The sequence below is a fragment of the Lissotriton vulgaris genome, chromosome 5 (genome assembly GCF_964263255.1).
Source record: "Lissotriton vulgaris chromosome 5, aLisVul1.2, whole genome shotgun sequence".
Lineage (NCBI taxonomy): Eukaryota > Metazoa > Chordata > Amphibia > Caudata > Salamandridae > Lissotriton > Lissotriton vulgaris.
Genome location: NC_141693.1, coordinates 1,739,357,326 through 1,739,429,414, shown reverse-complemented (window position 1 = coordinate 1,739,429,414; position 72,089 = coordinate 1,739,357,326).

Below are 72,089 nucleotides of genomic sequence, written 5' to 3'. Positions count from 1 at the left end.
ACAAATGAACCACAAAAGAAACTTATATCTGAACTGTACTATTGAATTTATTGTATTTGCATTAAGGGGGGAAGATGTGTTACAATCTGTTATGTTTATTTTATCCTCTTCATCGCATTGTACTGATATTAGTTCTCTCTTGGTATGTTCCATTCCCCCCCTTACCTACATTCCGGTTGGTACCTTCCTGAGACTCTGAAGGCTAGCTTAGAATGTTCATGTGAGGGACCTGTACTGCTGGAGAGAGGAGCGGTTGAGAATAAAGGCTGTTCCACCTTCTCTACATGTTTCAGTCTTTCATCTTTTGAAGACATTATAACATTCTCCTTCAAGACTTACAAATTGGTCTGCAAGCTTTTGTGTTCCCAAAGAAGTCGTCCTCTTGTTTTATAAACATGCACTTCTCGATGTTCAAGGTGATGACTCTACTCTCTAGAACACTCAACCCTCTATCCAGCAATGCACTATGTTCCTTAATATCCGCAACATACACAAAGATTCATCTTGGAAGGCTTGCACCCAACCCATCCCCTTTAAAACAATCACCATAAGTTTTTGAAAGACGCTAGCAATCAAGGCCAGCCCAAAGGGTAGTCTTTAATATTTATATACCTCGTATTGGGTGACAAATGTAGTAAGATCATAAGACTATGAAAAAACTACATAATGATAGGTCGATTTGAGGTCTGTAATAGAAAAGTATCAGGCGCCATCCACCACTAGCATTCATGAATCTTGGGTAAAGGGTGCTCATCAAAAATATTTTTGTTTAGTGAGCAAATCAGCACACAAAGTTATCTAATCAGACATTTTAAGTACAATGACTTAAGAAGAAACCCATTCTGATAAGTCAGTCAGTTCAATACAGTCCTCCTCACAAAGATCCTCAAAATGATTTTTAAGTTTATTCCCGACACTCAAAGGCACGCGGTGCACCTTATTAACCGCAGGTACAGCATCCTTCTACAGTTTAGTTTTGTTTTCAAAATCTTTCACAAATCAACTTCAATGTATGAACACTGTTACGTGGTTCTTAGTAATATGCTTTATATCAATCTCTACTTCAGACAATGCTGACAAAAGAGTAGTAAGTTCAGAGGTTATATTTTCAACTTACGTTATAGAACAATAGGTACCCGGATTCAATACAACCCCTAACCTATCTGGATCTTTCCAACCCACAATGTCTCTCTCTTTTCAGCCACATAAATATGTGAAAATAAAGTACACCATGAAGTTTATGATGTATTTAGAGTTACATAGCATTGAGATATTGAATTCCCCCAAAGCCTTACGGTTTCTTTCATTTACCGTCTGTTGGAATTAGGTAGCCTGGCCTAGGGCAAGACTAGCATATCAGAGGCACAGTGTAAAGGTTGCAGACCACCCAAAAGTAATTCCACGCAATAGCACTCAAAAAGAAAAACACTACACCAAAAATGTGTGAAAATACGTGCTGCTTTATAAAAATAATATTCTCTTTGTCCTCAAAATATATATATATATATAACTTAGAACATTGCAGGTCACTTTTGTATCAGCACTTATATCACTTAAACTGCTAAGCAATTAATCAATTAACTTGTCAGTACTCTTACACTTTTTACCCTAGGATTCACAGTTCATTACTTTATAATCACTCAGGTGAAATATTAATCTGCTAGAACCTTGGGAGAGAAAACTACCACTCAATTTAAGTACATGCAGATTTCATGGAATTAATAGGGTACTTTTCAGCAGTGTTAACTGTCATAAAAATTCCACATCAGTAGTATTCTCTCATTACATCCAGATAACATATAAACAGTAGCTCCACTTTCAGGGATATTTACTTATTTTACTTGTTATCAATAACAGTACAGTTAATAAATTCACCACATTGGCCAGATCTGGTTTCCTTATGCTATTCCCCAACCTGTGTTTAGCAGGGATTGACTGACCAGTATCTAATTCTCTCCTTTGTAGGCACTAGCGCCACTTCCCCTGCTTTTCCACTCCTTACTTGTTTCCACACTGTTGGTCAGTTCTTTCCTGGGTCCGGAGCAGAGGGAATAGCGACAGGAAAAGGGGGCTCGAGGAGCCGAGGCTGAAGAGGCTCCCACGCCTCAGTAGACACCTCGGGGCTTCCCCCAGCTCAGGAGGACTCCTTGCTGTTGCCCTCGCGCAAAGGAAGAACCACAAGGGCAGACACCACGAGGCCCCAGACTCCTACCGGGCCTCGAATCTTTCCCTCCCTGCCTGGGCCAGCTTCTCCGTGTGGCGCTCAGGCAGGAGGAACTAGCAGATCACACCACAACTCGCAGAAGTCGCCGGCGCCTTCCCTCAGGGCAGGGCGGCAAGAACACTGGTACGGGCAGCTCCACCTCACGAAGCCTGGGGCTCTATCGAGCATGCGCGGGAAGCGAGTGTCTCACGGACAGAGACCGCGCTACCGCTCTTCTCCTCAGCTCCAGCCGGCGCCGCCTCCCAGAAACCGGCGATCTCACAGGGCATGCGCAAGGGAGCAGAGTCTCCAGCCCAGCGATCGCGCACTTGTGACAGCGCCTCCCCTCGCTCTCCTCACACTGGGGCCAGGGAAATTACTACAAGTCGGCTCCGGCGTCCAGCGTCAGCCTCACTATTTCTCCATCAAGTTCTAGCGACCCAGGCAATGATCCGGCGCCACTTCACCAGCGTTGGCCTGGGGGTCACCTCGCTCAGCCTCACCCTACTTCTTCCCCTTCAAGGGAGGGCTCCTCCTCGCAGCAAGTCTCTGCCTCAGCCAGTAAGTGAAGTACTTAGAAGGAGGGGGGGGGGTCAAGGCTCTGCCAGCGAGGAAAGTCACTGCAGCCTGCGGCAGAATACAATTGGCCACTGCTACTGGGGGGAGGGGGGGTCACAGGATCTACCCCTACCTTTACTAACCACTGCTCACGAAGAGCCTCTCTCTGCTGGGCAGAGGACTGTGCACCGCAGCACTACAGTCTCCTTCTCCTAAAGGCTTCCCCTGTATAATTTCAAACAAGGGGCAAGCTAGGCGCCCAGGGTCTCCAGTAACTTCCCACAGCGGGGCCAAGACAAGTAACTAAAAGGGGAGTAGTGGGTTGGACCAAATAGGCAGCTTCCGAGTCCAGGAGGTCAACCCTAAGTCTAACCTGTTCCCACCCTTAGCTACCAGCTGACTTCCACAGGTAGACAAAATGGCTGCCCCGCATTCCGCCTTATATAGGCTGCCCTTCAGTGGTCCAGAAAGTTCTGTTTGTGACAGTTGGGGCAGTTGGTGGCCACCATTTTAGGTGGTGCCAACTTTCCTGTCAGAACAGGCCTCTGGGCCTGAGGTAAAAGATTATGAGGGGGAGAAAGAACACCTATCCCCCTGGCCAACACCTACAAAAAGTCAGTAGACACAAAAATTAATAAGGGTATGAGGGGCAAAAAGGGGACAAAATAAATAATAGTTAGGAGGGACTTCGCCAAAAAGCCAAACAGGTCTAACACGGTCAAAACCCCTTTATCCATGTATCTGCAAAAGACACATCTAACAATATTGTGATAGGGGAACTTCTCACTCTGGACACATGATGTATAATTTTGTTTTTGGATCATGCACTTTGGGTATTAGAGTTGGTTGCATGAACTATACATGCCTAGGGACCTCAATCTTTTCTGCACACAGATGCTAAACAATTAATGAGATAGTATACTGAATACGTTTATCATTTTGCTTCATAGAAGGAACCAAATATTCAGTTTTATTATTTACAGGCATCAAGACATTTAACCTTGTGGCTTTTCCTAATGAAGGCATCCACTGTGCCGAAACGCCCTCAGATTCCATTTGGTCTCGAGCCACGTTTTAGACCATTGTTGTCTTGCCCTAGAGGTTATTATGTTTTCAGTGTTGGATTATCAATCATTCTAGTGCTGAATCTACCAACATGAATTTGGATGAAACACATTTTTGAAACAGTTAGATCAGCAATTGTGGAAATCATCATTTGAATCTATTATAAATTTTTTCACAATCATTAATTGGAATGTATACCAAGTATGAAAGTGAATGAGTGAGTGTACACACGTTTGAAGCTAGCATGGGAATTGATTCAACTATTTATCATGTAAATTGATATAAAGAATAAGGCTTTTGTAGTGTTTTTAAGACAATAAAATATTTTTTGTATATTTGTATATCTTGCTTCCTTCAATGTATTCATTATCATATGCTGTGACAATTGTTTGAGTTGCCTTAGGACTTCACATTTGCTTTATTATCCCTGCTTTAAGGAACTCGCAGCCTATAGGAGAGGGCCCATGTCTTCTTTACGTTTAAAGAAGAACCTTCTACCTGATTGGATGTTCAAAGCCAAGCATCAGGGAAACAGTGGATGTGTTCTTTATAGACCATGCCCCAAAGTTGCGGGCCACATATCGCTCAATGTAATATCTCGCGAGATCTCGCATATCATGGCAACCAACAAAACAAAAGGAGAAAAACACAATGTTATTCTCAAATGCATATCCCAATCCCCCAGAACATACGGTAATCCCACAAGATCATCACAAATGTAATAAGTCCGAAGAGGACCAAAAACGTAGCTGTTGGCAAAAATAAACAGGGTGACATGAATTGCAAGGTAATGAGAGTGGAGGGAAAGCACCTAGGGGGTCATACCATTTGTTACAGGAAGGGTTAGATCACCACTACACAGAGACACAGGCAGACAGTGCATGAAGCACAAGTTGTGACAGTATCCTCCAAAGGCTGACTAACGGGACGTGGCTTAGTTGGATTACAAGCATGGATAAGATGCAAGCGGGCAGAGTGCACATGATTGGAGGGTTCCCAAGAGCGCTCTTCGAGGGGGATAACCTTTCCAATCCACCAGTTAAAAAATGTGCCCTAAAAAACAACAAAAAGGCCTCACCTCAATGACACTTACTCCTAACAGGTATGACAATCCAAGGGTTTTTTCACTTTCACAATTTCCTCGAGTGTAATAACTTACACTACTTGGATTTGTCACAATGTGTCTATCTCTACTCTTATAAAAACCATTGTCCAGGCTAAACTCCACCCTCCACCCGAAAAAATGTGAGAGGGAGGAGAGAGAGTACCTCACAGTAGCGACACCAAAGGGATTACTGGCTGGTACTCGCCAGTTTACCCGCTTATCATCATCGGCCACTCTCTCTCTTTTTTTTTTTTTTTTAAAGACCTTTATTTATCATTAATAAACAGTACACAGCTTCTGGCCTACAACCTCTGGGGCCGGCCGCCATCTTATTTCTCGTACGTAGTATGTTCTTGAGTACATAGCCCATTAGCCGCCAACCCGGAGGTGCGGCGGCATTTCACATTTATGTGTGTAGTTAGCTCACGATTAAAGTACGGGTTCATGTAGGTCTCATTTTATATTTTGTAACAATGAACAATATAAACATAAAGTTACCACATTCGGTCATCATTTCTACAAGAACGAGTACTTCACCCCTAATCTGGTTTGATCGCCTAGCGTCCGTTTTGTGTAGGTGGCTCAAAGACCACTTAACTTGCTGTCACTGTTCACCGCCATGGTGGGGTGATTTCGTACGATGATCAATTGCTACAGTACCTACTGTCTTGCGCACCGTGGGAACTTTGAGATATGAAGCGTGTATTGGGTAAATCCTCCTATGTGGCTTCTCCTGTGTGGACAACGTGAGTGTGACCGGGGAGTGATCTGATATGCCCCTTGGATGTATATCAACAGTGTCTACGTGCTGTACCCCATCTCCCAAAGCTAAAAAGTAGTCGATCCGTGATAGACTATTATGGACTGTGGAGTGGTAAGTGTACTGTCTCGCAGCAGGGTGTGCATAGCGCCATATATCTATTAGTCCCATTGCGGTCAAAAATCTCTGAATACGTGAGGTGCCCCCCGTTTGAGGCACTGCCGGGAACCTATCCACTAGGGAATCTACTGCTGCATTGAAGTCCCCTCCAATTAATATGTCCCCCTCGGGTAAGTCTAGCAGGAATTCTCCCAGCGCTGGTAACGTGTCCGAGTTAAGTGCTGGGGGGACATATACGGAACCACGTTCAGTAGCCTCCCCTCCCACTGTCCCACCCCTGTGTGTCTGTCTTGGTGCTCAATGTAATGAATTGCGCTGACTTCTTCACTAGTATGCCCGTGCCCCTAGAACCCGTGGTAAACTCTGAATGTACCACCATCTTATAGCCTCTCCTATCAAGAGCTTTAGTTGCCCCCCCCCCCAGTTAGGTGCGTTTCTTGGAGGAGTACCAAAGCCGGTCCCTGCCTTCTCACTGCATTCACCACCAATCCCCTCTTTATCTTATCTCCCAGCCCTCTCACATTCCATGACATGAGTCGGAGAGGTACCACTTGTGATCTTCGTAGCCCCTCCTCAGGTGCCTGTCTTTGAACGTCTTGCATTTTTTATCCTACACTTCTGACAATGCAAATCGGATCTCATTCCCGGGGTGTACCCGTTACTTATGTGGCTCAAACCATTCATGTGTCCTTTTACTAAATTTGACCTTACTCGTGGAACTTCAGTAACTTCTAAACAAACCCCCCTTTCCTCCCCCCTCCCTCCCTCCCTGCTTAACGGGCTATCAACCGCCCACCTCCCCAGCATAGCAGAGTGCGTATCCCATCCCTTCAACAGAGTACTTGCGCGCTGGGGTGGAGTATCCTCCGGAGCAGGCGACAACCCTGCCCTCCTCCGAGCTCCCCAGGCCAGTGTCCAAGCGTGTCCCTTCTTCAGAGTTCTTTAGTTTGCATCTTTATGGCTGACACCGAGAGATCAGGTTGCTATGCCCCCTTCCGCTCCCTGGAATTCAGGCGTTGGTGACCTGTTCGTTCCCCCTCTTCCGGATGTTTGTGATCCCGCTTGGCTATTGTCTCAGTGTTTTCGGGCATTTTTATTTGGCCGGTGTGAATGCTCCGCTGGCCTCCAGCCCTCCAACCAGTCCTGTGCCATCTCCGGCGTTTCAAAGAACCATACCTTGTCCACTGCCACTACTCTGAGACGCGCCGGGAACAGCATGGAATAGGGCAACTCCTTGGCCCGAAGTGCCCTTTTAACGTCCAGAAAAGTCCTCCTCCGGCGCGCCACCTCGGCGGTATAGTCTGGGAAGAAGGCTACCGTGGAATTTTGGATCTGAATAGCCGGAGATACCCTTGCTGCCTGTAGAATGGTATCTCGGTCGCGAAAATTAAAAAGTCTTGACCGGATTGGTCTCGGGGGGGGGGTGGGGGGGGGGGGGGGGGGGGACAGGGGGTTCCCGGTTTTTGTTTCCCACCGGGTACCCTATGGGCCCTTTCCACCGAGAAGAAGTGTGAGAGGCCCTTCGGGTTCAAGCGTGTCGTAATCAGTTCTTCCACGTATAGATCCATTGCAACTTTCCCTTCTGATTCCGGAACCCCCAGTATTCGGACGTTGTTTCTCCTAGAGCGCCCTTCCTGGTCTTCCATCTTGTCTCTGAGGAACTTGTTTTCGGCCGCCATCTTCTCCATTTCCCCTTGCAGCTCCGATACATCTTCCACCAGGGATTTCCACCTGCTTCACTCCAGTTATGGATTACATTACATTGGTCTAACCTCACGTAAAGTCAAAGTACGCATACAAGAACACCTTAGCACAATCAAGGTGAAGAAATTGACAACACGCTTAGTGCAACACTTTACTGAAAAGGGACACAATCCCAGGGATCTGAGATGGATTGTCCTCAAGAAGGTGGTAGGTGAAACACATAACCTTGAAACTATATTAGCAAGAAAGGAGGCTAAATGGATTTTTTCCGAACGAGCAGATAGGGAGGGATTGAATGACTCCATTGGATGGAATAAAGTTGGCAAACGCTGAGATGGGTTTGAAATTGCATGAAAATATTGAGGCACGCATGTTGAGTAGTGCAATCAACAAAGATGAATTTTTTCGTATCCAGACACATTTTTAACATCCAGTTTATTTCTGTGCTATGATGAGAATTGGTCATTTGGGGAGCGACCATGCATAGTATGATGTTGTTTTTGGATAAGATTGGGGGTCTATTTCTGAGGTTATCGCTGATTTTAGCATGCACTCGTAAGGGTGTAATTACCTCTGTTTATCCCTTTCCCTTCCTGCGCCTATGTCAATGGGCATTATTATCATGGCAGAGAGATAGGAATGTGATCATTGGGAGAGGCGAAATTGTAGTAGGACAAGCGAGTGTGATCCACCTGTCATGCTGTTTTGGAAAATGAAAGAAGTTAGTGAAAGGAGGAGTTGACATACAAGATCGAGATATAGAATTGAGGATGGAGTTGAAATGATGCTGCTATTTGCTTGACGCTGATATGATTTTTCTGAATGGTCCTCTAAATAAGTGGATAAATTATGGAGTTTTACACAATCTCTATAAATGAAAAATTGTTTGCAATATTGAAGGGGTTTTATCAAATAATAAAGGAGTGCATGATATTAGAACGTGAAAACACTTGTTTCAAAGTGGAAAACTTTATTTGCAAACTTTTTTCTGGGGCGCTGCGGGCAGTTTGCCGTTCTAACATGGCCGCCCCCAGAACACCAAGAGCGTGTTGGCGGCGAACGTTGACGCCCGGATAGGGCGGGGTTTAGAACGCTGTAAATTCCCACAACAGTGTGAGCTCGATGCTGAAGCTTCTAACACGCTGGTGGGACTCGGCACGGGTTAGGAGGATGGTGGTCTTGGATTACACAGACGTAAGGTGTGAGAGTTAAGGGGAGGCATTGGTAACATGTATTGTGGAGAATGACATGTGGTTGTTTAAACTGAATGACGAATGGAAGGAGAACGGTTTTTGGACCGGGCATAATACTTATTGACAAAAGACATTGATACAAGCAATGTCGGAGATTGAGTGACTCACACGAGAGTACACTTCGTGTTGAGGGTGATTAGCCTGAAAAGAGTGATAAGGGCAACAGAAGCTAATAATCCTTGATGTCCTTTATGTTTTGCTACATATATGCAGGGGGCTAGACATTGGATAGTCTTGCAGCGGACACGTGATCAAAAGACATGGTGTCCATATCGGTAACGATTGCAGGTATGCAGTGACTTCGTAACCGCCAGGTAAACAATGTGTGCTGGAATTGCAGTTAATTGTGTACTTTGACAAACTTTGGACTTCATTATACCTTCGAAGAAGGCAGATGGATACTCACGACTGGCTGTTGTTTTTAATATCATCACAGGTTTCGGGAGAATTTTATGTGCAGAATGAGAGTTTGAAACATGTTGGCAATATTAAATTGACTGGTTTGTTGATAACCATTTTTAATTGGGAGGGCTTGCAGCTTGGAATGAAATTGGTTGGCCAGCAAGCCCTACCTGGTTTTAAAGGTGAGAATTAGGTTCACTGGTTCTCACAGGGGTTCAATGAGCACACTGAACGAATAGCAAGCACGGTTGCTGCACTCACTATTACTTTTTCACTACATTCTGTTTAGGGGAGAATGTACACTTTTCTTCTTTCCCACACACAAAGAGAGAGAGTGGCCGATGATGTTAAGCGAGTAAACTGGCGAGTACCAGCCAGTAACCCCTTTGGTGTCGCTACCGTGAGGTACTCTCTCTCAGAGTAGAGATAGACACATTGTGACAAATCAGAGTAGTGTAAGTTATCACACACTCAGGAATTGTGAAAGTGAAAAAACCCTTGGATTGTCATTCCTGTTAGGAGTAAGTGTCATTGAGGTGAGGCCTTTTTGTTGTTTATCATGTTGTGAGTGGGGGGGCAGCTTTATCCTGTTTGTTTCCCCCTTTGACTCCTATTGTATTGAGGAAATAATTTCCCCTGACATCTCCAGAAGTGAAGGTTTTGATTTACCTCCTATTCCTCATCTTCCTCAACAGTAAGCGGCGGTGGAGGTGGAAGAGGAGTCATAGTTGGAACAAAGGGCTGGAGGAGGGAGGTTTGAAACACTAGGTGGATCTGGTATTCTGCAGGTAATTCCAGTTTCATGGCCACTGGGTTTACAACCTTCAGAATCTTAAATAGCCCAATATAACGGGGCCAACGTTTTTTAGACCACTCCAAGTGGCGTTTTTTTAGGCTAACTAGACAAGATCACGAAGGGCATAAGTAGGGGCTGGACACCAATGCCAATCTGCCGTTTTTTTTATATTCTCCTTAGCAGTCTGTAATTGTGTTTGTGCAGTTTTCCAAATGTCCAGTTGTGCTGTACAAAGAGCATCTACTTCCGGTACCTTGTGTATTGGCTCTATAGGTACAGTTTTGACCATAAACACATAGAACAGAACAAGGGAGACTTGCCCAAAGCAGAGGGATAGATATTGTTATAGGTACATTCTGACATGGGTAATGCCTTAACCCAGCTTCTTGTTATTATGGACAACAGACAGCGTAGGTATTTTTCCATGGACTGGTTGGTATCTTCTGTTTGTCCATCAGTTTGTGGATGATACGCTGATGACAACCAGAGGTCCATTTGCAGAGCTGCCCAACCAAAACCTAGATACGAACTGTGGTTCTTGATCAGATACTATGAATGAAGATACCCTCAGGTCTTTTTATATGTTGAATGATTGTGACAGCTAGGTCTATAGCTGTGGGTACCAAGAAGGGAAACAAAATGAGCCAATTTAGAGAATAAATCCACCACTACAAGAATGGTGGTTTGTTCCAGGTCTTTTGGGAGATCAGTAACAAAATCCATGCTAATGGTGTCCCATGGCTGGGGGGCAGGGAGTGGTTGTAAAAGACCTGCAGGTGGAGTGTGGGAGGCTTTATTGGCAGCACAAATTGAGCAGGATTTCACAAAGGTTTGCACATCTCTAGCAAGTATCTTCCACCAAAACCATCTAGTACATAACTCCCTGTTTTTTTGTTAACTCAGGATGACTGGTTAAAGTGGAAGAATGACACTATTGCAGAATCTGGTCTCTATACTCTGCTATAATGAATAACTTCTCACCATGACAGAGAATACCCTCTTATTGAATACAAAGAATTAGACAACCCCCTGCTGTGATCCACTTTTTCCGGTATTTTATTGATCTCAGCAATGAACTCCTCCCTGAAACAGCTACCAATCACCCTATGTGAGAAGTTGGCCTGGTATATGATGATCACTATTCTAGTGACCACCTTGCACCAGTCCAAACGACCCTTATGGTGATTGGTTGTAAGTCAACCTTATAGACCAGCTATCCTAGGGACAAAAGCAGTCCTAGTCTAAACTCAAGAGGGCATGAGAAGCCAGCTGTTTTACCATATTCAATCCTTTTAACATCAAATGAAAGGACACCACACAAGTTATATATTAGAAAATATATGTATTTATTACTAGAATAATCCCCTGTACTCTTTATGAGGACCGAAGCACAAGCGTTAAACAAAGAACTTCATATAACATACAAAAGTTGCACAAATAGGATAGGCCGGGTGGCCCCTCAAACCATATACAAAAATAGTGGTATAAGAACCACGTCACGAACAATGGTAAGGCCTAGGGCCTTGGGAATCGCTGGGGGCTACACTGGACTAACGAAGGTTAGATTTGGGGGAGGCCCACAGGATACGGGTGCAATGTCTATTCGCAACCGTTACACCAATAGAAGTCAATGGTGCGTAAAAGCTTCTGATTTAGAAGTCTTCCAACTGGACTAGAACTTAACCACTTAAAACTAGGACACTAAAGGTGTAAACCACTACAGGAGCACCGGAGTACTCTCGTTACCTCACCCACAGAAAGCGGGTGCATAGGTGTCAAAGTGCGTCAGGTTTCTTCGTGGAGTTCTATGGAGCCTGGAGGAAAAGATGCTGCAGGCGACCAGGAGAGAAGAGTCCGGTTGGATCCAAGGGTGGATGGAAGATGTAGAGTACCTGAAAGCAGAGCGGACAGAGTCTGGGTCACTAGCAAGTGACCAGGACGGAACCAGGAAGGAACCAGGCGATGTCGGGTTGCGATCAGGTGATGTTGTGAAGTTTGTCTCCGCTACCACGTGGACCAGGAAGGATCGGCGTCGACCAGGAGGTGGACACGGACTGTCCCACGAAGGCTCTCGCTGTCGGTGGTGTCGGTTCTCGAATCGGAGACAACAGGCCTTGGCAAATGCAACCCACGCAGGATTCGGAGATGGCTTCTGGATCGGACCAGCAAGGTCAGATCGGCTGCTCCTTTTCAGGCGAGCGAGGGCCAGTCTGGAGCAACCAGACCAGCAGTGTAAATTCGAAGGATCGTTGTCACAGAGGCCACTAGCCTACGGGCAAGTGACCGGACAACGCTTCTAGCAGGAAAAATGCAAAAGGGTCCCACGCAGAACTCGATGAGTGTGGAGAGGTGATCTTTGGTGCAAAAGCTGCTCGGGCTGGGGCTTCTCAATCCCCAATGCACTGCTTCGAGGGTGCCTCAGGAGCTGCACAGGAAGCACTTCGCTGGCTTTCCAAGATAGCCGGTCCCACGTCTCACGTCGCCTCCACGGGTCTCAGCTTTGCTGGGACTGTGGATCGGGCTGCTGGAAGTCTGGGAGTCCAAGTCTTGTCGGTCTCTGTCGTTCGAGCTCCGGCGGGAGCAACGGCAAAGAAAACCTTTGAGTGCTGATGGTGCCTGCTTGTGCAGGGTGGTCACTCCTTTACCACAAGGGAGATTCTTTAGTCTTCTACGTCGAGTAGGATGTCGAATGGTCCAGAGTTTTGTATCAAAGTTTCAGTCAGGATGATCTAATGTCTATGGGCACAGCTCCTACCTTTATTCCAAATCAAGAGGCTGGATCTCCTGCTAGGTCCCTCCAATGGGTGGGACCCAGGAAGGGGGTGGTTACACCCCTTTCCCTTTGTCCAGTTTCGCACCAGAGCTGGGGCTGGACTTTGCAGGGGACACCTTGTGTGCCCCAGGTAGTGTCTAGTTTCAATCAGCCCCCCCCCTGCCCCAATCCACTATCTCCTGTCTGGGTGGTGCTAGCACCTTCCTGTGACAGGAAACCTTTTGTCCTGGCCTCCCCTGCCAGAGTTTCGGTCAGCAGCAGGAGGCCAGACTTATGTCTGTGGCAGCAGCATCCATTTTGTGATGCTGAGGCTCTGGTTAGATTTAACCGCGTTTAAGGAAAGTAACATGTCTTCTCCCCCTAGAAGGGTGGAATGCTACCCCCGTCGCCAGGACTGGCGAGGGGATAGTATTCCAAAGCGTATGACACCTTACACGACTTGTTTTGATAAAGCCAAACCATAGATAGCATTTAACCGCGAGGTTCATAATGCATTTGAGTATATGGTATGGCAATATCTCAGAACAGCTATAAGGACATGGTTCCGAAAGCTGCAGACAGGCTCAGCTCATGCTAGAGCACCATCTAACATAAAACCAAGCACTCTGCCTCCAGGATTGTTAAGGCCTGCCATAGGAGTGACTTATAGGTGCATATGTGTCCAGATATAGGTTTAGACATAGGTATACAATATCTAAGCAAGGGGTGATTACACCAACTTGCCCCAGCTGAGTGATCAGCCAGTTGTGTCAGTTTGGATGGCCAGCCAGGGGTGGCAAAAGATATGCTGCAGCCCCTGGTAGGCCTTGGATGCACCTATGCCCTGGGTACCTATAGTACACTGTACAGGGGCTGATAAGGTGACCCAATACCCAATTGGTAATGTACCTAAAGTACATGGTTGTGAATTTAGAGAGAGAACAGCAGGGCTGTGGGTCTGGTTAGCAGGCCCACAGCCACATTAAGTCGAAAACCAGTGAAGCAAAAAGCAAAAAGTGGGGTCACCATAGGAAAGCAGACCCTACTCTCATGCATAACCCCCTGCCCCCAAACGCAGGGACATTAAACTTAACCTTGACCAGATCAGTCTTCATGTTCTAAGTGGAAATACCTGTAGAGACCATCTGCATTGCCATGGTCAGTCCCTGGTCTGTGCTCCACTGTAGGGAAATGGACCATATGAGCAGTTTGGGATTTTCACCCTTCATCTGATTTAGCCACAAGAGGGGCGTATGGTCTGTCTTAATCTTGAAGTGAGTGCCAAACAAGTATGGTCTCAACTTCTTCAGGGCCCAAACCACAGCAAAGGCCCCCCTCTCAATAGCTGACCAACGTTTCTCTCTAGGGGTCAGCCTTCTGCTAATAAAAGCAATGGGCTGGTCTTGACCATCTACATTAAGTTGTGAAAGCACAGCTCCGACCCCCAACTCAGAAGCATCTGTTTGGACAATAAACTCCTTGGAGTAGTCAGGACTCTTTAAGATAGGTGCAGAGCACATGGCCTTCTTCAGCTCGTCAAATGCCTATTGACAGCTAACTGTCCACTGAACCTTTTTTGGCATCTTCTTGGATGTCAGATCATTGAGTGGTGTCACAATGGACCCATAATTCTTTACAAATTTTCTGTAGTACCCAGACAGGCCCAAGAAAGCCCTGACCTGTGTCTGGGTGGTTGGAGGAGCCCAGTCCTGTATGGTCTGGATTTTACTCTCCAGTGGTTGAACCTGACCCCCACCTACAAGGTGGCCCAGGTACACAACCTTACTCTGCCCTATCTGGCACGTTGTTGCCTTGATAGTCAGGCCTGCCTTTTTCAGGGCCTCCAAAACCTTCATGTGGATCAGGTGATCCTCCCAGGTGGAGCTGAAGACAGCAATATCATCCAGATAACTGCGCAAAAGTCATCCAACCCAGAAAGGACTTGGTTCACCATCCTTTGGAAAGTGGCAGGTGCATTCTTCAAACCAAAGGGCATCACCACAAATTGATAATGACCTCCAGGGGTTCAGAAAGCTGTTTTGGCCTTGTACTCCTCAGCTAACCTGATTTGCCAATAACCAGCTGTCAAATCAAATGTGCTCAGAAACTTGGCAGAAGCCAATCTATCAATGAGCTCATCTGCTCTTGGAATGGAGTGAGCATATGTCCTAGTGACAGCATTGAGACCTCTATAGTCCACACAGAACCTCATCTCTCTCTTACCATCTTAGGTGTGAGGTTTTGGTACAAGGACTACTGGGCTGGCCCAGGGGCTCTCTGGTGGCTCAATTACTCCAAGCTCAAGCATTTTCTGCACCTCAGTCTTTATACAGTCCCTGACATGATCAGGTTGCCTGTAGGTCTTACTCTACACAGGCAGACTGTCACCAGTGTCCACCTCATGGGTGCACCAGTTAGTCTGACTAGGTGTCAATGAAAACATATGTCTAAAAGACTGTAGAACCTGTCTGCAGTCCTGTTGTTGCTGGTCAGTGAGGCTGCCAGCTAAGGCCACCCCATCAACTGAGCCATCATCAGGGTTGTGGGATAACAGGTCTAGGAGAGGGTCACTCTCTTCCTCCTGCTCCCCACCTGTAGCCATGAGCAAGCCCATATCTGCCCTGTCCACATATGCATTCAATCTGTTGACATGGAGCCCCCTGTGGGGGCTCCTAGGGGTGCCAAGGTCCACCAAGTAGGTGACCTCTCCCTTTTTCTCAAGTATGGTGTGGGGTCCAGACCATTTGTCTTGGAGGGCTGCTGGGGCCACTGGCTCCAACACCCACACCTTCTGCCCTGGCTGGTACTCAGTCAGCAGAGCCTTTTGGTCATGCCAAGCTTTTTGAAGTTCTTGGCTGGCCTCAAGGTTTTTGGAAGCCTTCTCCATGTATTCAGCCATCCTGGAGCGGAGACCAAGTACATAGTCCACTATGTCAAGTTTAGGCTTTTTGAGAGGTAACTCCCATCCTTCCTTCACAAGACACAGGGGTCCTCTTACAGGATGCCCAAACAAAAGCTCAAAAGGGCTGTAGCCAACCCCCTTTTGTGGGACCTCTCTGTAAGCAAACAGAAGGCTGGGTAAAAGGATGTCCCATCTTCGCCTAAGCTTTTCAGGTAACCCTTTTATCATCCTGTTGCAATCAGCTGTTTGGTATGTTCTGGCCACCTCTACCCTTTCATCCCTGTTGGTTTCCCCCGCAATGAAGCTCTCTGTGGAATGTTGGTGTGCTCTTCAGTGAGGAGAGTGGATGGTCAATAAACTACAACTCAACCTAACTTCAGAGTCCAGTCTTTCTTTTAGAATTCCAACACTGGCGACGGAACTGTGCAGGGGGCAGTATTGACCATCTCCCCTTTGTGTGCTCTCTCAACACGAGGAGGAAGATACACCAGGAATTTTATACAAACGTCAGTGAAAAGAACTGTCAAGATCACTTCGAGTAGTAATAGCGGTTCAACAGCGTACTAGCGAACGTATGGTGAACCTGTTCTCAACCCTCAAAAAGGCAGCTTAGGGTAAGACTGTTCGTGTTGTAATGGAGCATTGAAGAAGTCATGTTCGGTTACCGAGTCGGGTCTGATCTACAGCGTGTTCTTGAGGGATAAGTCACTTGTGTATCCTGCTTCTAAGTGTGCGTGCAGTCAGACCAATGCTCAATTGTCAGCAGAGCGAGGGTGATGCGATTCGCGGCTGAGTAGAAAAGAAAAGAGTATGAATTGAGCCTGATCAACGAAACTGGAAGTGTTAAAGTGTACCTGCTCCTCGGCGGTGTGTCATCGTGATCAGCTGTGGTGCGAAGCAGCGGGAGACGTGAGTGAAACGGCGGCAGTCTGGTGAGCGAGGGCCCCGTCAGTCAGGGGATTCGAAGGAGCGAACGCTCCGCGCCTGGAGCCTGTATCCTGTCAGCGTTTGTCAGGGAACACTCGGCGCCTGGAGCAGGGAAATCCTCACAGTTTCTGCCAGCAGCTCCCAGTGCTGAGGCGCACGCATAAAAGATTCATCCGTCTGCTGTGGGGGCCGGACCTGCCTACGCGGCGTGCTGCATCAGGTAATTGTCAAATTCAGCTGGTGCACCAGGCACAGAGGGTCGTCTCTTTTTTCTGTCAGATGTGATCTAGGAACTTTGAAGCAGTTCTTCGGCAACGTTGGGTTTTCAAGGTTAGTTAGGAGGTGAAGTTCATATTCCTGGAGGGTGACCTTCTGGCAAGGCGGTGAGCATACTGTTTTGCAGCTGGGCTCCGAATTACAAGCTAAAAACATTACAGCATTCGTCCCTTTTCTCCTCTCCTGAACTCTTGACTGTGGTGGTCATCCAGCGGTGAATAAAACAATTGGTGGTGGTAGTGGACTTACTGTGGAAAAAAAGGGGAAAAAAAGAGAAACTAAATTTAAGCTGTGTTAATTTTGCTTGCTTGGGTCAGATTGTTTTTGCTAGGTTCACGTCTTATCTACCATTCCCCATATACTTACCATAGTCCTCTGGAGTTTATTTTCACTCTCTTGTAAATATGGCAGCAGCCATCATGAATCAACCCCCGCCCTTTTTGAATGACATTGGAGAACCTGAGATAAGTTGGAAGGAATGGGTGAAACTATTTGAATCTTATCTCATAGCTATTGGGGGTCAAAAGTTCAACTCAGTCAGGAAACAGCACATATTACTCCATAATCTAGGTGTGCAAGGTGTATGAATCATTACCAGCACCAGAACAGGAGGGAAATGCAGTGGGAGTGGTAGATGTGTTTGAACAAACCATGGGGAAACTAGAAAAGCATTTTGGAGATAGAATCAATGTAGTTCTAGAACGCCACAAGTTTTTTAAAAGGAGTCAGGGCAAACAGGAGTCAGTGCAGAATTATATTGCATCTTTGTGGGGACTTACTCAACTATGTGAGTTTGGCAACCTCACTGATTCATTAATAAGAGACCAAGTAGTGAGATGCACTAACAATCCGCGTATCCAAGAAAAATTATTAGCTAAGAATCCAGGACTAAGGGAAGCTATTGAAATAGCGAAGTCAGTGGAGCACACGGCAAGGTGCGTAAAGGAAATGAAACCTGAAAGTGAGGTTGTGGCAAATATTAATGATGTAGAAGACAAAAGTGACGTGTATAAGATAACATTTAAGGAAAATGTTAACAATAAAGTAGATAACAGAGAAAGGAGTCCTAAGTGCTACAGGTGTGGCAGTAATAACCATTTTGCTACTTTTTTCCAATGCCCTGCCAGGTAAGTCACTTGTAAAAAATGCAATAGGAGAGGGCATTTTGCGAGGGTGTGTCGTGATGGTGAACTACACATAAGAGAACAGGAGAGGAACAATGAGACGGTCACTAGTAAAGAAGTGAAATGTGTAGAGAAAAAAATGGAAAAATGTATCTTGCAAGTAAAAGATGTCAGTGACACGGTAAATTCTATTTATCCTAAATGTGAAGTATTCATTGATGATGAATGTGTAGAAATGTATGCTGATTCTTGTTCACCATTCACTTTACTAAACAAGGATGACTATGTTTCCCTGGGTAACAATAGGATTAGTGAATTAAAGACACCAGATATTTCTCCCAACAGGTTACAACAAGGGAACCATTCCTCTTCTGAGTATGAAAAATGTGCAGCTGCAGTTTAAGGACAGGAAGACTTATGGAACAGTCTATGTAGTAAAATCAGGTTCTAACCTGTTAGGATAGGTACACCAGAAAGAGCTAGGAATCATTTTAGACCCTAATAGTGCAGAACAAGTCCTGTGCACAGAAAAGTTCCATAAGGGGGATAATATTTGTGGAGAGTTCAAGCAGTTATTCAAGGAGGAATTAGGTTGTTTGCACAATTTCCAACATAAGATCAAGCTAAAATACAATGCAAAACCTGTTGTACACAGTTTACGTCTAGTGCCTCTCAAATTAAAAGATCCCCTGGAAAAGGAGTTGCGCAAGCTGTGTGACTTAGACATAATCCAACCCATAGACTGTTCAGAATGGTTGGCTCCGATTGTTATCGCAGCCAAGTCCAATGGAGAAGGAATTTGTCTCTGTGTTGACTTGCGCAGTCTCAATGACAGTATTTGGGTAGAAAGACACCCCTTGCCAATCATCAAGGAAATGCTTAGCACTATGGGTCCGGCAAAGTATTTTAGTGTGATAGATTTATCTATGGCATACCACCAGATCGAGTTGCATCCGGATTCAAGACCACTCACGGCGTTCATTACACGGTGCGGGCATTTATGTTTAAAAGAATGCCTTTTGGCCTTGCGTCTGCCGCGGCTATCTTCCAAAAAGCAATACAGAAGATCTTGGAAGGGGTAGAACGGACCATGTGTTTCCAAGACGATATTTTGGTCTACGGCCACAATTCTGAAGAACATGATGGTGTTTTGAGGCAAGTTTTAAAGAGGCTCATGGATGCTGGCTTAACAGTAAAAAAGGAAAAGTGCAAGATAAAAGTACAACAAGTCGAGTACCTGGGATATTCAATCTCAGACGATGGATTTAGGCCTAAGAGCAGCTTGATCCGTGCAGTAAAAGAAGCTCCCCATCCGAGGAACAAAGAGGAACTTAAGTGTTTCCTGGGCCTCATGGAGTACATGTCCAAGTACATCGACAACTTTGCTGCAAAATGCGAACCTTTAAGGGAATTCTTGAAGAAAAACAAAGAGTTTGAGTGGAATGAAGAGGAAGAAGTAGTGGCAAATGCCTTGAAGGACGATCTGATCAACTCTCCGGCATTAGGAATTTTTGACCCGTCAAAGAAAACTATTCTCGCTACTGATGCCTCAAACAATGGGCTGGGCGCCACTCTCTTACAAAAAGATGGAAGTGACGAGAAGATCATTGCCTTTGCATCAAGGAGTCTCTCTAAACCAGAGAAGAACTACTCCGTAATTGAATGGGAAGCTTTAGCCTGCTTTTGGGCTGTGAGACTTTTTACGTTTTTTCTATGGGGTTTGAGGTTCACGATTTGGACGGACCACAAGCCCCTCACATATATATTTTCAGTGAAAGGTCTTGAAAATTGCACCCCGTGCATCAGTAGATGGATCCTAGGACTTGAACATTACAATTTCAAGATAGAACATGTGCCAGGCAAAGAAAATAAAATTGCAGATTTCCTGTCTAGGTCACCCTTGCCAGAAACAGGCGTACCTGAAGAAGCTCTAGACAGCCTAATATTGATGATGGACTTACCCGCCATCACTGAAAAAGAGTGGGAGGACGGTATGAAGGCGGATATGGAGCTGTGTGCCCTGAAAGAATACATGAGACAAGGATGGCCCAATAAGAAGAACGAACTTGGAGCATGGATCGAAGAGTATTGGAAAGTCAGGAATGAGTGTAAATGGTGAGAAGATATACCGCAATAACAGGGTAATACCCCCTAAAGAGCTCAGAAAGAGAGTTATTGACTTGGCACATGAAGGGCGCCTTGGGCGGAGTGCCACCAAGGCAAGAGTAAGATCAAGTTTCTGGTTCCCAAAGATGGATGCCATGGCTGAACAAATTGTAAAGGAGTGTGGGGCATGCGCCAGAAGCGACAAGTCAAAGGTGGTACACAAAGCTCCCTTGTCTCCAGTGAGTGTGCCAACCAAGCCATGGAACAAGTTGGCTATGGACATTATTGGGCCCATGCAGGAACTTAGTGTACAAAAGAGATATATATTGGTCCTGATTGACTATACATCACACTGGATCAAGCAAAAGTTTGTAAATAGTATCACCACAAAAACGGTGATTCAGTTACCGGAGTTACACCTCCGGGTAACAGAGCGCTCTACAAATGTGTAAAATAAATAAATAAATGAGGAAGGAATCCCCTCCATTATAATCACTGATAATGGGGTACAATTCACCTCAGAAGAAATGCAGGAATTTCTGAGAGGTTTGGACATAAGGCATGAAACCACTGCCTCATACTGCCCAAAGGCTAATGGTCTGGTGGAGCGGGCCAACAGAAGAAAATATCAAAGAAAATATCCAGTTAGCTGCCATCAATGGACATGACATAGAGAACTCTCTTAAGGAATGTCGGTGGGCATATCATACGTCACCCAATAAAATAACTGGGGTTTCACTTTTCCTGTCTTTACGTGGTAGGGAACCCTGTACCAAGTTAAATCCCAGTTGGTTAAGTGATGGCAGCGTCAGAGGAGTAGATCAGGAGGAGGCAGGAGAAAAGATCAGACAACACCAAGACAAATCCAAGCAGTGGTATGACCAAAAACATGGTGTGAAAGCCCGCAAGTGGGAGGTGGGCGACATCATACAAGCTAGAAGGAACAACAAGGTGGGGACCACTCTCAGTAGATATCATCCTCCAAGTAAGATTGTTAAAGTGCTCAAGAATGTGGTCCAGCTTGAAAATGGTCAATGGTGGAGTTTTGACAACATCGTAAATGCACATATGTAAAATCTCTTGTTGTGTAAATTTCTGCTGCTGCCCTCCCGGCATTTTCTCTCTAGGCTCTTTTGCCATCCCAGGTGTCCATTTCCTTATTCTCTTGGTTCGCTTTATAAGAAAGGGAGATGTGTTGCAATCAGCTGTTTGGTATGTTCGGGGCACCCCTACCCTTTCGTCCCTGTTGGTTTCCCCCGCAATGAAGCTCTCTGTGGAATGTTGGTGTGCTCTCCAGTGTGGAGAGGTGGATGGTCAATAAACTACAACTCAACCTAACTTCAGAGTCCAGTCTTTCTTTTAGAATTCCAACACATCCCTTTTAGGGTCTTGTTGAATCTTTCAACAAGCCCATTGCACTGTGGATGGTAGGGTGTAGTGAACTTATAGTTAACACCACACTCTTTCCACATTGCTTTTAGATATCCAGACATGAAGTTGGTACCCCTGTCTGAAAGTTGGAATGCCCACTCTGGAGAAAACTCCAAGTAGGGCCCTTACCACAACAGGAGTTGTTGTGGTCCTCAGGGGAATAGCCTCTGGATACCTGGTGGCATGATCCACTACCACCAGTATAAATCTTTGCCCAGATGCTGTTTGGGGGTCCATTGGTCCAACAATATCTATCCCCACTCTCTCAAAGGGTACCCCCACCACAGGTAGTGGTATGACGGGGGCCTTTGTGGTCCCACCTAATTTGCCACTAGCTTGGGAGGTATCACAGGAGCGACAAAACTCCTTTGTGTCCTCTGACATATGGGGCCAGTGAAAGTGAGGGACAAGCCTGTCCCAAGTCTTGTTCTGGCCTAAGTGTCCTGCTAGAGGAATATCATGGGCCAAGGTTAGAAAGAAGCCCCTAAATTGTATGACCAACCTCCTGGAAGCACCAGTCTTGGGGTCTCTAGCCTCTGAATAAAGGAGCCCATCATCCCAATACACTTTATGGGTACCTTGAGCATTCCCAGCAGCCTCAGCAGCAACCTGCTGTCTGAGGGGTTCAAGAGAAGGGCAAGTTAACTGAGCCTGCCCCAGGTCTGCCCTTGAGGGCCCCCCTGTCCCCAGAAACCCAACCTGATCAGGTTCAAGCTCTTCCAGGACAGTCTCCTCTTGGATCACAGAACCATCCTCCTGAGAGGGCTGATCCTCAACCTCGGGCAAGGGGGAAGGCACTGCCTTAACCCTCTTGCTCTTTCCCTTGGGTTGTGTCTGGTCTATAGTTTCAAGATCCAGCACAGGTTCAGGTAAGCAATTTTTGGCCTGTGACCTGGTCACAGCAAGGACATGTGCTGAAATACCTAGCATCTCTGCATGAGCCCTGTACTCCACTTCTGACCATACTGAGTCCTTTAGATCATTGCCCAAAAGACATTCAATTGGGAGGTTGAACTTACCACAACTCTTTTGAGGCCAGTTACCCCTCCCCAGGAGAAATTAACAATTGCCACACTATGGTGAGTAGTGACATTGCTAGCATTGGTCACTAGGTAATTATCACCCAGTACAATTTGTCCAGGATCCACAAAGTTAGGTGTCACACCATAGTGACACTGTCCCTGTAGGCCTGAGCCACTTTATCATTAATCAAAGGCGTCTGCCTGTACTTGCCCAAAGTATTGGGACTCATAGTAGTGGACATAGCCATGTCCACATCACAGATCAAGACTGCCTGAGTAGGAATTCTGACTAAGCCAGACTCCATCTCAGTACCCATGGTTAACCCCACTAAAGCTTTAGGTTGGGGGCTGCCACTGCTGACTGTAATAGGGGGTGCAGTTGCCTTAGGGGCTGCAGTGGCAGGGGCTGTACCTTTCTTAGTGCACTCACTAAAAAAGTGAGAAACTGACTTACAGTAATTACACCAACGTTTCTTTGGGCCATCATTCTTCTTCTTCTTCTTTCCAGTTTGGGACCCCCCCTCCTTAGTAGTATTTTGGGGGCCTGAAGAAGACTTCTGGTCTTTTTGTTTCTGATCTCCACCCTTCTAGTCTGCCTTTTTCTGATCACCTCCATGGTTCTAGGGGTTCTGCTTAACTCTGGTTCTGACCCATTTGTCTGCCTTCTTTCCCAATTCTAGGGGAGAGGTCAGATCTGAGTCAATCAGGTGTTGGGGCAACAAATGGTTTTGACAGTTATTAAGGATTTGCTCTCTCATGATCAAATTATACAATCCTGTATAGTCCTTAACTTTACTACCAAGCAACCAACCTTCCAGAGCCTTAGTGGCACAATCAACAAAATCAGTCCCGTCCTGAGTCTGAGCTTTTTGGGTATCTCTGAACAACAACCTGTACTGCTCAGTGGTTAGGCCAAACCCCTCAATAAGAGCCCTCTTCAGGACAGTGTCGTTTTTAGCATCCTCGGGTCTAACAGTGAGGAGCTTGTCTCTTCCTTTCTCTGAGAAGGAGAGCCACAAGATTGCTGCCCACTGATCTTTGGGAACCTGCTGTACCATGGAGGTTCTCTCCAGAGCAGTCATCCATTTGTGAATGTCATCCCCATCTCTGTAGGGGGGCACAATCTTACTCAGGTTTCTATGATCATAGGACCTGTCTTTATCCTTAGGTATACTGCTGCCACCAGTGGAATCTAATCCACTTAATCTTTGTTCCCTTGCTAAAGCAAGTTTAGCTTGGGCCAGGGCTGTTTCCTCTTTCTCTATCTGAAGTTGGACAGCTCTCATCCTAGCCTCATGCTCTGTTCTCTGGGGGGAAGTCATTCCCCTTTGAGAACCCCTTGAGGCATGAGAGTGATTAGATTCCCTTGAAGGAGATCTGTCCTTTCTATTGCCATGGTGAAGCCTACTATTAGGTCTTGAGGGGTGAAACCCTTCTCCATTCCCATGTAAGCTTAGGTTAGCCTGGCTCAGGCTTCTGACCTAAACTCGACTATCCCCCTGATCATCTGACTCATCCCCATCTACCTCCTCAATCTCTGGAGTGATGGTTTCATCTTCTATGGGGGCCCCTGCTCCTGCATTACCTGAGAGGGCTTCAGAAGCCTTCGCAATATCAGCTGTCTCCAGGATATGTATCAGGATTGGGATGGTGGGGTTATGACCTCTTTTCAGCCCCCTTGAGGTGCACAAGGCACTCAAGTCTCTGAAGCTGAGTTTTTCATAGCTGGATTGTGCCTTGTGAGGGTCACTTTCCACAGGTAGAGAACTGGATTGTGCGCCTGTGCCAGGCATGACTAGTGAGGTGTGGGTGTGTGCACCTACCTACACTAAGTGTTTACCTACTTGAACCTCTCTAGGAGTTGTAGTCAGGGTGTGCTAAGCCCTTTGGTCTACAACCACTAAGTTCAGTAGAACTTAAGTATTTAAAGCTTTATTTATATGTACCTATTGTACTTGATGTGATCTTTCAAATGATATTGTCAAAGATTACAATTGGTAAAACAACAGCACACTCAAATCCCAACCGCTGCACACCAATGTGTGAAGTTGGCCTGGTATATGATGATCACTATTCTAGTGAGCACCTTGCACCAGTCCAAACGACCCTTATGGTGATTGGTTGTAAGTCAACCTTATAGACCAGCTATCCTAGGGGTAGCATGGACAAAAGCAGTCCTAGGCTAAACTTAAGAGGGCATGTGAAGCCAGCTGTTTTACCATATGCAATCCTTTTAACATCAAATAAAAGGACACCACACACGTTATATATTAGAAAATATATGTATTTATTACTAGCATAATCCCCTGTACTCTTTATGAGAACAGAAGCACAAGCGTTAAACAAAGAACTTCATATAACATACAAAAGTTGCACAAATATGGATAGGCCGGGTGGCCCCTCAAACCATATACAAAAATAGTGGTATAAGAACCACGTCACGAACAATGGTAAGGCCTAGGGCCTTGGGAATCGCTGGGGCTACACTGGACTAACGAAGGTTAGGTCGGGGGAGGCCCACAGGATACGGGTGCGGTGTCTATAGGCAACCGTTGCACCAATAGAAGTCAATGCTGCGTAAAAGTTAGAAAGTTACTGATTTAGAAGTCTTCTGACTGGACTAGAACTTAACCACTTAAAACTAGGACACTAGAGGTATAAACCACTACAGGAGCACCAGAGAACTCTTGTTACCTCACCCACAGGATGTGGGTGCATAGGTGTCAAAGTGCGTCGGGGATTCGTCGTGGAGTTCTATGGAGCCTGGAGGAAAAGATGCTGCAGGCGAGCAGGAGAGAAGAGTCCGGTTGGATCCAAGGGTGGATCGAAGATGTAGAGTACCTGAAAGCAGAGGGGACAGAGTCTGGGTCACTAGCCAGTGACCAGGAAGGAACCAGGCGATGTCGGGTTGCGATCAGGTGATGTTGTGAAGTTTGTCTCCGCTGATACGTGGACCAGGAAGGATCGACGATGACCAGGAGGTGGACACGGACTGTCCCACGAAGGCTCTCGCTGTCGGCGGTGTCGGTTCTTGAATCGGAGTTAACAGGCCTTGGCATATGCAACCCACACAGGATTCGAAGATGGCTTCTGGATTGGACCAGCAAGGTCAGATCAGCTGCTCCTTTTCAGGGGAGCGAAGGCCAGTCTGGAGCAACCAGACCAGCAGTGTAAATTCGAAGGATCGTCGTCGTAGAGGCCACTAGCCAACGGGCAAGTGACCGGACAAGGCGTCGAGCAGAAAAATGCAAAACGGCCCCACGCAGCACTCGATGAGTGTGGAGAGGTGATCTTTGGTGCAAAAGCTGCTCGGGCTTCTCAATCCCCAATGCACAGCTTCGAGGGTTCCTCAGGAGTTGCACAGGAAGCACTTCGCTGGCTTTCCAAGATGGCCGGTTCCATGTCTCACGTCGCCTCCACGGGTCTCAGCTTTGCTGGGACTGTGGATAGGGCTGTTGGAAGTCTGGGAGTCCAGGTCTTGTCGGTCTCTGACGTTCGCGCTCCGGCGGGAGCAACAGCAAAGAAAACCCTTTGAGCACTGATGGTGCCTGCTTGTGCTGGGTGGTCACTCCTTGACCACAAGGGAGATTCTTCAGTCTTCTACGTCGAGTAGGATGTCGAAGGGTCCAGAGTATTGTATCAAAGTTTCAGTCAGGATGATCTAATATCTATGGGCACAGCTCCTACCTTTATTCCAAATCAAGGGGCTGGATCTCCTGCTAGGTCCCTCCTATGGGTGGGACCCAGGAAGGGGGTGGTTACACCCCTTTCCCTTTGTCCAGTTTCGCGCCAGAGCTGGGGCTGGAGTGCCCCAGCACCGGTTTGAACTGGACTTAGCATGGGACACCTTGTGTGCCCCAGGTGGTGTCTAGTTTCATTCAGCCCTCCCTGCCCCAATCCACTATTTCCTGTCTGGGTGGTGCTAGCACCTCCCTGTGACAGGAAACCTTTTGTCCAGGCCTCCCCTGCCGGAGTTTCGGTCAGCAGCAGGAGGCCAGACTTGTGTCTGTGGCAGCAGCATCTATTTTGATGCTGAGGCTCTGATTAGATTTAACCGCGTTTAAGGAAAGTAACATGTCTTCTCCCTCTAGAAGGGTGGAATGCTACCCCCGTCGCCAGGACTGGCGAGGGGGTAGTATTCCAAAGCATATGACACCTTACACAACATGTTTTGATAAAGCCAAACCATAGATAGCATTTAACCGCGAGGTTCATAATGCACTTAAGAGTATATGGCATGGCAATATCCCAGAACAGCTATAAGGACATGGTTCCGAAAGCTGCAGACCGGCTCAGCTCATGCTAGAGCACCATCTAACATAAAACCAAGCACTCTGCCTCCAGGATTGTTAAGGCCTGCCATAGGAGTGACTTATAGGTGCATATGTGTCCAGATATAGGTTTAGACATAGGTATACTATATCTAAGCAAGGGGTGATTACACCACCTTGCCCCAGCTGAGTGATCAGCCAGTTGTGTCAGTTTGGATGGCCAGCCAGGGATGGCAAAAGATATGCTGCAGCCCCTGGTAGGCCTTGGATGCACCTATGCCCTGGGTACCTATAGTACACTGTACAGGTGACCCAATACCCAATTGGTAATGTGCCTAAAGTACATGGTTGTGAATTTAGAGACAGAACAGCAGGGCTGTGGGCCTGGTTAGCAGGCCCACAGCCACATTAAGTCGAAAACCAGTGAAGCAAAAAGTGGGGTCACAATAGGAAAGCAGACCCTACTCTCCTACATACCCCCCCCCCCAAACGCAGGGACATTAAACGTAACCTTTACCAGATAAATCTTCATGTTCTACTGGGTATTGCCTCAAGTATGGTTTTCTTGTTTAGAGAAGGAATACAGATGCGTGAAAGGGTATCTGCCTTTGCCTGGTTTGCCGCTGGCCTATAGGTGTTAAAAAAATCTAATTTATTGAAGAATAAACCCCAACGCATCTGAGGGGATGTTAAAGCTTGTGCAGAGTGAAAAAACCGCAGGTTTCTCTGATCGAGGTATATGGTAATGGGGTACATGGACCCCCCCCCCCCCAAGTAGTGTCTCCATTCCTGGAATGCTAGCTTAAATGCCAGCAAATTTCTTTCAGCAATATTATAATTTTGTTCTGCTGGCAACAACTTTTTAAGAAAAAATGCTATAGGATGCATAAGGTCAGTTTCATTATCACGCTCCAGCAAAACCCCACCCACAGCGTATAGGGACACTCCGGCTGCCACATAATAGGGTGTATCAAGACAGGAACTGAAGTGAATTTCCTCTTGAGGAGGTCAAAAGCTGTTTGAGCTTCGGTAGACCAATGAAAGAAGACCCCTTTTTGAGTAATCTCGTAATCGAGATAATAATATTATGGAGAGGTGGAAAGGGAGAGGTGTAGCGCAGCAGCCAGAGTGGCAGACTCTGGAGCATGATGATCATGGTTTGATTCCCGGCAGCAGCTCAGCTCATCATCACGTGACTCTGGGCAATAGCTCACTTAATCTCCCCGACGGCCCCCAGCATCTTGAAACCTTAAGGAGTGATATGTTCACGCTTTACAAGTAAGGATGATTGTTATAACAGAGAAATGTGTAATAAAGCTCCTAGAGATGTTGGCAAAGCACAATAGGGCCTGCATAAAAACCCCAAAAGTTTACTTGAGGGACATGAAACATGCCCTCGTCTAGTTTGACAAATAATTGATGCTCTCGCAACTTTTGTCAAACTTTTTACCATGATGTTCGTGTTTCTGTGGGTTATTAGAAAATATGAAGATGTTGTCTATATACATAATTACAACAAGTTTGAGAAATTCTTGAAGACCCTGGTTTATAAAAAACAGGATTGCCTTAGGTGCATTACAGAGCCTGAAGGGCATGACATAGTATTAATACAGTCATATTTGGTACGGAATGCCGCTTTCCATTTGTCTTCTTCGAGGATCCTAATGCGATGGAATGCTCGCAAGGGTCTAGTTATGTGAGATAGTCTAGATACATACGTGTTTTTTGTGGTTACATTATTAAGGGCCCCTTAATCGATACACATTTGGAGAACCCCCTCTTTCTTTGGCACAAAAAGAAATGATGAAACAGGTGAGGAGGAATCTCTAATGAATCCACAGGACAACGGCTCGTCCAGAGATACATTTCAGGTTTTGAGAGGGCATAAATCCTACTACATGGGAGTGTAGCCTCCAGCACAATATCTATTCTACAGTTAAAACTGCGATGGGATGAGAATTTAGTAGCTTTTATTTGATCAAATACGTCAGCGAATTGCTGATAAGAATAAGGAATTTTGGGAACCTCGAGAGTGACACAAGATGCACATGTGAGAGGAGAAGCCCAATCAATGGCTTCTTGATAACAGTACTGTAAGCAGGGTTTAGAATCCAAGGTGACTTTATGAGCTATCCAATCGATCCCTGAATTATTTTGTTGCAACCAGGGCACCCCTAAGATGGCACCGAATGTAGAGGTATCAATAAGATCAAAACTGATATCCTCTGAGTGACCATTTTCAAATATCATAGTAATGGGTTCTTGTTAGATTTGGGGGTCTCTAGTTGGCACAGGTAGGTACTTGTGACAAATAGGGACCCTCTCCTCTAGTCAGGGAAAGAGGATTACACAACCTAAAATAACCCCTGCTCACCCTCTAGGTTGCCTGGCGCGAGGAGTCAAGGTTTATTTCAGAGGCTATGTAAGTTAAGCAGTTGTGACCACATACAGTAACCCAGTGACAACACTACAAATGGACACCACACAGGTTTTATATAAAAAATAAGTATACATAATATAGAGTTACCACAAGACCATAAACGACAAAAATACACACTATGATTACTTTAAGATGGTAGATTTAAGCTTAGTTCAGTTCAGTTCTTAGATGCGACACTCTGCGTCAATGTACCTTAAATTGCGCTGCGCTTCCACAACAAGCAATGTCGCAGCGATGGGAAATGCGGCAAAGTTCAGATACAAAGAAATAAAGACCTGAAGCTCTTCCACATGCGGCATGCTTCTCGGGGTTGAGCCAGCATTGTGGAAGGCAAGTACAGTCCTGGAGCACTTTGTTTACAGGACTCCTTCTCTTCTTTTAGTGTGCAGGGCAGAGACATCAGCCGCTCCCCAGGGAGTGGAGCCAGCATTGTGGAAGTCAGGCACAGCCCTATTCAAGGTTCAGATGAACTCCTCCCTCACATCTAGATGCAGATCTCTCTGTTCACCACTGGGTGACTCAGCCTGTCTCCTGGAATTCCTGATCCCTGTCACTCACAAAACCAGACATAAGAATACACAAACTAGCAGAGGCAGGTTTGAATGGTTAGACAAGCAAATACACAGAATATTAAAATAAACTTCACTAAAAAAAGAAAGTTCACTTTATGAAACACAGCAGTAGACATTTTAGTACTGTGACGTGCGTTTTCACAACTTCTTGAAAAATGTTTTACTTGTGCAAATATTTCATACTAAGAATAGAGCCTCATCACGTCACTGACACTACCATCCTACAATAGGTGTGGTCGGATAGAAGAGTCCACCTGCCTTTTTCAGTCTCGCAACTCGCGTCTCCCCAGTCGCAACTGAACTAAAGTCAGCAGACATGCAATGCAATATAGTAAATATGCAGCGCTGCACTGCGCACTTGAGCCTGCTCGGCGCAGCTATTAGTCACTCAGTTAGTAGTAGTAGTAGTAGTAGTAGGGGTCCGGGAATTAAATATAATTATGAAACTGAAAACTTACCTCACAGCCGATCCGCGCCACCTCTGCTCCTCTTGGCGCCTTCACGAACGGCACTGGAGTGGACTGGCAGCCCCTCTCAGGCAATCCTGGCGTTGCTAGCAGCGCCAGGATTGGCTTAGGGCACGGTTTCTCTTCGCCCACCGCCTGCTCATTAGGAGACCGAGGGGCTCCTAATGGGCATGCGCCAACCAGTGCAAACACAAGTGCGCATGACTGGGCACAGGCGAAAAATTTGCTCACCTCCCCACTCATGCGCAATTGTGCTGCTGCCTGTTGCCCCTGGTCTGACAATCATGTCAGTCAGCATGACGCCAGTCTCTGAAGGGGGTGGGCGGTCCGATGTCATGCTGACTGACATGATTGTCAGTTCTCTCTCGGCGTCTTTGAACTTAAGTAAACTGATTCAGTTTACTTAAGTTCAGAAACGCCGAGGGAGCTGCGGGCGGGGGGGGGATACGCCCCAATGGGCGGACCGTGCCTGATTACACCCCAGAATTTTTTGCTATGCATACCCCTCTGATATATGCTTTAAAAGCATCTCAGAGTGTAGAGTAGTGTTCTACAGTGCCAGTGTTAAGTTGAAAGAATTCAGTTATTGCGTCTCGCACTTCCGATCTGAAAATGTCGTCTAGTAATGCGCTGGATTGAAAGCGCCAGGGTGCACTGGGCAATAAGGCTTTTGGGAAGTCGGATAGCGAGGAGTACTGGAGCGTGCTCAATAGCGTTCTAGGGAGATGTTTGTGAGTGCCGGCGTTAAATTTGGGATGAGATATCAATGGTTAATACGCAACCACGATCCGTGCGGGGCAGAGAAAAAAGTATAACTGCTGACGGATAGGTCTTTAGAGCACAAGGCAACTGCAAGGAGATTAGAGTGAAATAGCGTGGAAAGCGTTTGGAGGAAATGAGGTATGGTGATGCGTCCAGTGCCTGTCTAAGCTATCAATGGGTCCGTAGTAAGGTTAAAGTCACCCCCCATGATTATCGTGTGATTTTGAAGTCGGCTAAGTTGTGCAAAAACATTAATATATAAATAGGGGAGTCTACGTTGGGTGCGTAGATATTTACTAATACAAGGGGCATGTTAGCTAATGTGCCAGAAACTAAAAGATAGTGGCCCTCCAGGTCAGTAACAACCTTGAGTGTAATAATAGGGATTGCTCTGTGTATCAGTTTGCATACACCTGTAGAGTACGTACAGTAATTGGCGGAAAAAGGGTTTGCACCCCAATTAGGAGCAAAGCGATTGAGAGAGCCGGGGGGGAGGGGTTAAGGGGGGGGGGGGTTGAGAGGTGCATTTCCTGTAGAAACGCTATTTGAGCTCCATGTCTGGAAAGGTATGACAACACTTGATGCCTTTTCGCAGATTGGATAACCCTTGCACATTCCAAGTAATAAACTTTAATGTCGCACTCCCTACTCCTTCAGCAGCTGTTGGCATTTAACTGGGTATATATTTGCAAGGATAATATTGGTATCACATATGTCCAGGTAATGTAGTTACTGTGTATGCATTCCTTCCCTCGTTCAGAATTTGAAACATTCTTAGACAGGTTAACCATGCAAACTCCAAAATCACCCCACCCACGTCGGATAGCTAACAACCCGCTACCGTTGCATCCCATCAAAAGAACTATCACCCAATAAGAAAAACGTACAAATGTAGCCATCCTGGGGGGGGGCAACACTCGGAGGAGGGCGCCTATATGTAATGGGTAGAATATTCCAGTTAGCAGGGCCTACTCGAAACGTAGTGTTAATTCCTGCCTTTAATAGCGCCACTGTGCTGACGCCATTGTGTGGTTCAAATCCATTTCAGCAATCAGCCAGCCTTCTCCTGTATGGTGATATGTGGGTGTAGTTCGGGGAAATGGTGACACGCGAGCTGAATGTGTCTCTGTTAGTTCATTGAGGGGTGTGATAGAGAACTGCAAGACCCATTGCCAGCTGATGAGATCAATCCAATGTGATTCTGCTTGAAAAAAGTAATGGCTTCCACAAGGGTATCGAATATATGAGCTTTACCATTTAGCTGCACATGTCGTTGCCCAGAGATAGTATGGAGGGACCAGGTTTCATCACTTCCACAAGCCTTACAGACACCTCCGCTCCGCTGATCTCTCACTGGCACATACCCCCCCCCCCCCCGCATATACAAAAGCAGAGAAGGGGCCATTGCCTTCTCATACCTGGCCCCTAAAGCCTGGAACAACCTCCCACAACCTCATTAGAGCCTGCTCCTCGCTTCTTGAAAGATGCAAGATGCTGAAGACCTTTTCGAGTAAACCTTCTAGGGCTGACCTCTCACACCTGCTGCCGAGCACCTGGGTATCCTCCTGGGTAATTAGAGTGTTATTAAAACACCACTCGAGGGGCCAGAAGAAAGGACTGCTCTTTACATGGACGATGTCCTATTGTTCCAGGCCGACCCGCAGACCTCAGGCCTTGTTGCTTGGAACACCTCACATTATTCAGCGAAACCTTTGGCCTCCAAGTGAATACATCCAAATCTGTATTGGCCCAGGTTGGATGTGATACTAGCGCTCATGTTTGGCAGTCTGATACCCCAGTGAAGCATCTCTGCTTCAAATTTCCCTTCTCCCCGAACTCACGGGACACCTTAAGAAGACCACTTTGGTGTGCAAGATGAAAAACGACATTCAGTAATGGCACAGCCTTACCCTGCTCGTGTTGGGCTGTATCGTCCACTTCAAAATGATGATTCTTCCTCACTTCCTTTATGCATTCCAACACTTCCCACTTGTGATTTCATTTGCTGGTTCGGTACACTTATTTCCATCGTCTGGTCCTTCCTCTGGTCTGGTGGTCGCCCACAATCAAGTTCCCCAATGGTAGGTGGTCATGGTACAACAGTGTGCTGGGGATGATAGACCTCCAATGTTACTACAAAGCCTCCTAGCTGATTGTCATTAATGCCTGACTAAGTGGCAGGTGGGATGACCCAAACTATCGCGGGGAGGTTGCTTCTCTAGGGCTTGACCATATCCAGGATATTCTATACGGTGCTCCAATATCCCATACCCTACCTATCATCCCCCATCTGGTGTCCCTCTGTTGGAGAGCCGCACTGAGATTTCTGGGCTGGAGCTGTAGACTGTCTGGGATGACTCACATCTGCTTCTGCAGGGCTCCACCACACAGGTTAGAGGGCTTCCACAAGTGGGATATATAGGCATTATAGTCCTTGGAGATGTTTGGGCAGAGAAACATATCCTGACTTTCCTAGACCGATAAAATCTCAATCAGGCACAATTTCACAAATATCTACAACTGTGCCACACACTCATAACCAACCTACCTACCCCCTGATCTCACACTGACATTCCAGATTTTAGCTCCCTCGAGGTCAAACTCCTCATGGGGCATTTTGGTAAAGGCGCCATATTCCAAATCCATTGCTTGCTCAAAGCGAACGCCTCACAAGATTTTGACACACTAAGCTCCACTGGAAGGGCTGGATTTGCGAATTCGGCAAGGCGGGCTGGAGAGAAGCCAGGTCTGCCCAGCGCACGCTGGCCATTTTTGACCTCCTACGGTTGATTCAATTGAATTACCTCCATACGAGATACCTCACCCTGATACGCCTACACCATGCTGGCAGGATCTCCCAACCCACTTGCTTTCACTGCTCTACTGCCCTGGCGGATTTCTACCACATGGTTTAGAACTGCCCAACCCTCTCACCATATTGGCAGCAGATACAGTGTAAACTTTCAGGGTCTTTGGGCGGGACTTTGAGCTAACTCCCAGATTGGCCCTCATGAGCATGTTTAAAGAGATTGGCGACCCCTGGGCAGATTGTAGCCTGTGAGTATCGTCACATTGGGTACTAAGCAAGACATTGCCCGGAAATGGAACTCCCCAAGCCCCCCCTATTTTGACAGAATGAAAGGCATGAGTAGACTGGTGCCAGGGCCCGACTGGCTACAGGGCAGTTTGGAATGCTGCTGAGGTGGGGACTGATTTCGTTGATGGGGACCTGCGTGTGCTAAACGAAATTCGTTTTGCTTTCATTATTTCGAAGCACGTGCAGGTCTCCATGAACGAAATCAGCCCCCACTTCAATTAAATCAGCCCCCAGCTCGGCAGCATTCCAAACTGCCCGGTAGTCAGTCCGGCCCTGACTGGTGCGCCCAAATGAAGAACCCATACATGCTGCACGAGGATGTCCGCATAAACACAAGAAGATATGGGGTAGCCTACAATGGTCTGGGACTGTTGTCTGTCAAAAGGTGGATTGTAATGTGAAGGTGTTATGCATATGTAATTGTTCTTTCCCAGGTGGTTTCAAAACGTAAGAAAATGTTTGTTATATAAAAAAAAACACTGATCGAATACCATAGCAATACAGAGCTACTGAACAACTTCTAAAATACAATTTTAAAATGAAGGCAGAAAATAACTAACAACTTCGTTGGGCACAGTTTGTCTTGTTTTCTTCTTTAAGGCCAGGCTGAGTTTTGAAATATGAAAACAATCAAAAGAGCAGCCTTCGAAGAAAACTTACTTAATTCACTTGCTGGTGCTATTCACGAATATGCCCTAGTACTGAAGCCTACTTCGGTATGAGGATAAGACCAAGGGCCAGATGTAGGTGAAATAGATTTACCGATTTTTAATTACCGAATTTTACCGATTCGGTAATTAAAAATCGGTAAATCTATGGGGTGGACATGTAGGTATTCCAGATGTGCTGGAATACCGAATCGGATGATTTCGGTATTTACCGATTCGGTAAATACCGAATCGGTAATGCCCATTCATTCCTATGGGCTTTGAAGCCCATAGGAATGAATGGGCATTACCGATTCGGTATTTACCGAATCGGTAATGCCCATTCATTCCTATGGGCCTTGAAGCCCATAGGAATGAATGGGCATTACTGATTCGGTATTTACCGAATCGGTAAATACCGATTTTCACAAGGGTGCAGGGGGTGTCACTTTGACACCCTCTGGCACCCCCAAAACAGGCTCGGGTGCCATGTGGCAGGCATACATGCCCTAAGGGCAGGTCTGCCTGTCACATGGCATAGGTGTGCATGCACACATGTGCATGCACACCGGAATCGGTATTTTACCATCAAATTGGATTTGATGGTAAAATACCGATTCGGTAAGGCCTCTGGGACTCTGAAGAGTCCCACCTACATTGGGGTGGCTCACATTCGGTAAATTTACAGAATTTTTATTTTAGCGAATCGGTAAAATTACCGAATCGGTAATTTTACCGATTCGGTAAAATAATGCCCCCTACATACCTATCACCTATTTACCGATCGGTACCGACCGACCTACATCTGGCCCCTAGAACCAACTTGCAAGAACATTAAAGCACACCAACAACCTTACAGTCTTCCAGAGCCTCGGGAGCTGACCTATATGATATGCAGAGAGCCTTATATGCGAGTTGGAATATTACTGTCCTTCTTTCTCTTCTCATACTAAGATATGGTTATACCACTGACTCCAAAGAATCCATACATTTGAATAAGGTCCGCTAATACATCAGTGATTACTTCAATAAACAGGTAGAAGAATGAACAGTTCTTATACTGAAGATCTTAGTTTCTCTGTTCCGTGCTGAAACAAAAAGCGTAATTGTGACTCGTCGTTTATAGGATACATTACCTAGAATCCCCTTCCTAATTCCCTCCCCTCAATATTTTGCCCTGGTTGCCAATGCCCCAGAATCGTACTTACTGCATCAAGGTAAAGTTGGCGACGGATGTCATCCTGCTCCAACAGAAGTATACAAGCGAGACACATAGCAATGACAACGTGCAATATTACAACAGTGTGTTAATGCTGGAACACTCAACAGGAGCTATGAAGCTGTTCATGAGCGAGGAGGAGACCTGCCCATGAGATGGTGGAAGGCCATAAGATCAGGAGGATATACAAATCCTCTGAGAAGTGGTGTTCAGCATGTGGGTCTGGCCAGGAAGTAAATATTGAGGAGAGGATATAAAAATCTGCAGTGAGCTATTAGAGTTGGAACTGGGCAGGAAGCATTACAAATCTGCAACACTGGAGCTACAAGAAAAAGTAGCGTTAGGTGGCCAAAGGATAAATGTTGGCTGGACATTTGATGCAAAAGTGGAAGCAGTTATTTGTGACAGAGCTTGATTAGAGAGAAGGGCAGAGAATCAGCAAGAGCAGTTGGGAAAGGCTGAGCAGTGTACAGGGACTGTAGTTCCTGAAGGAGAGGAGTATCTAGTATAGGGATGTGATGGAAATGCGAGGGAATTTGGGGGTTGATTCACAAAAGTAAACTTACACGTTTGTTTTGGAATTCACAAAAACTGCATTTCAGCAGTAAGTTTATGAGTGAGGAGACTCCACAGTCGGGGAAGAGTACTCCGCAGATAAAAAGATAGGCATACCGAATCTCTGCACTCATAAACTTACTATTAAAATGCAGTTTGTGAATTCCAAAACACTTAAACTTACTCTGAAGTGTAAGTTTACCTTTGTGAATTAGGCCCTTTGTTTGGGGGCATTTCAGGACACAGACCAATAAAGACTGGGCAACTGGAATTAATGGTGCAAGGTTCTTTGAGCTCCCTAGCTGTGTGCTAATTGTCAGCAATTGTGAATTGTGTATTTTCCCTTATCTACCAAGTTGGGGCACTTTTTTTTGCTTTGGCTAGTAGTTATTGGTCAACTGCATTTTCAAAACGTTAGATCACTGTGCAGCACGAGCAGCAACTGTTTCTCTTTAGCTTTTTTTGAGTAGCCAACTCCACCCTGTGATGAGATGGTGACTAATGAACCTCTGATTTTTCTGGAGGATCCGGTCTTCCGGAAGGATTGGTCCCTGATCTCCTGGAAATGTACGAGGGATTGGCTGATTCTCATTATAAATACAGCCAAGAGAACAGCCGATTTCCATTCTACATCAAAATCCAAGCGAATGAACAGGGGATAAAAACGACTATTCTGTCTGCCACCTTCAAAAAGAAATTAGAGGAAATAAATAATTACATAGCAGAGCACAAGGACTACTTGCTAAGATCTGAAGTAGATAAACTCCAGAAGGACTTGAAGAAATTTTCAAGGGAAAATGTCTATCCCGATATTACTGACGAATATACCCAGATAAAAAAGGATGATATGAAAATGGGTATCAGTGGGGAGCATAGAACATCAGATAGAACCAGCTCCAGTAGTGAGGATAGTGATTATGAGAGGAAGCCCCGTAGAAGGGGGAGAGGCAGAGGGTTCTTTGGAGGTCCCCGTCCTCCGTTTAACACACCATATCCTCACTATCCCAACAACAATTTTGGTTGGCCCCCACTTTACCAACCCCAATTCCCAGGTATGCCGGGAGGCCCAATGACACAATTTCCCCAGATGCCTAATCCTTTTTTAGGGAGGGGCCGGGGGAGAGGCAAGGGCAAACAGAAGGGCATGTCGGGGGTTCAATGAGAGGAGTTGGAACAGAGAGTGACCAGGAGTAGGGCGAAGGAACCAACCCCAGACACGAGCCGGGAATGACTTCTCTAGTGATTAATCTAACAGAAACCGAGCTGAGGGACACACACATTGCAGTACTTGAAAAGGGTTTGGGGTTTGTAACCACCAAAACACCAGCCAATTTCAAGATTAGACAAGAATTAGCGGAATTTTTCTGTGATATTCGTCTCAGGGTTTTCTTTGGTGACCAGAATGTGAAAGAAGTAGAGAGGGGAGATACCAACTTCCACCCAAAATCTAAGTTCACTCCGGCCTTAGGGCAACTCCCTATTGAAGTATAGGCCTTTGAACAGGCAGTTATTCATGAAGTGGAATCAATGTCTAGGCAGAATAACCCCACTTTCATGAATCTCTCCAAAAAATAAAGAAGAGCCCTGGATGAACTCGGGAATAATGATGATCTAGTGATAAAGCAGGCGGACAAGGGTGAAGCAACTGTGATACAGAGCTGAGCTGCCTATGAAACGCAATGCTTGAGACTCCTTGCTTATAGGAGAAACTACATGGTATTGAGACAGGATCCAACAGAGGATATTAAGTTAGAAATAACATTTATGGTGGAGGAAGCCATTCAAAATGAATGGATTACAGAAATAGAGGGAAGTTTCCTTTGCCAACCCCAACCAGTGACCCCATATTTTTATACTCTTCAGAAGGTTCATAAACCAACAAGGTCTCCACCGGTGAGACCCATTGTATCGGGTATGGGGTTATTATTGGAGCCTTTGTCACAATTTTGTGACTTCTTTTTTAAACCCATAGTTCAATCCAGACTGGCATACCTGAAGGACACTAAAGACGTCCTAACACTACTCAAGGATGTGGAAATTGATCCCACAGAAGATATCTTAGTTAGGAGTCCTTATACACAAATATAGAACAGATGGAGACATTAAGAGTCGTTGAAGACATTTTGTACACTTTGGAATGGGAATATAGCACGCCCAGACCTTTTATTATACATCTGGCGAAAATCGCCTTAAATAAAAACATTTTCGAGTTTTAGGGTACCTATTACCTCCCGCCTCACGGGACCTCCTTGGGGAGTGCAGGGCTGTATATGTCTACTTTTGAGGACCAGTACATCTATACCCATGGAGGTCCCTGGTTCCATCACATTAGAGTCTAGAGGTGTTTTATTGACGATGTCCTTCTGATATGGAAGGGGGACAGTGAATCACTGGATGATTTCCTGACCTAGCTCAATAGCAGGAATCCCTTACTTCTTTTCACTTCAACTGTCACAAAGGAGAGTCTGCCATTCCTGGACCTCTCCATTTTCCCAGAAGGTGGAGGTTTGCACAGAAAAATGTCCCCCAAGCCTACTGACAGGCATAGTTTGCTTTCGTTTAAAAGGTTTCACCCTAAGTCCCTGAGGGAGAACCTCCCCGTGGGACAATTTTTGCGCCTTCGACGCAATTGCTCCAGTTTAGCAGACTTTGGGTCAGAAGCGGAGACCTTACAAAAGAAACTCTTGCAAAGGCATTATCCTCCACAAATTGTAAAAAGGGCAAGGAAAAGAGTGACAAACTGTCACCGCGATGCACTCCTCAAGTCAAATGAAAAACTGTCCACAGAGAGAACAGTTTGTGTTACAACATTCAACACAGCATCGAGTAACATTCAAAAATCATCTTATGCAATTGGAAGATTTTAAATTCTAAGGGACTTGCCTTTGAGAAACCCCTGTTCTCATTTAAGCGGAGCCAGAATATGAAAGATATTCTGGTGCATACAAGACCGAGAAATACCAGAAAGAGGCAAGAGGAAATAGAGGGAGAAGGTCTGAGGGGGTTCCTTTCCCCAGTGTCTGGCCATACAAGATGTGAGATGTGTGATGTTTGCCATTTGATAGCTAATACAAAAAGTATAGATGTTGGGCTGACCCATCCATGGGAACAGTGGAGACATACTAATTGTAACTCTCCCTAAGTAATTTATATGCTGATATGCCCTTGTGTACCTTGGTATGACCACCAGGTGGGTAAAAACAAGAATCATGGAGCACAGATCCACGTTTAGATGCCAACGGACTGTGAGTAGATTAACAAACCATTTCAAAGAGAAGAATCACCCGGCTGAGGACTTCTTCTGGACTGTTATAGACAAACCTAATATCAATATGAGCAGGGGTAACCCAGAAAGATCCCTATTTGTACGAGAGCAGAAATGGATTTACAGGGTTCAGAGCTTTTCCTGGGGATTGAATGATGATATCCCATAAAATAGTTTTCATAATCCTTGAGCTCTCTCTGGCAGACAAGTTGACTGAATATCAATGGGTGATTTCCTTCAGAAGTACCCATGTATCATTGAGTTAGAACTTGGGAGAACCATAGTGAGAATATTAAATCTCTAAACATAACTTTTCCTTACTTTGAATTAGAAGTGGATCTTTTTAATCCAAGCCAAATAATTAACAAATAAAAATTACCCCAATTACATATACTACCACTGCGCCGTGGTTGGCCACCTCCTTGACTTTTTTCAATACTTCGGGCCCCATTAGTATGTCTGGACGGATCGCCAACGCCCGCATGGCAGTGACGATCTGCCGGACATACTATTCCTCCTGCATGCAAATCCCCCCGCCACATAACTATGACGGGGAGACCCCGGCGGATAGAAAGACCATCCGCCGGTTTTCCACCCGGTCGATGAGTCGACCGTGCGGAAAAGCAGTTAATATGGTGGCGGTGTCTGGTAGACACCTCTATCTATATTAGAATGCATGCGGGGACATGCCTTTGCCGCCACGGAAAGGTATTCGGTCTATGACATTGGAGGCCCTTAGCAGGTCCCGAGGGATTCTAGGGGGTGGGGGTGCACATGGGGGGTACCTATGGTACCCCCCAGCATTTCAATGTACAACGAGGCAGGCACCGCGCGGTGCCTGTCACGTTGTGCATTGAAAAGCACAACCTGCATTTTTGGCATTGCAGGGGGGCGGTGCTTTCAGCACCGCCCTCCGCAATGTCAGAAATGCGGGACGCGCCCGCCAGTGTGGCAGGGGCATCCTAATGGGATATGCAGGACCGCCGCACCCTTAGCTGGTGGTCCCATTTCATGGTGGTATGGCGGGCGGACAAAGTCCCCTCGCCATACTAATGAGGCCCTTAGTTTTGCATTCCTGTTATTTTGTTAACCATCATGTCATAGCGGCAGGGGCTTAACACAGGCCCCCACATCCCCCGCAGTGCGGGGGGGCTTTGAGCAGCAGGGGGCCCCATCAGCACTGTACTCATGATGGAGCGCTCCAGATTAAATCCGGAGAGGGGCCCCTCTGTGTACCTTGCAGGGGGGCCCCTTCAACTTTCGTTACGCCACTGCATAGCGGTATTTTAATTCTTCCTCCATTTTTTCTCTATCACCCACTTACTGCCTTATGACGTGCATTGCCTGGGCCCGTCAACCACTTAATATTAGGAAATGTTTTCCTGTAATTAATGAACTTGCCATTGCTGAAGGGAGGATGGGTGGCTCCGATCCGGGGTGTTTTAAAATGTCGACTAAAACGAGCGCTCTAGTGTCTTAGAGACTTCCGGGACACGCTGGTCACGAGGGACAGTACACCACCAGGGGCGTGTCGATGCCGCCGTCAAGAAAGCCTCTGTGAACACCAGTAGAGTGTTCTATGCGGCGGTGAGGGAGAGACGTATTTCGTTGAGTGACAGCTTACCTCGCAAGCAGTAAGTGGGTTGATAGTGACCGATGGGGCTGAGGATAATGGAGGGAGTGTGTGTAGCCAGAGAGGGTGATTAGAGAGGCCTTTGATTGAGGGAAGGTGCACCAGGATAGTTAATTTTGATAACAGTTGCTTCATGGTGAAGGCTAAAACTTGGTTTTCCCTCAACAAGACTTGGACTAACGGGGCACTTGGATACTTTTAAGTTTCAACACAAATAGGAGGAGAGAAATTTTCTGGACAGAGACCTCTCTTGTGTCTGTAGTGTGGTTTTATGTGTAATAACCACCCATAACATCTTGCCCTGGAATGGGAGGGAGTCGGTAGCAGGGAAAAGTTACAGTTTTGCTCAAATCACTATGGCGTTTTTTGCAACAGTGCCAAACAAACCCAGCACGACTGGCATCAGACTACGGCTAATGGGTACTTGTCTAGAGGCATTGGGACAGAACAAGAGGAGAGGGGAAACATCCGGATGGAGTTTTCTCCTCTCTCTGTTAGTGATAATACTGAGGTCTTTGATCAAGTCCCACATATGGGTTTTTTACCATTTTTTAATAGGGAGCTGATAGGGAGCTGTTTTCACTCCCCCACCAGATCGAGTTTAAAATGTGAATAAACTCGGTGTAATGGCAGAGTTTTTGGCTTTATTTAGCAGTGATATAGATCATTAGTCTTGCTCGCATCTAGTATAGGTATTCTTAGCCTGTGTTGGCCCTTTTAAGCCCTTTTTTCCAGATCTAGAAGAGGATAGCTGCTTAATATGCCTTTATTCTTGACTTTAACCTGTCTATTGCCTATTGGCTTTGACATATTAGACACATTGGTATGGTTTATGTAGGTATTCTGACAGAGCTAAGGAGCATTTCACCCTTTTCAGGCCTACAGGCCTAGAGCTAGAGGGACTCCATCTTGATGAAGCTGAGAGGCTTTTCAGGGCAAAGGCAAAGTTTATAGTTATAACTGTTGTTCGCCCTAAGCGGACCGGAGAGAACCGGCCAGAGCTGAATCTAATCAGGAATTGTTCCCGGGCTCAGGTCTCTAGACGAAACAAGCAGACTGGTCACTGTGGGAGCGTCTAGCGCAAGGAGCCTGGTGCATGGGATTGGTGGGAGGAAGCTGCTGGCTGGAACTTTCCATGAGGAAACAGCATTCTATATCAGTGAAGTGCAGAGGCGGAGTCAGTCAGTCGAGGAGAGAGTCAAGCAGAGGGTCAGTCCAGCAGAGAGTCGAGCAGTGGAGTGGAGTTGGCAGAGAGAGAGAGAGGGTTCAAGCTGGAGAAGAGCTGAGTTGAATAGTGAGCTGGAACTGAAGGAAGCAGTCAGAAGCAGTTGCTTATCAGGAGGAGGTGTGAATAGCTGGAGTCTGAAGTAATGCCTTTTAGAAGAGATAGAGGAGAGATCGTGGACTAACCTATGGGAGCAGATGGAGTTAATTGGACATTGGCGCAGAGACAGAGTGAATAAGCTAGTGGAATGAACGGTGATCAGAGCGGCAGGAACCATTAAGATTGAAGACGGAAGGTGGAGACAGTTCGTGTGGGAGAGAGAGAGTCTGAGATGGGCCAAGGCACAGACGAGAGAGGAACCCAGATGACAGCTAGAACAAGACTTCACACTAATCAGGTGATATTGTTTTCATCACATTAGCTACACTTACACTTTATGTCTAATCTTTTCCCTTTCAGCGGAGTGTTCCTGTTATGTGTAATCCTTCTCTTTCAAGCGGTGTGTTCTACCTATAGTCTTTGTCAGATTTGTGTAAATGTTTATATTGTTGTAATAAAATAACCCCCAGTTTATAACAAACTGGTGTGTATTTCCTATTCTTGTTCACTGAAGGTAAATATATCTCCTAGGTAGTTGCTACGTGAATGGATGAGTAATCCCAATCAGGTAAGTGGTGATCACATAAAGAGGGAGTGAGTGGACCTTTGATGCCAAGAGCAGGGAGTACACTATATAATCTGGAACTATATTCAAAGTTATTATCAGTGGCGGCTGGTGACATTTGAAAGTGGTGGGGCGTAACATTATTGTTGTACTGCACTACGGGTAGCGAGTATAGTGAGCAAGGTCGAACAACCTACGGGGGGTTTGAGGGCTTCCCCACCAAGAAAATTTTGAAAAAAAGAGTGGACAAACAGTGCATTTTTAAGCAAATTTGAGGAAGCAGGAAGGTTAATAAAGCAATTAGTGCTGGCTGGGCCTATTAAACAGATCGGTCACTGCACCTCCCTTCCCCTCAATTCACACAGCTTTGCTCTTGTACCTTCACCCAGCTCCACAGAGACCCATGCTCACTACAGGTGTACATACACCTCTCTACTGGGGATTGCCAAGTAGACAGACAAATACACAACTAGCAAGCAGACACATCTCAGTCTTGAAACTGTAAAGCAGACACCCAAACGGATCTTATAATAGGAATTATAATGTAGACAAATAGTCAGACACTCAGCCTCCTCCCCCCTTCCATCTCAGATGTTCAAGGTTTTATCTCTGAAACACCACACTGCATTCTAAAAGCCGGGAGGTAGTTAGGGGTATGAGGCATTAAAATATGATTAAATAAATATAACCATTACTTTTCCATTAACATATTGCACGTTTTATAAAATGGTGCACTGTTAAACATCAATACAGGTACAACCCCTTAAGTCTGCCTATTTCCTGCCCATTCTCTGCTACAGGGTTACACCAAATCACTCCACAAACACTGGCGAATATGAAACATTATGCAATGTGATTGTACCAGGATCACACCTTGCATCAATGGGGACTGAAATGGTGTTGATGTACAAAGAGGAGAAAAGGGAAAGCAAAGCACTTTGTCCCTTACTCCTGTATGCTGCGCGAGCCTCCGTGCTTCTGCTGTGACACAAGCACTGAAATTTTGGAGCAGCTGCAATGCCCACAAATGACTGCTTCTATCTTTTCTCTCTGTATTGAGAAAGACCACTGTGGGGACAGCACGACAATTACATCATCTTGGGCGGATTGCTGACAGTGTCATCTAGTCTGAACTGCATCTAATTTTAATTTAACATCAAGTTTATTTGTTACACACAACAGATTTTTGGTGAACTGAAAGGGACTGATTCAGTTGTTAAGAGCGATTTTATTACTGTTTATGCTTTAATTTATTTCTTATATTGACTTGTTTCACTTTTTTCTCGTTGCTCACAAATCATTAGTTATATTTGTTTTATTTGAGTTTGGTTCACGGTTCCTGATTACAGGGCCAGTGCATTATGGGTATGTTAGGCACTTATTTATTGCATTAGGAAGCACATCTCATGTTTGGTCACGGGGTTTGCCTTAATTAGGGACTTACAGGGAACACGTGTGAAAATAGGTTTTAGGACAGGTCAGAATGGGAGGGAAGTTGATGATGCCCTGAATACGGAGGAAGATAAGCATACAAATAACTGCCGGTTATGGCGTGATGAGGTAAAAAGAACTGAGTTTGCTTTTATGGACATTATGTTGATGGGTTGGAGCACGTTTTTCACTGTCATTTTAAATTGAGGGCGGTAGTATCAGTTTGTGACAGAGAGCGGCTCTCAATAATAAAAAAGCAAATGGAAAAGTATGAACTTAAATAAAATAGGAACGGGTAATAAAAAAAAATAAACTCACCGTCCGGAGAGACTCTGTCCCGACTCCCGCCTTCCTCATTTTCCAGTCCTGCAGCACGTCATCACAGGAAGGCGGCGCAGCAGGCAGCCTCCCTCCCCTCCACCACCTCGTTTTTGATTGGGGCGGCCGGCTGCCCCAGGCTACGTCATTTTCTCTCTGTATGCTGCTGCAGCAGCATACAGAGAGAAAAGGGAGAGTGAGTGTGTGGTGTTACGCGAGGGCAGGGGGGAGTGGCTTGGGGGAGTGGCTTTCCCACTGTAGTTAATACTGTCTGTTTGGGCGGCCTCAGGCTGACCAAACTATCAGTATTAACAACATTGGGCAAGCCACTCCCCCAAGCCACTCCCCCCTGCCCTCGAGTAACACACCGCCCACTCTGACTCTAAACCAGGAAGGAAGTTCTGCTTTCTCGTGCGAGAAGGCAGAAACAAATCACAAATGGTAGTTATATTAAGGCAATAACTACCATTTGTTTCTGCCTTCTCGCACGGGGAGAAAACAGGGGGGGCGGCGCCCAAACGCCCCCATGGAGGAACCGCCTCTGGTTATTATTGTAGTTTCATCCCGAGTAGACAACTGAGATATTATCCCAATAATTGTTCATAGGAATGTGGTCGTCGTTGATATGCGGCGTTAGTGACAGCACTGGGTGGGAGACCAGTGTTAATACCCACTGGATTGTGGCTTGAGTAAGTGAGAGCGTTAGGAGGTCGAACTAACGTGTAGTTTCGCAGGATTGCGAACAGTTTGGAAAAGGGAGCATTGGGTTCTGCAGGCCCATGTGTAGACACACCGGATTGTGTGTCATATCTGCCCTAGGGTAGAACGGTCTGGGTCAGGGTGGCCGCGAGACCAACTGATGTGAATAAGTGTGGTGTAGGGTATGGATATCCCTAGTAATCAGTGAGTATTCTTAGTATCCCTATAGATTTAGTGGTGTTCTTAATAATATGAGCTTGTATATTGCGAGTTCCCCATCCTCAGGTAGGTACCAGGTGCCTGGATAGAGGAGTCCTGAGGAGGGAAGGTGAGTACGTTCTGGCTGGGTTGGAGGGGCCCCTGGGGGCTGATCCCACCTACTCAGAAAATCCAGCCATTACACTCGGTAAGATTCATGATTAACTGACACAGGTTGATTGTGGTGTGTTCCGAGGTTTGCCGATGCCTAAGTGCATCTTTATCTAATTCTTTCTTTACCTTTGATAAATTGAGAGTGAGCACAGCAAAAATCTTGCAATGGAGTGCTTGTGTATTTGTCATAAATGCTATTGAACAAGACAAGTTTGAGAGATAGAAAACTATGAAAAATTACCCTCACCCTAAAAAAAATGGGGCGAGGGGGAAGTCGGGTGCCCATGTATCTCAACTGAGGGTTATGTACCGTGGGGGTGATGTACCGCAATATTTTTTATTAAATGTTGCATGAACAACAATTCACATAACGCTTCACTTGTTCCATATCTTTTTAATATTCTAGGTTCCTCTCCAAGAGTGAGGGGCTCTACTAAAAGTGACATCCCTGTTACTTCTGGATTTAAAGGAAGGAGGGTGAGCACCCAGGGATCACAGTGGTGAGAGTCCTGAGGAAAGCCGGGGTATTAATTTTACTGGCTGAAACATGTAGACACTTATGCAGAGTGGAGGGGTTGGCTTCTCATTATAAGCTCCCCAACCCAGCATCCACATTTTTGTTTTCAAATCTGGACAGGGTACCTAATATTAAAATTACGATAAGGACTCCCTGATACCGGTTTTATAACACTTTTTCTGCACTATTTCTCACCTGTGATCTTACACTTTACACTTTGTGTTGTATTGTCTTCACCTCCCTATTGCTCAACCTCCAGCATTGGGCTGACGCGGAAGTGTGTTAGCAGCCCTATGATGAAGCATGACACAGCTTGTTGTGTGTGAGGGCAGTTTTATCAATCTTGTGCATTCCCACACACTCATCCACCTTTACGCAGTGTTATTATCCCTCTTCTATTTGTGATATTAAATTAAATGAGATGGTGCCACCCATCCACCCGGATATGTGGAGTTTTAGACAGTGCACGTAGCTTTGCACAGGATGACAGGAGTGATCACTGTCAAGGTTCATAATGTGTTTTTACACCCATCAGTCTGTGCAAGCTCGTATTAGTGTTCTGACACCTTGCAGCTCTGACAGTAAATCATGTGAGGGTACTGTCACATTTGCAGCTCTTGAGCTCAAGATCTCTTCGGTTTGTGAAAGAGGGAAAAGCAAACCGTGAGGCGAAACTGAAAGAGGCCAGTAATTATAAGTGAAAAATTACTGCAGTGAGCATGTGTGTGTGCTTTCTAACTATTGAAGAGAGAATAGGACTGCGAATAGTCCTAAGGCTGGATACTGGCTGCTGCACAATAGAGGGAGTGTATAATGGCTCCACAGTCTATTAAGGCGAAATACCATATACAGAGGTGCAGTTTACAGAAAATAATGAAACTGTTGTTGTATTTCATACTATGTTTTCATATACTATGGTGTATTCCTTTAAATGGTTATAGTTATAAGTTTATCCTTAAACCTTGTATTGCAATCTGTTACCATGGTTTGTATGTTCTACATTCTATGGTTGGCTTTGTACTGGACCTGTTCTGCTGAGCAGTTGCTGTACTGTGTTCCTCTTCTACAATAAATCTTCTTTTCCATATAAATTGGACTGGATTCTTACAAAATTGGCGACGATTTCACTGGTTTGCTACAATTTCTATGGAGCACAGGAGCGACCAGAGGATTTGAACCTGCGCTGCATATACTTCATTTCACTCGTTTTAGGATATTCTGGACATTCATGTAAGAACATTTTTATCCATCTACTCAACTTTTTATTATTATCCTAAGGATTTCCTGGATTTGTCAATTATTTTTATTTATTTTTCAACTCTATCTCGACTTTTTGTGGATGCTGCATTTTTCAGGTTTCTTCGCTAAATTGCTTTTTCCTGTCTGCCTTCGCTAAATTGATTTTGCCTTACTGTGAGAAATACCTTCGTGTTTCCGCTATACTTTAAACAATTTTACTAACTTTCGTCATTTGGATTGAATTATCGGACTTGCTTACTTTTGAACGTGCTGTCTCGCACCAACGGTCATTTCAACTTTGTTGTGCTCGCTCGCTTGCTCGTTCTCCATTCCCGAGCTGGCTACGCGTTATCTTGCATGACATCTCCGAGCTGACTGCATCATTCTACGCGTCTCAGACTACGTGTCATTTCCGAACTGCACGCATTGATTGAGACTCTATGGTTGCACGTTATGCGCTTGATGTCATCGCGCACACGTCAACGCCATCTTTGTTGATCGTGTATCATAGCAACCTCCCGGTCTCATACTTTTAACGCGAAGGAGGATATTTTTCATTGAATTATGCGAAGAGATCGTTTTTATACATATTTCGACCACAGGTTTGATTTTGTTTAGCAATCTTTATTTTCTTGACAATTGTTAGCATACTTTTCTTTTTGAATTTGAATTTGATGTTTTCTTTTCACACAATTCAGTTTTAAATACTATTATTAAACATGCAATTTGACCCTCCACCTAAGTTCTTACAAAATAAAGGAGAACCCCCTCTTCCATGGAATCGCTGGAAAGAGGAATTCTTAACTTTCTTGAAAGCTATAGATGGAGATAGATTTTCACAAGAAAGGAAAAAAAACATTTTATTACATTCGTTGGGTTCTGAAGGTCAAGTTGTTTTCAGAACACTTCCACTACATGATGGAGGGGGGGACAGAAATGTGTTTGATGATGCAATGACTCGTCTTGGACAATCATTACTAAACAGTATTTTATTCAAATGTTTGAAGGGATTGTTACTTTTAAAGATCTTAAGGAATCTGATATTATTGCCAAGACCTTTGATGAGTCTATCATTCCGATGGAAGGGTATTTGGGAGTAGACATGCATTTTAGGGGTCAAGTAAGGTTTGTCAAATTATATGTTGCTGCAAAGGAGGTGAATGTTCTTGGATGGAGAGATCAGTGGAGTTTTAATATAACTCTCAATCCCAGAAGACTTGATCCCATTGTCATTGTTGAAAATGATATGAATGAAAATCGGTCTGTCAAGACTGTTCTTAATACTGGTGAATGGATTAATGAAATCACTAAATTGTTTCCTAAAGTTTTTTCCAAAAATTTTGGAAAATTGCACAATTTTCAACATTTGATTAGACTTAAACAAGGAACTGTTCCAGTAACACAGAAGTTGAGGAATGTACCTATCAATGTTAGAGCTTTGTTAAAAAATTTGATTGAAGATGACATAATTGAAGAAATTGAATCTTCTGAATGGGTTTATCCCATCGTTTTAGCTCGAAAATCTGATCAAAGTCTCAGGTTATGTGTGGATTTGAGGGCTCTCAATTCAAATATTATAGTAGATTGCCATCCTCTACCTAATATAAATGAGGTAGTATGTATGTTAAAGGGAGCAAAAGTTTTTCTGCATCTGATTTGCGTTCAGCATATCATCAAATTGTGCTAGCTGATGAATCCAAACAATTAACTGCTTTTCTTACTCCTGAAGGTCTTTTTCAGTATAAAAGAATGCCTTTTGGGCTGGCCTCTGCGGCATCAGTTTTCCAACGCACTATGCATCATATTTTCAAAGATTTGTACAAATATGTGAGAAGTTTTCAGGATGATATCCTGGTGTTTTCTCCTGATAACGTATCTCATAAAGAACATATAGTAGAGGTTTGCAAAAGGTTGGTGACACATGGACTCACTCTGAAGGATAATAAATGCAAGATGTTCTGTGAGTCTGTGGAGTATTGAGGACATACTCCTTCTGGTAATGGTGTTGTACCTAAGAAGTGTCTTGTTGAAGCAATATCAATCAATCCATCAATCATAGGCATTTGTAGAGCGCACTACTTACCCGGAGGGTCTCAAGGCGCAAGGGGGGGGGGGGGGGGGTGCTGCTACTGCTCGAACAGCCAGGTCTTGAGCTTCTTCCTGAAGGCGAGGTGGTCTTGGGTCAGGCGCAGGTTGGTCGGGAGGGAGTTCCAGGTCTTGGCGGCCAGGTAGGAGAAGGACCTTCCTCCTGTCGTCGCTCTTCGGATGCGGGGGACGGCGGCGAGGGCGTGATTGGCTGATCGGAGGTGTCGTTTGGGAGCGTAGAAGTTGATGCGGTTGTTGAGGTAGCTCGGGCCTTGGTCGTGAAGGGCTTTGTGAGCGTGGGTGAGGAGACGGAAGGTGATTCTCTTGTTGACCGGGAGCCAGTGCAGGTCTCTCAGGTGTTCGGAGATGTGGCTGTGTCGTGGGACGTCGAGGATGAGTCTGGCTGAGGCGTTCTGGATCCGTTGGAGTCTCTTCTGGAGCTTGGCGGTGGTTCCGGCGTAGAGGACGTTGCCGTAGTCCAGTCGGCTGGTGACGAGGGCCTGGGTGACCGTCTTCCTGGTCTCAGTGGGGATCCACCGGAAGATCTTCCGTAGCATGCGCAGGATGTTGAAGCACAACGAGGAGACGGCGTTGACTTGCCTGGTCATGGAGAGGGAGGAGTCCAGGATGAAGCCCAGGTTGCGTGCGTGGTCTGTCGGTTTGGGTGCGGTGCCCAGGGCGGGGGGCCACCAGGAGTCGTCCCAGGCGGAGGGTGAGGATCCCAGGATGAGGACTTCCGTCTTGTCCGAGTTCAGCTTTAGGCGGCTGGTCGACATCCACTCGGCTACCTCTTTCATTCCTTCGTGAAGGTTGGCTCTGGCGGCGGCGGGGTCATTGGTCAGGGAGAGGATCAGCTGGGTGTCGTCGGCGTAGGAGATGATGTTTAGGTTGTGTTGGCGTGCGATGGCAGCGAGGGGGCTCATGTAGACGTTGAAGAGGGTTGGGCTCAGCGAGGAACCTTGGGGTACGCCGCAGATTAGTTCGGTGGACTCTGACTTGTACGGTGGTAGGCGGACTCTCTGTGTCCTTCCGTCAAGGAAGGAGACGATCCATTCTAGTGCCTTCTCCTGGATTCCGATGTTGCTGAGGCGCTGCACTAGGGTGCGGTGGCAGACGGTGTCGAAGGCCGCGGAGAGGTCAAGGAGGATGAGGGCCGCTGTTTCTCCGTTGTCCATCAGGGCTCGAATGTCATCGGTGGCAGCGATGAGGGCGGTCTCGGTGCTGTGGTTGGCCCGGAAGCCCGACTGCGAGGGGTCTAGGGATCCATTTGTCTCGAGGAAGGCGGCCAGCTGCTTGTTGACGGTCTTCTCGATGACTTTGGCCGGAAAGGGGAGCAGCGAGATGGGACGGTAATTCTTGAGTTCGGTGGGGTCCGCTGTTGGTTTCTTGAGTAGCGCGCTGAGTTCGGCATGCTTCCAGCTCTCTGGGAAGGTGGCGGTGGTGAAGGAGGTGTTGATGATGTCCCGTAGGTGGGGTGCGATGACATCGTCGGCTTTGTTGAAGATGTGGTGAGGGCAGGGGTCGGTCGGCGATCCGGAGTGGATGGAGTTCATCATGCGGACGGTGTCTTCGGTGCTGATGTGGGTCCAGGCGCGGAGGGTGGTGGTGGGGGGCATTGGTTCGGTCGTGTCGGTCGTGGCGTTCGTCGGTTGGGTGCTGAAGCTGTCGTGTATGTCCGCGATCTTGTTGTGGAAGTAGGAGGCGAGGGAGTTGCAGAGTTCTTGCGATGGGGTGATGTCGTTGTTTCCGGCGTTGGGGTTGGAGAGCTCTTTCACGATGTTGAAGAGTTCCTTGCTGTTGTGTGCGTTGTTGTCCAGCCGGTCCTTGAAGGCAGTTTTCTTGGTGGCGCGGAGCAGCTGGTGGTGTTTCCGGGTGGCAAGCTTGAGGGTGGCCATGTTGTCCGGTGTTGGTTCTCTTCTCCAGGCTTTCTCGAGGGCTCGGCAGTTCTTCTTGGAGCTCTTGAGTTCGTCGGTGAACCATGGGGCCTTCTTGCTGCCGGGTCGGCTGGGCGGGGTCCTCAGTGGGGCGAGTTTGTCCGTGCAGTTGCTGATCCACTTCGAGAGGTTGTCGGCGGCCTGGCTGGGGTTCGCTGAGCTGGCGGGAGGGTGCTGGCTCAGGGAAGCGGCGAGCTGGTCGGCAGTGATCTTGTTCCAGCTTCTTCGGGCAACCTGTTGCTGGTGGTGGTGTGTCGTCGTTCTTCTGAAGGTGAAGTGGACGCAGCTGTGGTCCGTCCATTGGAGTGCTGTGGCGTGGCTCCAGGCGATGTCTTTGCTGGATGAGAAGACGGCGTCGAGTGTGTGGCCGGCGAGGTGGGTGGGGGTGGTCACCAGCTGCTTGAGTCCGAGGTTGGCAAGGTTGTCGAGCAGGGTGGTGGTGTTGCGGTCGTTGTTGTTCTCCAGGTGGAAGTTGATGTCTCCCAGGAGGATGTAGTCAGCGGAGGGGAGGGCATGCGGGCTGATGAAGTCAGCGATGTCCTCGCTGAAGTGTGTGCGTGGTCCCGGGGGACGGTAGATCAGGGTGCCTCTGAGGGTGGTCTTCGGGTCGGTGTGGATCTGGAAGTGTAGGTGTTCGGCGGTGGTCAGGATGCCGTCGGTGTTGGTCGTGATGCGGATGGTGTCCCTGTGGATGATGGCGATGCCTCCTCCCGTTTGGTTGGTCGTGCGGTCCCTCCGGGTGATCTTGTAGCCCTCTGGGATGGCGATGGCGATGTCGGGAGCGGAGGAGGCGTTCATCCAGGTTTCGGTGAGGAAGGCAACGTCAGGAGCTGTGGTGTCGATAAGGTTCCAGAGTTCAATGGCGTGTCTGTGGACGGAGCGGGTGTTGAGCAGGATGCACTTGAGGTGGTTGCTGCTGGTGCTCGTCTTGGCGGGTGCTGGTGTGTGGCAGGTCCGGATGCAGGTGAACTTGCAGGCGTTGCAGCCGAAGGGTCCGTGGGTGCGTCTCGGGGTGGCTCGGTAGCATCCCGGGAATCGGCCGTCGTTGAGTGCGTTGAGGGTGGCTGCGTCGTACGTCCGGCGGGTGGGCTGGGATGTGCGGGGGCCAGTAAAAGTATAGTTAAAGCGCCATGTCCTGACAATAAGGAAAAGCTGCTCTCTTTTAATGGCTTATACGAATATTATAGCAAATTTATTAAGGGATTTGCAACTAAAATGGAACCCTTGAGAGAGTTGACCAGACAAAAAGTAGAGTTTTACTGGGGAGAGAAACAGGAGTGTGCTTTTCAATCTATTAAGCATGAAATTGCCAATGCTCCTACTTTAAAGCCCTTTTGTATCAATAAGGTTTGTGTGGTTACTGTGGATGCTAGTGAATATGGCCTAGGAGGAGTTTTATCGCAAAAGTGTGGGAAGGATGAGTGGTGTGTAGCGTTTGCTTCCCGGACATTGAATGAAACAGAAAGAAAATATTCTGTCATAGAGAAAGAGCTTTTGGGATGTGTTTGTGCAATAGAACACTTCCGGAATTTTTTATGGGGTAGTCGTTTTCTTTTGAAAACAGATCACAAACCACTTGTTTCCATACTTTCTCCTGGAGGTGGTCGGAATGCTACAGCGCGGATTGCTAGATTGATGTCCCGATTGCAAGAGTATAGTTTTGATGTTGAGTATTTTCCTGGAAGAAATAATGTAACAGCTGACTGTCTTGCAAGATTGCCTTGTGATTCTAAACTTGTGGGATGTGACAAAGAAGAAGATGATGTTGATTTTGTTGCCTCTTTGAAAGATTTTGTGGCTGATGAATTTGCTGCTATTTCAGAATCATTTTGGGAAAATGCTGGCTTGCCTGACAAGAATTGGAGCATGCTTAAAGATTAGATTTTGAAAGGTTGGCCAAATGGGAATATGGTATCTCCATAGTTTAAATCTTTTCATCAAGTGCTCAGTGAGTTAGAGGTAGATAATGACTTGATTTTTAAAAGTGGGAAATGTGTGCCTCCTGAGGATATGCAAGAGGAGATTATCAGACTTGCTCATGAGTGTCATTTGGGAATGTCCTCTATGAAGAGATTAGTGAGGACTAGTTTTTGGTGGCCAGCGATGGATAAAATGATTGACAGAGTAGTTCGTGATTGCTCTATATGTGTCAATAGTGACAAAATGTTGAAGACTTACCCTGCTCCTCTCATACCAATTGCCTGGCCGGAGAATCCTTGGAGGAAGTTAGCATTTGATATATCTGGTCCTTTTAATTGCTTACCTCAAGATGCTCGTTTTCCTTTGGTTTTAATAGACTACCATTCAAAGTGGCCTGAAGTCAGGTTCGTTTCTTGTGCTTCTTCACAAATGATTGTAGAATTCCTTAGAGAGGTCTTTGCAAGAGAAGGTAGTCCAGAGGTATTCATTACTGATAATGGAGTACAATTAATATCTAAGGAAGGCGAAGATTATCTTAGTTCCTGTGGAATCAAACATATTACAACTCCCCTTTACGAACCACAAGGAAATGGACAGGTGGAGAGGTTTAATCGTGTGTTAAAAGATTCAGTGGAATGGGCAAGGAAAACTCCTAATGTGTGGAAGAAAGTTATTAGAGAGAGACTATGGTTATACAGAATAACTCCCCACTCGGTTACTGAACTTAGTCCTTTTCGCTTATTGAGAGGGAGGGAACCAGTGTCAAAATTTTGTCCTTGGTGGATGAAAGAGAAATTTAATATTTCTACTCCTGTTGATATTCACAGTACTTCTTTGAGGGTCAAACACCACCAAGATAAAATGAAAGAATATCATGATTCTAAGTATAAGGTGAGAACTCCTGATTTCATAGTGGGGGATTTAGTCAGGATACGTAAACCTGGTTTCTTGATTAAAGGTTCTTCAAAATTTGGCCCTGTTCGAAAGGTAGTAAAAGTTAACATTAACAGCATTGTAACTAATGATGGTAAAGTATGGAATGTTAGACGTGTTGTAAAATGCCCTAATTTTTCCACTTTTAGTTCAGACAATGTTAATGTGCCTGTAAGAAATGAGACAATTTCTTCAAGAGTTAAAACTAACAAGAGAGTTGTCAAAGTACCACTTCGATTTAAAAATTAATTTTATTCTTCTATTTTATTTTTTTTACTTTTTTTCTTTCTTTTTCTTTTTAGGGATAAGATGTGTTGTATTTCATACTATGTTTTCATATACTATGGTGTGTTCCTTTAAATGGTTATAGTTATAAGTTTATCCTTAAACCTTGTATTGCAATCTGTTACCATGGTTTGTATGCTCTACATTCTATGGTTGGCTTTGTACTGGACCTGTTCTGCTGAGCAGTTGCTGTACTGTGTTCCTCTTCTACAATAAATCTTCTTTTCCATATAAATTGGACTGGATTCTTACAACTGTATTGAAAGTGTTTTATTTATTAATGTAAAGATGAGGGTGGACTACTCCTTGGGATGTACCTGCCCAACTAGGCTAGACTAGGGATTACTGGAGGGTTCAACCACTCCCAGGGAGAGCACTTCTTCCTTGATGATGGTCTTTACCTTATCCAACAACTTGTACATGTTGTTATTTACAGGTAAGCTGTCACCATTGGAATGTGTCATGGAACCACCTCTGGGTCATTCCATGGTTCAGGCAAAACATTAAAGCAAAATGGCTCAACAACTAGCGACAATCCTTCTACTGTTGCTCTGTCAGTATAGGGGAGAGCACTACTCCTCTAACTGAACCATTGTTGTCATTGTGAAACTGGAGATGTGGGAGAGGTTCACTTTTCTCTGCCTCTCCTCCATCAGTCACCATCAACATAGTCAGGTCCGCCCTATCAAAGTAGAGTCTCAGGTGGTTGACGTGAGCCATCTGGGAAGGCGTCTAGGGATGCCCAGGTCCATCAAGGAGGGAACCACACTCATGTTCTCCAGCACTGTATACAGCCCAGTTCACTTATCCAGACCATACATGCGAAAAGACCTGATTCATTCAGGAAACTCCAGATTTTTTTCTCAGGCCCAGCACATAGTCCACAATGTCTTGTTTGGGTTCCTTGAGAGGTTTATACAACCCTTTCTGGACCAGGCTTCAGGATTCTCTGACAGGGGACCCATACAGAAGCTCGAAGCGGCTGAAACCTACTATCTTCTGAGGTACCTACCAGTAAACAAAGAAAAGGCATGGTAGCAGGATCCTCCATTTCCATAGGAGTTTCTCAGATAACCCCATAGTCATGCCTTTCAGGGTCTTGTTGAATCTCTCCATGAGCACATTGGCTTGGGGGTGATAATGTGCGGTGAACTTCTAAATCACCAGACACTCTTCCCACATAGCATTCAAGTACACAGACATGAAGTTTGTAACCCTGTTTGAAATTACTTATTAGGGAAACCCATTCTTGTAAAGATACCAAACAGGGTCCTGGCCACCAAGGGTGCAGTCATTGTCCTTGGAGGTCCTGCCTCAGAGTATCTTGGGGCATGGTCCACCAACATGAGCATGTTCCCAGAGGCTCTCTTAGGATAAAAGAGTGTCTGTCCCCACCCTCTCTAAAGGCGATCCCACCATTGGTAATGGGATCAGGCAAGACTTGGGCTGTCCTTCCATCTTGCAACTGGTTTGATAGATGGTGCAAGAACGACAGAACTCCTTCACCTTCTGGGACATCAGGGGCCAGTAAAAGTGGTTGACAAAGATTTTCCAGCTTTTGGCATGCCCTAAATTTACAGTTAAGGTATGTTATGAGCTAGTTCCACGAGGAATTGTCTTTAAAGCTGGGTACTATTAGTTTTCTGTTTGCCCCTGAGTCCCTAGCCACACTGTACTGGACACCATCTTCCCAGAAGATCCTTTGGCTGCCACCTGTATCCCCTTTTCCTAGGCTTCAGCCTGGCAATGAAGGCCTTCAAAAGTTGTGCGGCCTTTCTGCACATGATAGAATTCTTCCCTTAGAGGGTCATCCTGCCCCATGAATCCTGCCTCAGAGAGTTCTGGCATTCTCTCAGGTTAGGAATCTCTTCTCCTTAAGACTCCGGATCTGCATGTAGGAGGGTAAGACTCCTTCTGGGCAGTGGGAAATTTTGAGGGGATTTTCCTCACCCTGTGCTTTTCCTTTTGACTGCAGGAGTCTAGGCCATTGTTCTGAGATGATCTGCTCTGGCAACATTAGCCTCTCTAGCACAGTGGTAGTGCTAGCCCCAGTGCCTCTCAGAGCCACTACTTTGGGTCCATTGATGGTTGGACATTGTCTCCACTTCAGCATGCTCTGAGGCAAGGTGGCCATGCCTTAAACAGTGAACCCACGAAGACTAAAGTAGTTTCAGTGCAATCTTTGGTTTCCCCTGGGCCAACTTCCACTCAAATGTCTACACTTGTGGTACCTTGGGTCTGCCTACCAGTAGAGGGATTCTTTGGACAGACATCCTCCCTTCTTGTGGCAGTTCAGGCATACCCCAGCCTTAAAGGCATCAAAGGAACATTTCCCCTTGCACTCATTCCACCTAGGTTCAGTAAACGTGAAGAACTCCTCCTCTTGTTTAGACTTTTGTGGTCCTTGTGAGAACTCCTTAATTTTATCATTGGTGTGCCCCTCTTTCACCTGTGGGGAGAGCTGAACCCCCTTTATTGGAGTTACCCCTGGGACTTTATAGACACCCCAGTGCACGCCTACACATCAGCTGCCTTACCATGCTGCTTGGGGTTAGTCAGGGTGGAATCCACTAGATGCTGGGCCAACTCTGGCCTCCCCCAAGACTCAGACAAGTCCCCAAGCACCGACGGACAGAGCGGGGCCTCCAGATCCTGAGCACGGTCCAGGTGACGTGAGGTCTAGTCCCCGGTCAAGCTGGATGCTATCTGCATACCCTGACGCGGAGGATCTGTTTCCTACTGGTTGTATTTATATAGCTTTTCAACCTTATGCTTGTTATTACACTGTTGAATAACAAAATACACTAATATAATTTTTTATGTATATATAATTTTTGACGAGTTAGATCACAAATATAAGCAGTAGCAATTTATTAGAGCAGAAGCCCTGAAGAAAGCCTAGGGACTGGTAGTTTTTTGTGATAGGTATACCACCCTATTTTATTCACCACTTTATGCACTTTTTATGTTTTGCACTGCTTTTATCTATTCGCAGGTCAGTTTCCCGCTAGACTGCTTAAAGTGAATGTGGGCGGTATTCGGCTGAGTACCTGTTGGAACGGTGTACTCTATTGATCAAGAGATACACCCTCCCTTTGAACCGTTTAACCAAATGAGAAAACTGATCATCTGGAATAGTTGATGGTTACTCGGATATCAGGAAAAGCTGTTTCCCACCGCATATCACGTTTAATAGTCTCTCTTTTGTCACTTTATGAGTATCTTAGCCTTTTGATAATTTTTTTCTGGTAGTCTCACAGATAACACTCTACTTTGGAGAGAGTGTTACTACTAAGCCTGTAGTTTGTTGGCTATTAGACCCCCGGTTCTATTGTGTTGGTGTAATATAGTGTTTGGGGAAGTGGAACTGGGCTGGTCTTAAAATTTTCCCTATAGCCCTACGCCTCTCTGTAAGTTTTTGTTAGACAATCACGTAAGACATGCTCTTTCATTGTCAAATGATATAGCCCATCACAGGTACTCACCTCATTGCCCTTCACCCATTCCTCCAGTGCTATTAATGAGGTATATACAAAATCTGATCATATTTGATGTGCCTCTTGCATGTGTCCCAGAACCTCTTCCAGTATTCTTCAGCTGGGAGACCAAACTTTTGCACAAATGCATCCTTGAGCTGCCTCATAGCCTAGAATTAGGAGTGGATTCTGTATCTCCATCTCCTTGAAGGTCTCGGATGTCTTAATTTACCATCCCCTCCATGCTCCAACCTCCGAATTTGTATCTCCTTAGCGTGAGGTTATCTATTCAGTCTCAGGACGGTACTCCATTTTCACCATCCTAGAAGATTGTAATCTGCCTGTAGATGTGACGACTGAAAATGCAGGATTCATGTGGTGAAAATGTGCAAGGAACTGAATCTAAAATATCCGGTTACCATCCATCCCAATGCATCAAGCAGGTCATTTGTTGGACCTTATTTTTTTTAATCATTATCTGATCCCATTTAGGTGAGAAAGAGGTTATATCACTACTGATTCAACCAGAAAGGACCAAGCTTGGTATACAATCAAGTCATCAGAGCTGAAACAATTATTAGTTGTACCTAAGTCAATTCTCTTGGAGAACAAGCATTCTGATCTTGAGTCATTTCATTCTTGACTACTCGAGGCCACCAGATTCGTAGCCCTCTTCACAAATGTCACCACCAAGCACAGAGGTTCACCTGCCCCATGGTCCTCAACAGAACCTTTAGTCCTAAAGAAATGTTGTAAACAACTGGGGCATAAATGGTGGCTGCACTATGATAAGTTTCCTAAAGGGCCCTACAAAACAGCTCTCCAGTTGTTCCATAAGGCCATGAAACCGTCCCACAGCAACCTCTATACTCATCAAATTACAGAAGCTGAAAATTCCCCTTGAATAATATTTAAAATCTCCAAATTTGATCTAAATCCTAGAGTTTGCAACTATAAAATTCCTGCATTGGTGGAATTATGCAAGAAACTATCCATCTTTTTTGAGGATAAGATTTTAAAGATCCAAGCTGGCACTCTATTACTATCACCTATCCGAAATACTTCATTAGTGGCGACAAAAGTCTAAACTACCCCCTCCCTGATTGTTTCTTGAACAAATTTGGCATTATCTCCAGTGAACAAATTCATCAAGACCTTTTTCAGTATAAATCAGGATCACCCAGTGGCCCATGCCCCGCCATACTGAGTATTTCTGCTGAAGATATAGACCTGGTGTTCCTTAAGCTCTTTTACAACTCCCTGGAGTCAGCAGTTGTAAACTCCTGCTACAAAAAGGGCTAAAGTGGGCCCTCTTCTAATGAAACCATGTACCAAAACATCAGTTATGTCAAATTTCTGCCCAATCTCTCTGCTCCCCTCAGCCTCCAAAATGTTGGAAGAACTGATTAATATTCAGCTGTCTGCTTACCAAAGGATACCAAACTTCTTCACTATACTCAGGTTTCTTTCAATGTCATAGCACTGAAACAACCCGTTTGGAGGTTACTGAGGTAGTAAAGTGCACGCAGGATGAAGATCAAGGTGCCTCCCTGATTCTGTTGGACTTGTTGGCAGCATTTGATACTGTTTGCCATTCCATCCTGTTACAGCGTTTGATGGAGGTTGGCATTTAAGGAAGGGATAAAACAAGGAACCTGGCTTGCCCCATTCACATCGTCCTGCAAGCAGTACACAAAAGGACTCCTATGGTTTGAAGACCATCTCATATTCTAATCACACCCAGTTGTTGCTTACTTTTGGCCCGCCATTTACAGACTCATTAGCAATCTTTAAATCTTGTTCTAGGAAAGTTCTAAGCTGGTTGCATGAGAGCTACAATGCAATGCAGGAAAAACTGAGATTCTCCTTTCCTGTCACGTAGGACAGCATTGATTAAACACATTTTGCCCTAATGCCATGCTTTTTGCCTTCAGCACCCACTTCAAAGGCCAAAAATCTCAGGGTTAAGTTAGATGCCAAACATTCTTTCCAACCCAGATTCTGTGTTTTGTCAGGACTTATTTTGCCCCGGCCAATTCCATCAGAACGTTTCTTGATCTTCTCTTGCATAAAACAGTTTTCCATACTTTTATAACCTGTAGGTTGGACTCTGCAAACATTCTCTATTTCGGTCGCCCAGAAAAATGGATTAAAAAACTTCAAGGTGTTGAAAATGTGGCTTCCTGTCTCATGTTGGACTTTCCCAGGTGGAAAACAATCACTTATCATCTTCGTAATTTGCTCTGGCTCCCAGTCAAAAAAGGATCCTTTACAAAGTATTTAACACCGTACATCATGCCTTCTACAAGGGTGGCCTATAATGACTTTTTCACAGGTTTGTGCATTATCGCCTGCTTAGATCTCTTCACTTCACCTCTGCTCTACTTGTCACTTTGCCTAGGTTTTGCCAGGCTAGAAAGAGAGGATGATCCAATATGGTTCTTGGGAGTAATGCATGGAATCGGCTTTCACTATCACTGTACACTATTTTTCATGAATTTTCATTCAGTAAAGGTCTTTAAAACCAATTATTTGCATCTGACTAGTGTGACCAGGAGCTCATTTTTGCTGCATCTTCATAGAGCCAGACACACAGTTGAGTAGCCATGCACGTTTACAAATTATTCAGTCATTCATCCCTCACCATTGTTGGTACCAATCCCACAAAAATGCTCCCCAGTGCTGCTTGTCTACCCTGCACATCCTCAGTGCTCTTTGATAGTAGGTGAACCATTATTCTGTCACCCCCCCATCATAAAGCTAGGTGGGGGTGACCCCTCCAGACACCTCACCGTTGCTGCCTTCTTCATGGGACCTGCCAGGCCCCAACTTGGCTGTCTTCTCCTTCAGAGCCAGATTTTTCTCTTTGAGTGCCAGCCTTTTCTCCCTCAGTGCATGAGTTGCTTGCTTCTCCTCCAGCTCCAGGGTAGCGAGCTGTTGTCTTAACTCTCTCTCAGCTTTTCTGTTTGCTGACTTTATCTTGTGAGCTTGCAGCTCTGATAGGATCTTCTGTGAGCAAGTACACTGCTTCCAGCCCTGGACAACATAGGCAATACTGCTCCTTGGGAGACACCTCTCTTGCACTGGCTCTTTGGCCATCCCATCCTCAGAGGTGATCTGTGCTTGGCAGGCCTCCTTCCCAACCACTGAGGGCCTTCTACTAGTCCACCATCCTGGCACACAGCCCCATTTTCAGCCTCCTTGCTTTGCACATGGCCTCGTCAGCAGCAGGCTGGACTACCGAAACACCCTCTACGCAGGAGCCTCGGCCACACTCCTGAAACGGCTTCAACGTATCCAGAACGCCTCTGCATGTCTGATCCTCGACATCCCTTGCCGTAGCCACATCACACCCCACCTGAGAGACCTACACTGGCTCCCTGTCAACAAGAGGATAACCTTCAAGCTCCTCACCCACGCACACAAGGCACTCCACAACACCGGACCAGGGTACCTCAACATACGACTCAGCTTCTACACCCCCACCCGCCAGCTCCGCTCCGCGGACCTCGCCCTCACCACAGTCCCCGCATCCGAAGAACGACCTCCAGCAGCAGATTGTTCTCCCACCTGGCCGCCAAAACCTGGAACACCCTCCCCTCCCACCTCCGGCAGACCCAAGACCTGCTGACCTTCAGAAGACTCCTCAAGACCTGGCTTTTCGGGCAGTAGCAGCATTCCCCACCCCCAGCACTGTGAGACCCTCACGGGTGAGTGGTGCGCTTTATAAATGACATGATTGATTGATTGATTGATCTCCACCTTAGAAAGACTAGCCAGGGTACCCAGATCCACCTCCATGTTCACAAAAACAATTTAAGTGCAAACATTGGACTAAAAATACTTTAGAAAAATCTGAAATGACCCATGCAAAACCCTTATGCCACTTAAAGATCAGTTTTAGCTGAGTGGAACTGCTGAACTCAAATACTTCTGAATACCACCTCTGAAGACCAATATAAGACAGTGAATTATTATTTGGGATGGATTGTAGTCTGCCACAAGCAGTAAAGCTACTTATCTGTTAAGTCCAGGCAAACGTTTCAGTAATTTAAAACTGAGCTCATACTGTTATTACTTTAAGAGTCATGAATGTCAGTATGGAAGACAACTTGGATCATCATTCTTTTTACAACACAACCCTGGTTGCCATTGCGCATAGCGGACATGCTTAACTTAGAGAAAGTGTGTAAAGAATTTAAGAGTACTCAAACTGTTAAAAAGTCAAAAACACTATACAATAAAATTTAGAAAAATAGTGCAAAATGTAATAAGCAAAAAGACACTAAAATGACAAAATTCCAATAAGAGAAGCTGAAGATATGTACATAAGATTTAAGGAAAAATAGCACCAAAAGCACTAATTGCCAATGATAGTCTATGATAGTGGTAGACCAAAACCTAAACACAAATTTAGGCCAACCTTGATGGGTTATGGGTTTAGATACACCAACCAGATTCGTCCCGGTTGGAGATTTTACCTTGGGACATAGTCTCTGAATTGGAAATCCCAATCCTACAGTGGGGCAAGGTTACAAGCTATATCTGAGGAATTCCTCTCAAAATTGGATAGCCATTGGACGTGGTCATGTTGCAGCTGTTAGTTTTGGCAGGAAAAGCTCTAAGTGCAAAATTGTAACTTTTACTTTTGGTGCTTTCGCCTGTTTAAGATTTCTATGTTCAAGCTGAGGGCCCCATTAGGATGGCAAGCGGACATCAGTCCGCCCACCACCCTAGTGGTGCTAGGACCGGCCGTCAGGAGTGCGCCGTTCCCAAACTGCCAATTAGGATGCGACCGCCACCATGGCGGTCACATCCCGCATCTTTATCTGTAAGTAGCACCCGCCGCAATGCCAGAGAGGCTTGTTGTGCATTGCCATGCACAACGTGACAGGCACTTCGTGGTGCCTGCCACCTTGTGCATGGCAACCAAGTGCAGCCCCCGACCCCCCACCCCTCCAGGGGCCCAGAACGGGTCCCCATTGCAATTCCCGCCTGCCTTTCCATGGCGGTACAAAAGGGGGCGGTGATGGACGGAGCACAGGGTCAAGGCTGATTTGCATATAGCCATTGTCTGACCTAGGGTGGTGTGGAGTGCAAAAAAACGACGGATCTAGGCCCAGATATTTGTACTGGGGTGAATGTAAGACATTGTTCTGTAGTAGGGGATCTCTGTGTATAGTCATAATCTAGTGAATAGTCCCGCCCATGTGCGTGGACCCCGGCAATCAAAAATAATCTCTTAAGTTGTCAAAATAATGCAGAAACTGCAAAGACACTTAAGAGAGAATTTAAAGACAAATAATGCAGCCTATATCCACAGGCTACACTGTCCAGTACTTCAACTAGAAATTCCACCAAAAAACACCACACACAACACAGCCTGCCAGTTTCTACCATAGAGAAACTTGCCTCCCCCAGTCAAAGACTCTGGAATGATAGAGAGGAAGGTAGGGACAGACAAGCCCCATAGGCTGCCATTATGTGGCTTAAATAGGATACTGTGCCTTTAAGAGAACTTTCCAGAACTTCTCCCAGTATCCCAGAATGCATAGCAGGTCCCTCTACTTTCAGTTCTTTTTCCGGCTCCTGCTTACAGGACCCTGGCATTGAGCTCTCCCTTGTTTCAAGGGTTTATTGGATTTTTTGGCACTTTTGAGTTCTAAAAGTGTTGCAGTTTACTTCTTGGTGTTCTCTTTCTCTTTTTTGTGCTGTTTTAGGCGTTTTAGGGCTCTAAAATGCCTGGCCTTTTTGATAAGTGCCCAGCATGTGGAGAAGTGTGGCTCAGGGGTTAGAGGCGGCAGACCCGGAAGCTGAGATCAGCCCTGGACCAGGGTTCAATTCCCAGCCTCGGCGGGTCTTGGGCTCAAAAATTCCACGGACTCCATAATTCTCGCTCCAGTGCCTTCTCAACTCACGGGTTCACACTCTGCAACTCTGGGCAATAGCTTGCTTAATCTCCACAACGGCCCCTCGTGGCGGGATGCCTGGCTTTCACCTTGTGGATACCCTGCCGGGGTTATCTCACAGGGGAATATCAGGACGGGTTCCCTAAGCAAGCGCCGGGAAACCCTTTGTGGGTAGCCGTGCGCTATATAAGCTCAAATACATTTACATTTACATTTACATTTACATGTGGGAGGAAGAAGGCCAAGAGTGATCCCCATGATGTCTGCATCGTGTGCCTCCCTGAAGATCATGTCCCTGAGGATTGTGTCATCTGCCAGCAGTTTTCTGCTCGGACTCTGAGGGACAGACTGAAGATCAGGCTTTCTGGCCTTGAGGAGAGGCGTCTGCAGGCTGCAGGTGGGTCTGGGCAGGCTGGGAAGGTTCCCTCTGCCTCTGCTGAGGCCTCTGGGGGGCTCCCCAGGCGCAGGAAGTCCAGCAAACGGTCCCGGTCTCCGTCGACGTCGATTGCATCGACGGCGATGTCGAGAGGGATGACGGCGGTGTGCTCCCCTTCTCCCCGGGGCTCCGGGTCGAGACGGCGTGACGGCTCGACGTCGAAGATCATGGAGAAGTCGCCATCGAAGCCACCGTCGACGTCATCATCTTCGTCGACGTCGAGGTCTTCCTACCGACGCCGAAGGCGAAGTGACAAGCATCGACGCTCGCCGTCGAAGCGGCATCGACGCTCGCCGTCGAGGCGACACCGTCGATCGCCGTCGAGGCGACACCGTCGATCGGCGTCGAGGCACCGGTCGACGTCGAGGGGCTCCTCGACGTCGAGAGCATCAAGACGACGGCGACGTTCGTCATCAAAGACGGAACGCTCGACGTCGAGGAGGCGGCGTACGACGTCGCGGAAGAAGAGGTCGGCGTCGAGGAGTCGACGTTCGACGCCGAGGAAAAGAGGGTCGACGCCGAGGAGACGGCGATCGACGCCGGAGTCGAGGAAGCGTCGTTCGACGCCAGAAAAGCGACGCTCTGCGTCCAGCAGACAGCGGTCAGCGTCTAGGAGTCGGTCAGCCTCTCAAAAAAGGGATTCTAGTCCTAGAAGTCACTTGCTTCAAGTGGAGGACGCAAGAGGAAGCGGTCACCTGCTGATGGGGCTGGCTCTCCGCACCCTTCGCCTAAAGGGTCACCGGGCTCGGTGTACTCAGAGGTGTACACACCATCTCGGCCCAGGACTCCGACTCCTCCTCCTGTTCCTGAGGAGGACCCTCCACCCAAACCTCCGCTCCCTTCAGGAGACCCTCCACCACCTCCGGTCCCTCCGCATAGGCCCACCCCGCAGCCGAAGGTTCCTCCTCCGAGGTCCACTTCCCTGCCGTCTCTGCCTGTTCCTCCTAAGGGGACCCCAAAACCTAAACCCTGTGAGGAGCCAAGGAAGACCCCTCCACGAAAACCGACGGAGCGGCCACGGGCGGGCAGGTCTCGCTCTCGCTCTGGGAGAAGGGAGAGGTCGCGACGCAGATCATCCACGAGGTCGAGACATAGCCATAGGAGGCGCGAATCTCGCTCACACACGAGGTCCTCTGGGACCAGGGACTATTCTCCTACCCTATCGGGGTCACCGGACACGAGAGTGTCCCCGATAGATGACCTGGTGGCGTTCCATGACGTCCTTTTAAGGGGCGCTGCGAAGTTGGGCATATCCCTAACGGTGCCTACTCCGAAAACGTCAGTCCGTTTTGAGACTTTACATCAAAAGCACCTGTCTCGTCCTCTCCTGCCTCTGGTGCCGGGCCTGGAAGAACCGGCTATGGCACTGTTTCTCACCCCTGCGGTGACGAGGGCGGCTCCATCAAGGTTACTGAAGAAGTACCAGGCTCCCGATTCGGATCCGGCCTTTCTGAGAACGGAACCTCCTCCTGACTCTGTCATTGTGACGGCGGCCCGAAAGCAGCATGCCACCACTCCGTCCTCCACGGTTCCCCCGGATAAGGAGTCAAGGTGGATGGATTCGGCGGGGAGGAAAGTCTGTGGAACTTCCGCTACCTCCATGAAAGCTGCGAGTGCCACGGCGCTGTTGGGCCGATACGACCGCGCCCTCTGGGACTCCCTCGAGCGATTTGCAGAGCATTTACCTCCTCGGGAGAAGCGTGAGGACTTCATGCAAGTACTGAGTGAGGGGATGCTGGTGGCGAACCAGATTATCAGCGCGGCAGCGGACTCTTCCCTGTTGGCGGCTCACGGATTTTGCCACAGAGTCAACCAACGACGCCACGCATGGCTCCGGCTTACGTCCCTGAAACCGGACGCACAGCAGAGGGTGGCCAACCTACCGTTCTCCGGTGAGACCCTCTTCGGGAAGCATGCGGACGATGAGATGGCCCGCATGAAGGCGGAGGCCGAGACGCTAACGGCTGTGGGCCTGGAGAAGCCTAAAGAGACCAAGAAGCAGTACCGCCCTTTCCAACGGCGGTTCGGCGGACAAGGCCGAGGACGGGGCCAGGCTTCGGGGCAATCGCAACAGCAACACCAGTTCCGTAAGCCGTTCCAGAAGCGCCAGAAGGGCAGAGGAGGCCAGCAGTCGGCCCCAGCACCCAAGGGCCAGGCTGGGTCTAGGCCCTAGGAACCTACTTCCCCCGGATCTGTTACCCACTCCGGTAGGGGGAAGCATTCAATTTTTTCTGGCAGAGTGGAGAAAAATTACTCAGGACAAGTGGGTGCTGAATATTGTTTGCAATGGATACAGTCTTCGGTTCACCAGCCCTCCTCCAGCAATTCCCCCGGTCAGCTCGCAGTTTCAGCTGCGCGAGCTTCAGGCGGAAGCGGATATCCTGTTGAGGAAAAGGGCGATAGAAGACGTACCTCTGTCTCAGAGAGGAAGAGGACTGTACTCCAGGTTCTTTCTGGTTCGCAAGAAGGACAAGAACGAGTTCAGGCCCATTCTGGACTTGCGGCAGGCAAACAAATGGATTCGCAGGGAAAAGTTTTGCATGCTGTCGTTGCATCAGATTTACCCTCAGTTGCAACAGGGAGACTGGCTATGCGCTATAGACCTACAGGATGCTTACTTCCATGTGCCCATTGCACACAAACACAGGAAGTTCCTGCGGTTCCAAGTCGGCACCAATCACTATCAATACACAGTACTCCCATTCGGACTGAAGTCTGCGCCGAGAACGTTCTTGAAGTGCATGGCGGTGGTAGCAGCACACCTGTGGAAGAACAAGGTGTTCGTCTACCCGTACTTGGACGATTGGTTGATCAAGGCATCCTCCTTCTCGGAAGCGCTGGCACACTTCCAGAAGACGTGCGTTCTCTTGAACAAGCTGGGGCTGCACATCAACATGGCCAAGTCTGTCCCGACTCCGGTCCAATGCATACAGTACTTGGGAGCCTCCATCAATACGCTGTCAGCAAGCGTGTCTCCTTCGGAAGAGCGACGATTATCACTCCTTCGGAAGGCTCAGGCTCTTGTGACGACTCCATCTACAACAGTGAGGATGGTGTCTTCTCTACTGGGATCGATGGCCTCTTGTATCTTCCTGACGCCACACGCACGGCTGCACATGAGACCGCTGCAGGAGTGCTTGGAGGACCAGTGGGATCAGAGGAAAGGATCTTGGGACGACAAGATTTGACTGTCGCTGCATGCTCTTCAGTCTCTGAAGTGGTGGTGTTCGGCCGAGAATCTCCTCAGAGGGGTTCCCTTTCACAAGGACATTCCCACGCAGACTGTCGTGACAGATGCGTCTCTTCTGGGATGGGGAGCGCACTCCGGGACTCTACAGATTCAAGGCACGTGGTCGCTGACGGAGGCCACGTATCACAACAATTTCCTGGAACTCAGGGCTGTTCACTTGGCTCTGAAGGCCTTTCTTCCGTCCTTCCAGACCAACTCTCTGCTTGTACAGACGGACAATACCACCACGATGTATTACCTCAACAAGCAGAGGGGCTCGAGATCACGCACTCTGTCACAGGAGGCGCAGACGATCTGGCACTGGCTCCTAGCCAGAGGACTGACGATAACAGCCACCCATCTACCAGGTGTGCAGAATGTTCAGGCAGACGCACTGAGCAGACTGGTTCAGGAAAACCAAGAATGGGTCATAAACGACGAAGTACTAGGAGAAGTCTTCGCAAGGTGGGGAACTCCAGACGTAGATTTGTTCGCCACCGCCGAAAACAGCAAGTGCAGAAACTTCGCCTCCAGGTACTTCCAGCAAGGGACGCTGGGGAATGCGTTATGGATGAACTGGACGAACAGCTTTCTGTACGCCTTTCCTCCCATTCCCCTGATTCCGGCGGTGCTCATCAAGCTGGCCCGGTCCAGAGCTCGGATGATACTCATCGCCCCGGAGTGGCCCAGGCAGTGGTGATTCACAGACCTACTTCACCGGTCTCTCCTTCCTCACATTCGGTTGCCGTGCAGGCCGGACCTTCTCACGAAGTTCGGGGGACGGATGTTACACCCCAGCCTCTCGTCTTTGAGTTTGGCGGCATGGCTCCTGAGATAGTGCAATATGGCCATCTGAATCTACCCGATGATTGCATGGACATACTGAAGGAGTCTAAGAGACCTTCCACTCGGACTTCATATGCTTACAAGTGGAAGAGGTTTTGTATCTGGTGCCAGTCTAAGGACCATGATCCTACGACCTGTAAGGAAGATGTCATCCTTCCTTACCTTTTACATTTGGCGCAGTCTGGCCTTAATGTGCATTCCATTAAGGTTCATCTGGCTGCATTGACTGCCTACAGGAAATGTCCTTCACAGACTTCCTTTTTCCAGATCCCTGTGATCAAAGATTTTCTGGAAGGATTGAAGAAAGTATTCCCTCCTTTCAGCCTTCCCTCGCCTTCATGGGAATTGAATGTGGTGCTGTCCAGATTGATGAAGGAGCCTTTTGAACCTATTCATAAGGCTTCGTTGCAGCACCTGTCCTGGAAGGCGGCGTTCCTCGTGGCCATTACATCGGCCCGCAGGGTGAGTGAAATTCAGGCGTTGTGTTGTAATGAACCTTATACTGTATTTCAGGCTGCTACGGTTGTTATGCGTACTCACCCTAAATTTCTTCCCAAGGTTATTTCTGATTTTCATGTCAACCAGATTATAACTTTGCCTACGTTTTTTCAGAACCCTTCATCCCCAGCGGAGAGGTCTCTCCATTCCCTGGATGTTAGGAGGGTGTTGAAATTTTATCTGGATAAAACCAAAGATATTCGTAGGTCTGACCAGTTGTTCATCAATTATGGATCGGTCAGGACGGGTCTTGCGACCTCTAAGCAGTCCATCTCTAGGTGGATTGTGTCCTGCATACAATTGTGTTACCAAAAGGCTAATAAGACCTTAGGAGGTAAGCCTAAGGCTCATTCCACCAGGGGCAAAGCTGCCACGACGGCTCTGCTCCGTAACGTGCCGATTGCTGAAATCTGCAAGGCAGCCACTTGGAAGTCGGTTCATACCTTTGCTAAGCATTACTGCCTGGACACTGACGCCAGGGCAGACGCTCAGGTTGGGCAGGCTTCGCTGCGGAATTTGTTCGCACAGTAGTGGCGTTATGGGCTTGCCATTCTATTCACTAGATTATGACTATACACAGAGATCCCCTACTACAGAAGGAGTAGTTTCTGTCCTGTAACTCCAGTTCTGTAGTAGGGGTATCTCTGTTATAGTCATAAGTGCCCGCCCTCCTCCCCGGTGGAGATATTTCATCATGTAAAGAATGTGACAGGTCTGGCGTGCTTCGCCTTCAAAAAGAACTGAAAGTAGAGGGACCTGCTATGCATTCTGGGATACTGGGAGAAGTTCTGGAAAGTTCTCTTAAAGGCACAGTATCCTATTTAAGCCACATAATGGCAGCCTATGGGGCTTGTCTGTCCCTACCTTCCTCTCTATCATTCCAGAGTCTTTGACTGGGGGAGGCAAGTTTCTCTATGGTAGAAACTGGCAGGCTGTGTTGTGTGTGGTGTTTTTTGGTGGAATTTCTAGTTGAAGTACTGGACAGTGTAGCCTGTGGATATAGGCTGCATTATTTGTCTTTAAATTCTCTCTTAAGTGTCTTTGCAGTTTCTGCATTATTTTGACAATTTAAGAGATTATTTTTGATTGCCGGGGTCCACGCACATGGGCAGGACTATTCACTAGATTATGACTATAACAGAGATACCCCTACTACAGAACTGGAGTTACAGGACAGAAACTACTCCCTCTGCATTCTGTCTATCAACTGTGTTTTTTGCAATTTTCACCCCGAGTGGGCTGGGTATGCTCAGACGTGAGTCCCAGGCTCTCCACATCACTGGAGTCAAGCTATCCAGGCTGAAGAAGGCTGATAGCCAGAAACCTGTCCTTGGATGCTTGATTCCGGTCTAGGAAAGACATGGCTTGGTAGTTCGGGCTGGACTGTTCCCATGAGGCACAGGGTCAAGGCTGATTTGCATTTAGCCATTGTCTGACCTAGGGTGGTGTGGAGTGCAAAAAAACGATGGATTTAGGCCCAGATCTTTGTACTGGGGTGAATGTAAGAAATTGTTCTGCATTCTGTCCATCAACTGTGTTTTTTGCAATTTTCACCCCGAGTGGGCTGGGTATGTTCAGACGTGAGTCCCAGGCTCTCCACATCACTGGAGTCAAGCTATCCAGGCTGAAGAAGGCTGATAGCCAGAAACCGGTCCATGGATGCTTGATTCCGGTCTAGGAAAGACATGGCTTGGTAGTTCGGGCTGGACTGTTCCCATGAGGCACAGGGTCAAGGCTGATTTGCATATAGCCATTGTCTGACCTAGGGTGGTGTAGAGTGCAAAAAAACAATGTATTTTGGCCCAGATCTTTGTACTGGGGTGAATGTAAGACATTGTTCTGCATTCTGTCCATCAACTGTGTTTTTTGCCTTTCCATGGCGGCATCACCGCCATGGAAAGGCCTGAACCGCCAGGCATCATAAAATGGATGACGGTGCCTTCCAGGCACCACTACCATATTGTGCCTGAGTTCCGCTCGGCCAGTGCCGATTGCCGACTGGCGGAAAAGCGGCAGACGGACATTCCGTCCTCCGCGGTACACCCGCCATGGTAATATGGCGGGGGTAAATGAGGTTGTGATGGCGGGCGGATCAACACCACCGGCCGGGAGTTGGCGATCCGCCTGCCATCCTAATGGAGCCCTCTTTTTCAGAGTTCACAACCCTCCAGGTGGACAAGGTTGCAAGCTGAATCCAAGGCAGTCCTCTTGAAGTTGGACAGCCATTGGACAAAGTCCTGCTGAAGCTGTTGGCTTTGACAGGGAAAGATCAGAGTGAGGAAATACCAATTTCACACCCAGGAGAGTTTTGGCATCGGCCAGATACTTTTGGTGCCTTCTCCTGGTCAAGATTCTACGCTCAGACTTAGGGCCTGATTCTGAGGCGGTTTTGAAAGCCTCCTGACCAAATGGGTTTGGCAGGGGTGTAACGGACACCCCGCAGCCCCTGCAGTGCGGGGGGGCCCCACTCTTCTATATATGAAAGGGGGCCCAATCAGCCCCATATAAGAGCATATCCCCCTCCCACTCCTCCTCACAGAAAGCGTCTTCCACTGCTTGTCTCAGAGGGGAAGAGGCTGCACAGACCTTATTAGGACAGAGATAAGGTGCTACCTTTAATTGCAACAGACAAATATAGC